A 72,089-nucleotide genomic window follows, 5' to 3' on the forward strand; every position below is an offset into this window, starting at 1 on the left:
GCAACTAAATATTAGAGAAGTGAAAAGTTAGAGTGGTGATATATGAAATATATATAGGTGATTACACTTATTGTAATCAATAGAGTTAAAAATTTGGACAAAAGCAACGTTAACTGAGCTTAAGATGTTCACATTAAACATTTATTTAAATTATCATGGCTCTACAAGTTCCTCTTTCCCACTACGGTCATTCCTGCCCCTTTTATGTTTTTTTAACAGCTTTATTGAGATATAGTTCATGCACTATACAGTTCACCCACTTAAAGTGTGCAATTCAGCAATTTTTAGTATATTCACAGACATTTTCATGTTTTTGTCTCTTCTTTCTTCTGGCCTTTTAATAGCCTTCCTCTGACCTACTTCTCAACTAAAAAGTAGTTTTATTAGAAAGCTAATGATATGAAATGACGTGGTAATGCTATTGGTAAAATGCCACAAAGAACCAGCCCTCACTGAGCTGTATTGTAGTACACTGGGTGGCTGTTATCACTTCGCTTTATTAAAACCCATATAGGTTAAGGAATAGGAGTAATAAAAAGATGTCTTGAGGATAATAAGAAAATATCACTGGACACATTTGCCTCCAGTCGTGTTGGCATCCAAATTAAAAGTACTACAGGGAAGTTTGGAGTCCCTTTATGTTGTCAGTAGTGGTAATTCTTGTGAAACTGAAATTCATAAATGCCTGCCCTGAATTTACCTACCATAGTAATTTATGAATCAGATAGTGCTAATGTTATAGCAGCTCAAGCTTTTACGTATTCCTGACTACCACATGGAAGTGTATATAATATGGGAGGGCAAATATTAGGTTTCCTGTTAATGAAACCGCATGCCCTAGGTCCATGAAACAAATAAAAATAAATCTGTTTCATGTGAACTCACAATCTATATAGGTTGTTGATAATTCCTCACACATTTGATAAGTGATACTGGACTTGCATATTAGAAACTATAGATACTAAAAGCCTTTTGAGAATTTTGTAACCCAAGTATTTATTCTATTCTTATTTTGCATTGTCTTCAAAACTAACTTGCAAATGTTAAATTAATGTAATCTAACTTCTATTACACATCAGTTATACATTTATAATGAAGAAACCCAAGGGAAAATATATTTCTATGATTGGAAGCTACATGCCTCATATTTTTACATGTAATCATCTAGAACTGAATCGTAATTATAGAATTACCCCACTTTCAGTAGGATGTTTTGTTTGTTCACTAGAATAATGGAGAGTTGCTAGGAAAGTAAAATTAACATACATATTAATGATACATTCTATTCTTCTCTGTCATAGAGGGTTTCTCCAATAGTAGAAAGTATAATTTAAGCATTTTGCATGAAGTTAATTTGTAAGATAAGTTTTGTATAGCATGGAAAAAAAGATATGTAAGCATCATTATTATCTAAATGACCCATCTAAAAGAGAAAAATACCCATTAAATTATATTTTAAAAATGTTTGGAAGTAATTCTGTAAAGAAAAATAAATCAATGAAAGTCACTATTTCAATACCTTTTTACAACATATAATATGCCTACTAAACTGGGGAAGAGTTTTCATAGATTGTTTCTACTGACTCTGCATTCTTGAATTAAACAGTAGACCTAACTTAAGATACCGGAACATACCAGTATTCAGTCTGAATCTTCATGTCTCTCCTGTTTTTTGAGATTTGGCTCTGGAATCTGGGATAGTGGGACAGATTAAACCTCATTTTGTTGTAAACAATAAAGAAGTCCCATGTATATTAGCTTTGCTCTGACCTACATTTCTTTTAACTAGATATTAAAAAATGTTCCTAGTAGTTGCTTAGAAAAAATACCCTTACGCTTCAGTGCTGTTCGGAAGTTGTTTAGAAGGAATAAAAAGGAAAGAGACATTCGGATACAAACACCTCTTTCTATCTCTCTCTGTCTCTCTCTGTCTCTCTCTTTCACACACACACACACACACACACACACACACAGTCCACTATTCCTTCTATATAGTTCCTTTCTTTTCTTTCTTTTTTTTTTTTTAATTTTTTTTTCAACGTTTATTTATTTTTGGGACAGAGAGAGACAGAGCATGAACGGGGGAGGGGCAGAGAGAGAGGGAGACACAGAATCGGAAACAGGCTCCAGGCTCTGAGCAGTCAGCCCAGAGCCCAACGCGGGGCTCGAACCCACGGACCGCGAGATCGTGACCTGGCTGAAGTCGGACGCTTAACCGACTGCGCCACCCAGGCGCCCCAGTTCCTTTCTTTTCTATATTGAAATCCTTGATATCAGAACATGTTGACATGTTGCTGTTATTATATTTTCATTATATTATTACACTGTTTTGAGTAAGCCTCTCACTGTGAATGAACAGATAAGCATTGCATAACCAAAGTTCTGTTCTTTAGATGCTTATATCATAGAAAACAGAAAACTTTTTCTGGGAAATTATTTTAAGGCAATTTCTCTTAGTAATAAAATAAGCTGTTGTTAAGCAGATATGGATTAGGTGAAAAAAGACATAAACTAATTCTCTCTCTAGGTATCTCATCCCTTCCAAATCTATGAGGGTTTTATAAGCAAAAAGGAAGAAAAATAAGGGAAATAAAATTTATTATGATCTACAGCCATAATAATAGACCCTAGTGAAAAACAAAAGTGAGTTAGAATGGACCCAGTGGATGATTTCATTGTCTAACCTAAATCAATTGTAACAATGTAAAAACAAGTCTTATGGCAGCCCTATCTCATCTTCCTGTCCTATTGGATAATCTAAAAGACATCTTATATACAGGCATACCTTGGAGATATTATGATTCCTTCACTAGTTCAGTAGCCAGAAGTACCCTTAACCTGATCAATCCAGAGCACTGTTCTTCCTTGGCAAAGATACCCAACACTGGGTCAACTAATTCCTCCTCTGATTAAATGCACTGACACTAGTTTCTTAGCTTGCATACAAGAATCCTAACTGATCTAAATCCCTGAGAAGCTCTACGTCTGAGCTTTGCTCATACTGAGTCCCTCATGTGGCTTATCATCCTCTATACCTGTGAGTTCCTTGATGTTAGGTCAGGGCATTTTTCTTACGGTTGTAACTCTCAGAGTACCTGGGTACAGTATCACAACCTGAAAAGCTTAATAGCCAAAACTTCAGCATTTCTCCACTACCAAAATTGGTTGAGTTCTGATAGGCAGTTTGGAAACTTGTTCAATAAACATTGTCATCTCCTATCCATAACTTTGACAATGAAAAGTTATAGTTAGTAAATGATCCTTATTTACCATCCCTCTCCTCAAATGTTTAATGACATTTTATCGTTAGGCTCATCCTCAGTCTTACTGGCCTGGTCAATTTATAGATTTTTCTGTGGGATGGGCACCAACCCCCCATCCCCCGTTTTATGCTTCAGATATTAAAGGTAATGAAATTCATGTTAAAAATGGGGCCGGTGGTTGAACTTAGCAAAACAGACTTCCATAACAGTTAAAAGCGTCTCATATTTTAAAAAATAAAATGAGGAAGAAAACCCCTTGAGAAAAATGTTTTAATTAATATTAGCATTAAGGAGGATTAATTTGCAAAAAATAAGAGCATTACATACAAGTAGCACTACATCACATTTATGCTGCATATTTTTACACACACACACCCGAGGGCCCCACACACATATCCCTGGAGTTCCCTAAGAAAGAGGATGTTAACATTTTTTTTTTGAGGATGTTAACATTTTAATGCACATTTTCAAAGACCAGACTACCTCAGGATAAAAGAAGAAAGTATGTTTCACTAGAAAGTAACACATTTGCTAGCAGCCTGCTTTCACTGCTTGGCATAACCTGAAGATACCATTGCTACATATTGCAGACATGTACCACTAAAGCGTGCTGCTGCTGAAGATGTTTCTTCTAAACATATTGAATCGCCCCAAGCTAGCAAGTTGTTTAATGGCATATTGAGTCCATATGTTAAAAAGTAGGGAATTATTTAAAAGAGTGCAAAGCTATAATTATCTCTTCTGATACCAGCCAGTGCATTGCAAATCATCTTCTCAAGGATACAAAGTCTCTCTATATGGTGAAACTCAAACCCTAGCTTCTTGTTTTATTTGGATAAAGATGAACCTGAAATAATTCAGTATGATGATTCAGTAGAGTGTCCTCTTGATTACTTATGGCATCATAATCTTGAAGGCTTATTAAATTGAAGATTCCTAGGCCCATCCCAGACCTAGAGAACCAAAATCTCTTGAGTATTGAATGCAAGTTAATAGATGGGATTCCAAAATTCTTTATATTTAAGCATACTGAGTGGCTCTTAAGACCCAGTAAATTTGAGAACCATTATTTTCAGGACAAAGGGCAGATGGTCACCTATAGAAAAGAGTTTAGTTACACTGTTGCTTAACAGAAATATCTATGTACAGACCTAACCTAAAGTAAAATAAAATCTTTTCTGTTATTAAAGTGATTGTGATTTTTCTATGAAAGGAAACAGTAGTCAGGCCTTTCCTCTCCTGCTCAGATATTGTATTTACTACCAAATAAAGGGAAGCACAGAGGGCTATAGCAGTTCTATTTGGAAGATATGGGTCCAATCCAATTTTGTAAGGTTCAAACTTAATTGGCTCCTCTTGGTTATTTGGTTATACCTTGGCTTCTAGTTTGAAAGGAACAGAGAACTGCACATTGTTGGAATTTATATATAGATATATAAAACCATACAGGTAAGAAGAAACATAGGAAACTATTATTAGCCATTCAGCCACACCTCATGAAATTAGAACAATCGTCCTCATCTTTCTAGATAAAACATTTCATTTGTACCAGCAACTCTTGTAACCAAACAACAGCTTTTGGGTTTCAATTTTCATTAGTTTACCCACTATTATGAAGCTACTGACCCACAGTTGGAAATACCTGTTAAATCTAGAGATTTAAGTATACTCTTTCATTTTCACTAAGTCTGTTTTATCTGTTTCTGTCTCTGTTTCTGTTGCTACCCCACATTTTATAGGCACCTCATTAATTCCTGAATCATTTATACTTGAACCATTTATACCTGAATCTTACTGAAATAGGCCTGATGGATCAATTTGTTTTAGTCAATATAAAAATCAGTGAATGGAAAGATATCTCTGCCAGACCACTCCAGGGCTTAGGCCTTCCTTGTGTTCTGTTTCCTTTGCCTAAAAGTCTGAGGTAGCTAGAGATGGTAATAACGCCAGCAGAGAACTTATTACCAGAAAATATTAAAGAAGGTTACTTTGACTGCTTTCTTTGTTGGGGTGAACTGGGGGAAGGTTATGCACTTAGAATGTAATTGGCTTATGTTTACCTATGAAAGGAAACAGGGAAAGAATGAGAAAGATTGAGAGAGTGAAGGGTGAGGGAGGAAAGGAGTTGGGTATTTCTTCATTGTTATAGATGATGCTTCTCACCTAGGCAGCTTATTCTATAGAAAATAATCCTTTACAACAGTGTTGAGATATAGTGATATGTTAGTAGCAGCAGATGTATTAATAATATTATTTAGCCTTCTGTGTTGGATACTTTTGGTTGTAAATGGCAAGTTTTTTCAGCATTCCCTGTGGTTTAGATGAGTGACTCGTTTGCTATCACACCAGGCTCTTTGGAAACCTTACTTGGCAACTATGTAGCCGATTGCCAGTTTTCTCCATTAAATAGGAAGCTTCTGTCAAATGGCAACTAAAGTCACAATAAGAAGTGTTTGCATAGTTAGCATATATTTTCTGAGCCTATAATTTCCTACTTGGTCTCTGGCTGTCTTTTACAACTTGGGAATATTTCTAAATAAAAGCTACAAAAAAAAAAAAAGATTTTCACAAAAGCCTGCATATAAATGCCTTATGTATTAAATTCTGTAAAACTGAGCTGTGATTCCAGAACACAGTGTTCAATTCTTCTGAACACTATGTGAGAGAGAAGACTATTATTAGCTTGGTTACATGATGGCCCATAGCTGAGCATTATTATTTTACTTTCCCTTATGCCCAGTGATACTTTACCTGTTTATAAATGTCCTACCCTGGAAAGAATGAGTTTGGGGTTATTATAAGCTTGATAATAAATAAAGTGTACCTTTTGCATGTAGAGGTTTTTGAGGGAGATACTCTGCTCTCCCATATAGAAAAGGATATAACTTTTTATATACTTATTGAGAACGCTTGCTTTCTTGTCATTTCAGTTTAAGGACAAGGGCTAAATTTTTTTCATTATGATATATTTAATGTCAGTCAAAGTGCCTACCACAAGAAGGGGTCACAGAATAGTTATTAGAATTGATGAGTGAATGAATGAATGAATGAATGAATGAATAGGAGGGGAGTTATTTTTTTTTTTCTCTGTGTCACAGAGTAGCTTACCACATGACTTCTGAAAGTTGAATGTTCATATGAATCACCTGGGTATCTGGATAGAATGCATTATTGCATTGGTAGCCCTGAGGTAGGGCCTGCCATTTCTAATTTATAACCTATGTGATGCCAATAATTATGGTACAGGGCACCTATTTTGGGAAGCAAAGATGAAAATATTGTTGCAAACAAGCAACAGATTCCCTATTTATGGATTTTTTTTAATATGATGAACTATTTATAACATTTAAAATGCATGCCAAGGTCACTACATGACAACATTTCTAATTTTTATATTTGCTAATTAATAGTATATTGTAGTTACCTGCTTTCCAATTAAGCCATACTTCCAAATGCATTAGCATTTTATTTTTCAAAGCAGCAAAATAGTACATACATGCATACATCATAATCTTTGCTAATCTGCATAGATTTAATGCTTTAAATCCTCTTAAGCAGTTGCCCTCAAAGCGTAGTATGTGGAACAGTGAGGGTTCTGAGACCTGACGTCAAAGTTACTTTCATGGTAACTGAGACGATTTTGCCATAGAAATGTCTTTTAAACAACTCAGATGTCATTTGCTTCGTCCATTGCACTGACATTTGTACAATGGTGCAAAAGCAATAGCTCAACAGCTCCTTAGCATGAATCTACATAATGGCATCAACTGTGTGAGTCATTGTATTCTTGACCACCATGTGCTCACAGTAAAAATGATGCTAGTTTCATTGAAAAAAATGTCCATGATGAAGTAGCTCAAATTATATTTTAATGTATCTTGACCTCAAGTACATGTCTTTTTGGTACTCTGTATGATGAAAGAGGAAGTATCCTCTTTTCTGCTTCATAAAACATAATGTTTGTCTCAAGGAAGATCACTTGTGCAGTTGTTTGGTTTGTTTGCAAAACCAGTTGCTATTTTTGTAGAACACAATCTAAGTTAAATGAATGACAAACTGATTTTTCTGATTTAGCTATATGGCAGACATTTTTCTGGAATTGAATGAAGTGAGTCATGTCAAGGCAATAACTGACAATATTTGTTGCCAATGGTAGAATTTTAACTTTTAAAGATAGTCAGATTTTGGAAAAATTGAATTTGCCACTGTGAGTTTGACAGCTTACTTGTACCTAACACTTTTCTGAGGGGAAGAGTGGTGGTATTTAAAAATATTGTATAATGAAATCTGTCAACATTTGGAAGATATGACTAATACACCAAGCCAATATTTTCCAAATGACCAATGCATGATATTAGAAAATTATACGTGGTAAAAGAGCTTTCCACAAGCAAGAAGAACCAATGGATTTTAGTGTAACAAAATACAAAAGTTTGTTGATAGGGTTTTAGATTCCAAATTGCAAATAATATTTTTTAAAGGTACCATTTGTCAAGATATTTGGTATAGCATCAAAAATACATAATTTGAAGTTTCAGTATGTTTTTATATGATGCATTTTCATTTTGAGGACTATAATTTATAAAATAAAAGTATTAATTCGTATACTACTTCTCTGCTCCTTACTAAAATCTTATCTTTGAAGTATGTGTTGACTTAGTAAAATATTAGTCTTCTAGGCAATTTTGCATTTGTGTAGACTCACACAATTATATATATATATATATATATATATACATGTATATATATATGTATGTGTATATATATATATATATATATATAATCAAGAAAAGATGCATGCATATCAGTGAAATACATATAACTGAAGCTATTTTATAATGCATATTCATATAATTATATATATAATTATAAAATGTCTAGTGGTTGGTTAACTGCTCACATAATTATACTTTATTTAATTTTCAGTCACTGTAAATTTATTTGCAAATGTGTGAGTGGGTGTTTATGTGTTTAGTTTTATGTTTATTACAGTCACAAGCATATGGATGCCTTCTGTAAAAATTGTAAATATATATTGAGTATGTAGTGAAAATGAACAGTTCATAAGAATTATTTTAAAACTAAGTCAATATTCCCACTAGTTAAGACTTTAATTTCTCATTAATCTAGCTATACTTTGTTTTAAATATCAAAACCATTCAAGTATTTGTTGTTGTTGTTGTTGTTAAATTGATTCAAATGAAAATATGCATTGACTTTAAAAGAGTTCTCAAAAAATTATCTTCTTTTTTCCCCAGTATTCTCATGGACCAATTATTTTAGAATAAAAATAAAATATTGGTATAAAATTTGTCAGTCATATGTCTGAAAAATAAATAAGTTTGAGTTAGTTAGCTTCTTTGGATGTGAATGAAGTGTAATGACATTGCGATATAATTAATTTTTAAATTTTTGAATATTATTATCATTTAAATAATATAGATGAGTTGGTAGAAAGCCTAAGGATTTAGATCCAGGATTGTTCAGGCAAATGGATTGCAGGTTTGTATAATCTGCCTTGTGATCACAAAAGTCTGTACAGGTCCACCAATATAAAACAGGAGTGAAATAAATAAATCATTTCTTTATTTGACTCTAGAACAGGGATCAGCAAACTTTTTCTATAAAATGTCAATTGGAAACTTGTTTGGCTTTGTGGGCCAGTCTGTGTTGCAACTACTACTCAGCTTTGTTTCAGTGTGAAAACAGCCAAAGACAAGAAATAAATGAATAGGTGAGACTGTGCCAATACAATTGTATTTTATAGTCAGTAGGCTGATTTGGCCCAGGAGGTTGTAGTTTCCCAAACCAAACACTAGAAAGATGAAATAGCTTATCACTAGGTCCCTGACACAAACCGATATTTAAGAAGTACTTGGCTTAATGATAGTCATTGCCATTTTTAGTATTCTTGCTGTTTTAGAAGGTGAGTTGAATGCATACTGTGTGCCAGGCACTGCCCGGGTGCACAGTGTGACAGTCGATGATCTCAATGTCAAGTCAAGGATATAAAAATATACTTCACTAAGAATAGCAAATGTGATGGGAGAGACATGCAGACATACATGCTGTCCCTCCATAGCGAGGGATCCCAGAAAAGAAAAATCATGAAGCCAATTAAGTCTATGGGGTACAACAAGCTGAAGTAAGGTAAATACATTTTGCTTGTTTTGAAATAGGATTTAAGAAGCATACAAGTGAGAGGGTACTTGTATGTGTTTATGTTACCCTTTTGAAGTGATAAATTTCATGAGTACTTGTCACTATGTTTTGAGTGTATCTGAGATTTACTTTTTTTTTTTTTTAACTTTTTTTTAATGTCTGTTTAGTTTTGAGAGAGGGACAGAGAGCATGAGCGAGGGAGGTACAGAGAGAGAGGGAGACATAGAATTCGAAGCAAGCTCCAGGCCTGAGCTGTCAGCACAGAGCCCAACGTGGGGCTCAAACCCGCAAACTGCAAGATCATGACCTGAGACGAAGTCAGATGTTTAACCGAGCCACCCAGGTGCCCCTACTTTTAATTTTTTTTATCAGTGTTGTTTTATATCACCTCTATGATGTCAGCTCATTGAGGGCAGGCACTTTATTTGGTTTACTGTTGTATCCTCACTCACTGTTGCAGAAGGTTTGGATTTCTCGTGATGGGTTCGGGGTCGCATAGTGCACCTCTTCTTTGCTAGAGTTCTCAGCCAAATGAAAAAGAAAAAAATGAACAAGCAGATGGGGCTTCTGTGAGTCTCCGTGTCTTTGTTCATTGGTAACAATGGTCATCATAAATAACTTATTTCATAGGGTTGTTGTGAGGATTGAATGAGATAATACTTAAGAAGCATTTACAGTAGGGGTGCCTGGGTGGCTCAGTAGGCTAAGCATCAGAGTGTTTATTTTAGCTCAGGTCATAATCTCACAGTTTGTGAGATCAAGCCTTGTGTCAGGCTCAGTGCTATCAGCATAGATTGTCTCTCTCCCCTTCTCTCTTTACCCCTCCCTCTCCCTTGCTCTATCTCTCTCTCTCAAAATGAATAAAAATTTTAAAAAAATTAAAAATATTTAAAGTAGTAGTGCCTATTCTATCCATTCAGTAGGAGTTACTCACTATTAACAAGCTACAAGTATATTTGTAGGCAAATACTAATTAATGTGAAGTGTTTCTCATGGTGTTTTTATTACTTTATATATATGATACAATCTAAAATTAAGAAAACAACAGCACATTTTGGCTCTTAATGTGTTAATGATAAATTTATTTCTATTGATGAGAATTATAAAGGGATCCTGGATCTTTTCCTTTTCAGTATTAAATACTGGCTTTTTTTTTTCTCCTCAAATCATTTACTGTGATACTGTAATAGCCTTAAAGTTCCACTTAAATAGTTTTTAATTACTATTATCTTATTCAAAATAATACATACAATGAAAGATAAGACCTATAATAAATATAGTCTCATAGCCTTTTAATGGGAAATTCAATCTATTAGTTTAAAATTATATGGGGCGCTGGGGTGGCTCGGTCGGCTAAGCGTCCGACTTCGGCTCAGGTCATGATCTCACGGTCCGTGAGTTCAAGCCCCGTGTCAGGCTCTGTGCTGACCGTCAGAGCCTGTAGCCTGTTTCAGATTCTGTGTCTCCCTCTCTCTCTGCCCCTCCCCCGTTCATGCTCTGTCTCTCTCTGTCTCAAAAATAAATAAACGTTAAAAAAATAAAAAAAATAAAAAATTATAAGGGAATGTTGGATTTATCCATATATTATATGCATTTGTTGTGTTACTGAAATAGATTTAAATTTTCTATTTAATCATAAACTATGGAGAAAAAGAGGCCTTATATCATCTTCTACAAAACACTTTTCTCTGGATAGGTTCTTTTCTGCACCAAATGATTCACCTACCCTCTGCCCCCCACCCCCCACCCCTCCTACTGTGTCTTACCACAGATGGCCAGTGTGGACTACATTAACTGGATCTCTTATCCACAGGCAATTACTGAACAGCAGATCACAGGAAAAGGTAAGAGGGAGGTTTGCAGTATATATTCCTCTGCAAGGTGTCACTGGATGATTTCAACCCTTAATATGAAGTCATTGATATTGTTACCTGCCTATACATAGCTTTTTCTTTCTTCAAGTTCAAGTTAATGTTCCCTGCACTCTCCTCTTCAGCCTAGGGGGAGGTAACTGCTCTCCCCTTATATTCACCTCAGGATACTGCCCTATGTCATGTGGTTTTCTTAAACCCCACTCTGACCTTGTATGTAACCCTTTTGTCAAATTATCCCAATTTGAGTGACACGTATTTTTTTCTTCTCAGGACATTGATAACACACTTTCTGTGCAAGTAAGTGAAAAAAAAGGTTTTGAGAATCAAAAGTATTTGTCTTTTACCCAGAAGCTTAGAGGCAGATAGGGGCCTAGAATTGAGGTCTTTCAGTTATAATTAACATGCTTAAATGCTTAAAATAGCAACTCTGGAAAAAAAATACAGCAATGCTTCTCAATATCTTACACTGTGCTTGTGTGCACATGCACAAACACACACACATACATATGTGTACTACCTGTGGCCACTGCAGGATAATGATTAAATGAGGCTCTCTAGCCACTGGTCACTGATTTAAATCCAGCCTTTACCACTTCTTAGTGTATAAGACTGAAAAAGTAATCAATCCTCAGATTTTGATTTGTAAGGTGGGGAAAATAAGATTACTTACCTCACAGACATGTTATGGAAATGAACTGAGATAAAGTTCTAAAGCATTTAGCAGAACTGAACCCACATAGAAAGTATAAATCAATGCTTTCCATCACATCATTTTTATTAGTGGTTATTAGTAAAGAATAGTAATATTATTTTGATAAAGTGAATTGAGGTAGCATCAAGAGGATTTGTTGTGTTCCCTTTTATTCCATTTTAATGGATTTGTTTATCCGAGCTCAGAGTCTTAAATTGTTCAGTCTTGGATTGCTAAAAGTAAGCCCTTTACTCTAGCAAGGGTTCTTAAAACACCTGTCATTTTATGTACATTTTGAACGAAAGTATATTCTTGGGTTAGATGAAGAAAAAACATAACTGCATACATATTAAACTAAAATGTCTTTATATTTGAAAACCTTAGTACCTTAGAGTCATTTTATTTTTTTGTTAAGAGCTGTATTTTGGAAATTGTGTAAATTTCCTGAATGTAGTCTAAATTTTAGACTATAAATGCAGTTGTTTCTTTTACACTTTCAAAGATTAATGCGGTTAATGAAAATGGCAGTTTTGTGTGCTAAAGTATTTAATGCAAATCTGTAAACTGGTCCTGTTATTCTTTCAAACTCCATTTTGATGAAACCTATATTTTCACATATACATAGGTGAAAATTCAGAGGCAGGCATATTTCTACAAATTACTTTCTCTTAATTTTAAATTAGGAAACCTATAAAGATTAATAATGAGCTGAAAAATTTCCAAAAAGATTTAAATATTCCTATACTTGATTAAACAATTCCTTTTTAAATATGTTCACATGAAAAATAATCATCTTCCTTAATGATAGCTATTGTAACAAGTATGAAGTAATATCTCTTTGTGGTTTTGATTTGCATTGCCCTGATTATAGGTGATGTTAATCATATTTTTATGTACCTTTTTGACAGTTGGATGCCTTCATTGGAAAAAAAATATCTATTCAGTTCCTCTGCTCATTTTTCAATTGGATTGTTTATTTTTTGTTATTGAATTGTACAAGTTCTTTATATATTTTGGATATTATTCCTTTATCCAGTATATGATTTGCAATATTGCTTCTCATTCTGTAGGTTCTCTTTTCATTTTGTTGATTATTTCTTTGGCTGTGAAGTTTGATGTAGCCCCAGTTGTTTATTTTTGCTTTTGGTGTCCCAGTCAAAAGTCATTGCTGAGACCAAGGCCACGGAGATTCTTTGTTTTCTGTTAGGAGATAACAAGTGTTGCCGAGGATGTAGAGAAAAGGAAACCCTTGTGCACTGTTGGTAGGAATGTAAATTAACTCAGTTCCTATGGAAAATATTATGGAGGTTCCTCGAAAAATTAAAAATAGAACTACCATATGTTCCAGCAATCCCACTTCTGGGTATATACTTGAAGCAAATGATAACAGGATACTTAAAAGATATCCAAACTTCCATCTTTATTGCATTATTATTCACAATAATCAAGATATAGAAACAACCTAAGTGTCTGTCAGTGAACGATAAAGATACGATCTATATCTACATCTATGTATCTGTATCTATATCTGTATCTGTATCTGTATCTATATCTATATCTATATCTATATCATCTATATCTATATCTATATATCATCTATCTATATCCACACACAATGGAATATCGTTCTGCTGTGAGAAAAAAAGGAAATGCTGCCATTTGTAACAGCATGGATGGATCTTGAGGGCATTATGCTAAGTGAAATAAGTCAGACAGAGAAAGATAAATACTGTATCATATCACTTATAAGAGCAATATGAGAAAGTCAAACTCATAGAAACAGAATAGAATGGCATTTGCAGGGGCTGAGTGGTGGAGGGAATTGGGGAGATATTGTTAAAGGATATAAATTTTCAACTAAAAGATGAGTAAGTTCTGGAGATCTAATATACAGCATAGTGATTAGTCAATGATACTGTATTATATACTTCAAGGTTGCTAAGAAACTAGATTTTAAATGTTCTCACCACATAAAAGAAACCGTAATTTATGTGGTGTGATACAGGTGTTAGCTAATGCTGCATTGGTAATCATAATGCAATATATAAATCAAATCAACAAATTATATACTTAAACTTATACAATGTCGTATGTCAATTATAACTGAAAAAAATAATCAATTCCATTGATTAACTTGAGTGAAGAAAAATAAACAATAGAACAGAAGTGAAGTTAAAATAGAAATAACCTTGGGGCGCCTGGGTGGCGCAGTCGGTTAAGCATCCGACTTCAGCCAGGTCACGATCTCGCGGTCCGTGAGTTCGAGCCCCGCGTTGGGCTCTGGGCTGATGGCTCAGAGCCTGGAGCCTGCTTCCGATTCTGTGTCTCCCTCTCTCTCTGCCCCTCCCCCGTTCATGCTCTGTCTCTCTCTGTCCCAAAAATAAATAAACGTTGAAAAAAAAATTAAAAAAAAAATAGAAATAACCTTTGTCATATCAAGACCCTATGGTTATCCAAGCTCAGTTCTCCCTTTTAATAACATTCAGGTAGGTATATAGCTAACTATATCATTTAAACCACATGGTACTCGCTGAAATTGAACTTATGGCACAAGAAACATTTCCTGATGTTTCCTTGTTCCCCTCTGGTATATATTGGCAATTTTCCTAATTAAAAATTAAGAAAGCAGCAGAAAATATCTGTTGTTCATTGAGAAACTCTTCAGAGTGAAGATGACAGTGACCAAGACGTTGAGTAAAATGTAGACATTCAAGTAGAAAACGTAAAAGAGAACTCAAGCACCCTCCTGTGTTTAAATTTTTCCTGTTTCTTCCAACAGTCACGGACTTACATCTTTGGTCACACTGAGGCCTATATACATTTGAGGAATTATGTCTTAATGCCTCTCATTGCAGCAGAAAGAGGGTATTATATTATCCCAATAAAATCAAGTGCTGTTGTATTTGATCTGATTTTTCAGTATCCATTTTGTACTTTCTTTTTTGATTTTCACTTAAAGTGTTGTGAATTTAGGTCGCAATCACACAGGATGAGAATATTAACAGATTGTTGGAAGTTATTAATGAATGCTTACATATTCAAAACTGAATATGTAGATGTACCATAGTGTCCTTAATGCCAACTTGTATTGTTGCTACATTCTTGCCTTATTCTGTTCATTGAAGCAGCACACTTACTTAATTATACAAAGCAGCTGTTTTGCAAGGGCAGCAGCTGTTTTGCATAATGTTTATTTACATTACCATAATGTCATTTAAGAGGCCATTATGATTCCATTTTTAAGGCCAGTCTCATATTCTTTTGTAGATTTTGTAAGCAATGAACTTCTATGTTTGTCAGAGCCTGAAGTGACGGAGTAAACCAAATGTAATCATGATATAGTTCTATGATTTTATGTTTCATGAGCTATGAATAGAAGTGTATAATTTATTTTCCACTTACCTAGTACTAACTTAACTGAAAAAGTATGTGTTAGGATGATAAAGCATTTGAGCATTTATGTTGGGACGCAAAGTTTATGTGTTTCTTTTTACTTCTCTTTGCTCTTCCCTTCTCTTTGTCTCCTGTTCGACCTGCCTTTTGTGTGGGTTGCCAATAACTTTCAGATTTGGATGAAATACTCACGTGCTTGCCTGAGAGGTTACTGATGGGCCACTTGATTCTTCTGGAAGTGTGAGCAACTCAGTCCCTTATAGGATGAACTTTAACGAATAAGAAGCAGGATCTGGGCAAAATAATCTCCCTTCTCTCTCTTTGACTACTTCTTGGTAGAGCAATTCCTTCCTTACTCTAATGAGGAAGATGTTGTTTTGATAGTTGTATATTGGAGATCCCCGGGTAGCAAGAATCTCAGGGAAGCCTATGGTCATAAACTAGGGAGTTAACTGAGTTTCAACAAACTGTGAGCAACAATCCTGCTGACAATCACATGAGTGAGTAAGCCTGGAAGGTGATCTTTCCTCATTTGAACCTGAGATGACAGCAGCTCAGTGGACCCCTTGTGTAAGTCCTATGAGAGGCCTTGAATCAGAGAACCTAACTAACGTATACTTTAGTTCTTGACCTACAGAAACTGTGGGATAATAAATGCTATTATTTTAACCTGCTAAGTGTTGGAGTATTCATTACACAGTGGTATTTACTTAAGGTTTAGTGTTCCATTTGCAGACTACATTCTGCAGCCTTCCATTTTCTAACAAAGCCTTTGTCTTAGGTGTCTTAGGTGACCTCTTCCCTTGGCCCTAAAACTGTGCCACATTATATGGGCCTAGCTTCTATTTTGGAGTCCTACCTATCCATGGTGAAAACACCTCTATCCATGGACACCAATCAGAGATTTCTCACCAAAGCATACACCTTTGTGGATAATACAAGCATGGGAATAGAATGTGCTCAGCACTTCTCTGTGTATGAGTTTCACTCTAATAAAACAAGTTCTGCATTTATGCTGTGCAGGGTTATTTGTGTTGGGCTCAATTTTCATCACACTCAGTGTAATATTTAATTTTATATGTCTAATCCATTTAGCATAGTTTATTATTACTTATTATTATTAATGAAGATATTTTTATGTTACAGTTCACTAGTATGTATTGATTTGCAAGACTGATAATCTATAACATTGATATATTTCTTTATCCACTGTGAAATCCAAACCATCACAAATATTATATCTTTATGGTAAATTTTAATATTTAGTAGTGCTCTTTCTGTTTGATAGAAGTATCTTGATTATTCGTGGGCCATTTCTAGTCTGTAATAGTTTAGAAGTAATGTTATTATGTTTCATTAAAACCTTGATTGAGTTTCATTAAATTGACAGAATAAAAACTGAAAAAAGAATTATAGCATTTAATCTTTTTTATCCCAAAACAGAGGGCATGTCTTCATTAATGTCTTTCAAATATTTATGTTCCCACATATATTTGTTTTTGGATGCCTTCAGATCATTTATTTTTATGAAAATATGTTTTAACAATTGGTTTTTCTTATAAAACATGCAATCATTTTTCATACATGGATCTGAACCTAGCTACCTTGCTGATGTTGGGAGACACTTCTCTATAGGTCTCTTTCCATGGCTGTACATCTTCTTAACAGAGACATTGATTGATTTTGTTCTGAACTATCTTCTTAAGGATGTCTGAATATTGATCAGACTCGTAAGACACAGTAAGTGTCTTCAGCTTGGACATAGGATAAATGCCTTGCTATCTCAGATAATAAAACTAATGACTCCTTACAAAGCAAATGTTGCCTAAGTGTGCTACTAGTCCCATTTAAGAGTGGGGTTTCTCAGGTATGACACAAACCCATATATGCTTGAAAAGAATGCAATTTGTGTGTGTGTGTGGTTCCTGCTGATAGTATTTATATATGTCTATTAGGAAAAGTTTATAATTATGCTACCAACTTTTCTATACTTTAGTGATTTGTTTTTACTATCTGATCAGTCACTGGCAAGGATGTATTAAAAATGTTCACATCATTGTGGATTTGCCTTTTCACATTACAATATATCAACTTTTATGGTTTTATATAATGAAGTTGCATTGGAGAACTGAACAATGTATCATCAAGTAGTGACCCATAACTACTATTTAATATTAATACACGTATACCAATTGCATCTTGGTAGTGTTTCTATGATATATTTTTGCTAATTTTTTATTGTGAATTATTTTTATTTGTTTTTGTTTTAGCTTTGCTTCTTATTAGCAGATTATTGTCAGTTTTACTTTTTAGTTTAGCTCAAGGTTTCTTTTTCAGTAGAAATATTCTATTTATATTTTGTATGATTTTTGATAAATTCAGGTTTAAATCTACAGCCTTATTTTCTTCTTGACCATTTTTCTACTTATGTTATCTTCCTTTTTCTCTCCTTTCCTGATTTGGGATCATTTTTTAAATTATTTTTTATTGGTTTATTTGATCACTTGCCTTAGTAATTTTATTGTAAATTTATTATTTATTGTAAGTTTAATTTTAAAACTACCTCACAAGAAGCTTGAAAAGACTTCCTTGTAGCTAATATCTGGACCATGTTAAAAGCAGTTCTTATTCTATGGTAATTTATTGTTGTCTTTGCTTATTAAATATATTTTTAATTATTTATTAATATAGTGAGATGCAGAAAACAGGGAAATAAAGTTACAAGGAAACATAGTTAAGTGATTCAATGGAAATAAAATGATTTATTTTCAATAAACTAGTCAGAATTTGAATTCATTAAAACTAAATTTCATCAAAGAACATATATCTCTCAAATACAGTCATCCCAAAGTAGAATTAAGTCCCTTTTTAAAAGTCAACTCTGTTCCATGAACTGCTTAACCATTCTGGTTGTGGTGAATACTCTCAAGGAAACTCTCATTGACATCAAGTCCAAACAAGTTGGTCAGTATTTGCACTTGGAAAATGAAGGAAATATCTGGCCTCAATGGACCTGATGGAATAATCATTTTAAGTCAATTATTAATCACTTTGAAATAAGAATGATTTGTTTGTTTTTTTTTAAGTTTTTTATTTAAATTCCATTTAGTTAACAGTGTAGTATTAGTTTCAGGTGTACAATATAGTGATTCAAAAATTCCATACATCACCTGGTGCTCATCATGGCAAGTGTCCTCTTAATCCCCATCACTTATTTTAACCATCCCTCCACCTCCCTCCCCTCTGGTAGCCATCAGTATATTCTCTATAGTTAAAAGTCTTTCTTGGTTTGCCTCCTTCTCTTTAGTTTTTCCCTTTGCTCATTTTTTTGTCTCTTAAGTTCCACATATGAATGAAATCATATGGTATTTGTCTTTCTCTGACTTATTTCACTTAGCATTATACTCTGTATCTCCATCCATGTCATTGTAAATGGAAAGATTTAATTCTTTTTTATACCTAAGTAATATTCCATTATACCACATCTTCTTTGTCCATTCATCAGTTGATGGACACTTGGGCTGCTTCCATAATTTGGCTGTTGTGGATAATGCTGCTATAAACATCGGGGTGCATGTATCCCTTTGGATTCATATTTTTGTTTCCTTTGGGTATTAGTTTTAATTCTCCAATGCTAATAAAGTTGATGTCTGACTCAGGACATATTTTACACTCCTAATGCTTTCAGCATTGTTCCAGCTTCCAATTTTCTTTCCCTGCAGCTTCTTTAACATCTGCCTCATTTATGTCATAAAATTATCTTTCATAAGGGTGGTAAACTGATTATTGATATGCTCTAATAATTCTAATAAATCACCTTAGGAGTCTGTGATGATATTATCTGGAACTTTTAAAAATATGTATTTTAGGGGTGCGTGCGTGGCTCAGTTCATTGAGCATCTGACTCTTGATTCTGGCTCGGGTCATGATCCCAAGATCATGGGATTGAGCCCCACGATGGGCTCCACCCAGAGTGTGGAGCCTGCTTAATATTCTGCCCCCTTCTCTCTCTCTCTCCCTCCCCCCACCCCTCTCTGCCTTTCTCCCCCACTTGTCCTCCCTCTTTCTCTGAAATAAAAAAAATAGTGTGTAATTTAAAATAAGCAGGGACTTCTAGGTGTCTCAGTTGATTAAGCATCTGACTCTTGATATCAGTTCAGGATGTGATCTCACAGTCATGAGATCAAGCCCCGTGTTGGACTCTGCACTGAGCATGGAGTCGGCTTGGGATTCCCTCCCTCTTCCCCACCCCCACTCAAGCTCTCTCTCTCTCTCAAAATAAATAGGTATTTTTAAAAAAGGTTCAAAAAATAAGCAGAGGTTTAATTTTAGGTTTTATGACACAACTCTTGGTCTTCAATTCATGAGTATCTGAGTGAAAAGAAATTATTACTCTTCATCAAAGTGGAACTAAATTTTGGGACATTAATATTAATCATATCATAATCTTTTAAAAATATGCCAAAGTATATTTTATTTGGATATCAGCATGGTCATTTTTATTTTAAATGTCTTCAACCTAGATTAAAAGTAACCTATCTTTCTAAATTTCTTTATTTAATTTAGATTTATTTTCATTGACTTTCTCAGTTCCATAAAGATGATCATTAATTGAAATAAATCAGGTTTTTGAAATTATTGGCAAGCTGTCCCTACTGCCAAATCTATTATCTTTTAAAGGATGGAATAAAATGGAAAGGAATTGAACTCCTGTGACTTTCAGCTAACTGTAGCCATCTGACGTTAAAGGTGATTTGGGGCACCTCTTTATATGGTTAAATTTTTTTTATATTCTATTACTTACAGTTCTATAAAAATATTTTGAGAGTTGTTAAAATAACAAAAGTAGGGGCACCTGGGTTGCTCAGTTGGTTAAGCATCTGACTCTTGATTTCAGCTCAGTTAATGATCTCATGGTTGTGAGATCAAGTCCCTTCTCAGGCTCCAGGATGAGTGTGGAGCCTGGTTAAGATTCTCCCTCTCCCTCTTCTTCTGCCCCCCCCCACCTTTAAAAATAAAATAATAAAATAAAATAAATAAAATAAAATAAAATAAAATAAAATAAAAATTCATTCAATATTTCTTCCTACAGGTTTGATTATCCTTACATTAAAGGTAACAGGATTCTAGTGAGGTAACTTCTAAAGAAATATTTAGCTCTAGTTATGGTAGTGTAAGTCCATTGATGTTGAAAAGTTTGACTTTTTTTAGAAAATATTTTATAATTCTATTGTGCACTTCTGTTTAGACATATATATTTATAATATATCATAATAGACATTGTAATATAAGCTGGCTACTGCATTAAGGTTATCTAAAATTATGGTAATAATAAAAAAGTAATTTCATCCATCCAAGAAGAAAATTTGGGAATGGTGACCATTTGTATTAAATTTATATTAATTTTATAGGTCTTTTGTCACTGTGACATATTTATGAAGCCGTTAACTTTTAACTGCCTGGAGGTTATAATGTACTTGATGTGACCCTCACATGCTAAGTCAAGACCATACAAGTTTCACTGATTATATGCTATTCAGAAATAATACTAATTTCGCTTCCTGTGCTTTTAGTTGAAGTCTATAAAAAACGATGCCCATTTAATGTCTTAGAAAAAAATTTCTATATAAAAAATGTACCTGAATAATACAACTAAAATGCCAAATTTGATATTTACACTGATGTGCAAATAATAGTGCATCATTAAATCTATTTTAAAACATTAAATTGGAATTTAATAAAATTAGATTTTCCAAAATAAAATTAAGCTGTTAGTATTTCTGGCATATAAAAATTAATTGGAAACAGAGATCACAACTCAACCATACATACTGTCTTGACCATCACCAAAATGTACCACTGAGTGAAGCATATTGATATATAAAGAGTAATGTGGAAATGCACTAGGGTTTTGATATTAGATAATAGTGGTATTAATTTGACTGTGTATTAATTTTCTTATTAATGATAGTTGCAAAGAGACAGTTTTTTTTTTAATTAGCTAATAGGACAGCTATCTTTTCTCAAAAATTTACTTAATTTCTGATCTGGACATTTCATTAATTTTAGAATTTATTTCTATAATTTTACCAAAGAGATATTTATCACTTCTTAGGTAACCATTGTGAGGTTTAACACTCTTATTCTGTTTTCTTGTTCTCTCTCTTTCTGTCTCTCCTGGTCTGGTACATGTAGTATAAAGGTAATATGATATTTTGCTATGGTAAATAGTTTGTCAATTAAAAATAAAAATAAAAATTAAGATTTTATTTAATCCTTATATTTCTTGTGAATTATATCTGTTCAAGTTCATAAGACATTTCAGGGAATGGAAAGATAGTCAAAGGTTCATGAAAATCAGTCTTGAATATATAAAGGTTCTCAAACTTTAGCATTCATCAGAGTCAGCTCTAAGAGTTGTTTAAACACAGACTTCTGAGCAGTGACTGAAGGAGGTCAGAGGTGGGGTCCAAGAATTTGCTTGTTGACTTTGATGTTGCTAGATGGGGGAAAATAATTTGAGAATTAGTGTAAAACAAGTATAATATCGTACTCTAGCTCTGACTACTTCATGAACTAGGAAATGCAATTAATTACACATGAAGACATTTTTGAACTAATGCAGTGATGTGTCAGTAAAATTTCCTGGACCTATTTCCCTGTTTTTTTTTGGCAGGGAAGATAAAACATGAACAGATATGACAGTGATCAATTTATTGTCTTTCAGCTCTACATCCACCCTTTTTGCTTTGTTTTCTGATACTACATCAGGAACCAGGAAATCTTCTAGTTTTCCCTCTTTTAAGGCAATAACCCATGGATGAGTATGCTGAGATCCTGGGGGCATCACCCAGGGCCTTCAGCGCACGCTTGCAGCACTCTTGGGCTTGCAGCACTCTTGGGCTTCCCTCTATATCTAGCAGCTACTTACACTGTAGTTCCAGCCACAGTCTAGGAAGCTGTCTCCTCATTGTAGGGCACTCCTACTGAATATCTTCTGTGGGCTAACTTCTGCTGCCCAAACTATTTGGCAAGTTCCTGGGCCACTGGCAGACTTTGTGCCTCCATGGCGGCTCCTTCACTGAAGAGCTCTAAATACCAGCCTGACCTGGGTGCTCTCCTCAGTGGATAATACCTCTTGTGTCCACATGTTCCTCAGCCTAGACTATTATTAGCTTTATAGTACTTGCTTCTTCTGGCCCTCTTAGAAGTTTCTTTTACCACTCTTACTAGCAAATAATCTTTTTCATTAGTTAACAATTCATATCTTATTAAATTTCCCTCTTCAGTTAACTGCAGTAGTTAAGCTCCTGACTGGAACCAGATATATCTTGGATACATTTAAAGGAAAGCTTTATTTTTATTTCTTTACGGATAAACTCTTTTCTTTTGTTTCACCAGTGAGCCTCCTAGTTCAGACTCTTGTGAACATGAAAAGAAGTAAGAATGAATAGACCAAGCCCAGTTTAGGAACAACTATTTTATTTTACTTAATTAAAAAAAAAAGTTTATTTATTTATTTTGAGAGAGTGAGAGAGACCATGCAAGAGCATGAGGAGGGAGGGGCAGAGGGAGAGGGAGAATCCCAAGATGACTCCACAGTCAGCACAGAGCCCAACGCAAGGCCCGATCCCTTGCTGAGATCATGAGCTGAGCTGAAATCAAGAGTCAGACACTTAACTGAGCCAGCCAGGTGCCCCAGAAACAGCTACTTTAAAATAATAGTTTAGAATGAGAATGGAGGATGATACCTTCAAAACATGTTGAGATTTCAGTGAAGTTTTTCATTCTTTGGCGGGTTTGTCTGATATATTTAAAAATTGTACGTTTGATGTGGCAGTTAAGAAATTCTCTCTCATTTCCAAATTAGCCTTTCTATGTTTTACTTTGTACTGAGACTGTTAACATTTCTTCTTTGTGATCTGGCTCGCTGTTGAATTCTGCCATAAGTGTGTGCTAGAGGGAGATTCCAAGACTGGAGAAAGAATGAACTTATTCTTTCCTATTTGGTTTCCTGCATGTTTGCTATATGCTTCTTCCTTCTTTCTTTACTGTTAGAATCACATGTTTCTTCATCCTGGCAACACCAGTTCATTCCCATATATTTTTTTCCTATCACATCTCTAACCACGGAACCCTCTCTGAGACACCAGTTTGCTCCTGAGACCTCTCCTCCTCCAAGGTCATAGTCACACACAACAGCCAGGTAGCATCTCCTCCTCAGATGTCTGAGTTTCAGCTCTGTGGGCCCCTTTGCCAAATATCTAAATGATACTGTGCTCTTTCCTTTGTTCCCCCACAGCTAGAGGTGGTAGCTGCTCTCCTGGAATTCTTAGTGATAACTTAGGTTCTTGTTTTTTTCTGTCTCTCTTACGTTATCTGGTTAACAGTTTTATCCCGGTCTAGCAATTCCTTACATTAATTTTGTTGTTGTGGTTGTTCAAGGAGCTGGTGTCTGTTTTGTCTCATGATAGGACCTGATGGTGACAGAAATTGGCATCAGGAGTCAGGCCAGGAACCAGACTCCGAAATATAAAGTGTTGAAATGGGTTTGGTTTTATCTTCATGCTTGAACAGAGGGCCAATACCCTTGCAAATTGGAGATGGGAATCTAGTAATGACATAAAGTGGTACAATCTTCACCTATTGTTGATTGTGATGAAGTCTGTACCGAAATCGGTGCTGTGAGGAACTAGGCACCTACTGTGTTTGACTGTTAGGGTGGTAACAGGGACAGACACTGTCATGTGGGGTGTATCCTTTTAGTGCACTAAAGTACTTACAGAAAGAACATGTCAGGCTTAAGGTCTTTAAATTATCACCCCGGATCACAGTCATGATACAGAGTATATCTGTGCTATTCTAAAAGATTCCTTTATTTCTTGTAGCTACCAGGCCTGATTACACTGAACATGTTTTAAAATGTAATTTCTTGCAGAATTAAAACATAATTTTAATTTAATGTCTCATCAAGTCTCATAAAATGTGCACTTTTTTTAGTAAGAAGTGTGATCCGAAAATTTTGATTGAAAATATTTGGTTGTAAGCAACTTTTCTTCTCATGTACATGCGTATTCACACTTCCTTTACTGATAATTGTACCTAGAGATTTTCCTTTCAAAAAATCCCCATTCTCCTTAAAATCTACCCCAAATATTCCTTGTTCGCATTAGACTCATTAGTAAAGTTATATCCTAGTATTTTCCAGCAGAGCAAAACATGTCTGATAAGAGAAGAGATGTTTTATATAACAAAATAATTCAAAGATTTTGCTAATTTATGTTGGTAGAATCCTGAGGCTATGTGTAGGAATGGATATCAAAGGTGGTAGTCCAGGGACATGACCATGGGAGATGCTGAAAATTACCATCACATGGTGATAATAAAAGGTAGACCAAGTTTTAGTCAGTTGTATTATTCTTTTTAAATTCCCTGCAAATAATGCATTACCCTAATTTCCTACACTGTGGCAAACCACTCTCACTACCTCACTCTTGCATGCCATTGCTAAGGCAAAAAGATGAACATATATCTGAGTAAAAAGGATATGAAGCTTATCACAGAGTAAATTATAAAGATTTTTTTAAATACTAAAAGGTGGTTTTCTTCCATGGTAACCCAAGATTACAATGAACATTAAGTTGTCTTTCCACTGGAAAATTGTTTGGCGGTCATTTCCAAAAGGAATTTTCTTTGTATTTTAAACTTTGCTGATTTCTTTCTTTTTTTTTTAATGTTTATTTTTGGGAAGGGGGCAGAAATGGAGGGAGACACAGAATCTGAAGAAAGCTCCAGGCTCTGAGCTGTCAGCACAGAGCCCCATGTGGGGCTCAAACTCATGAGCCATTGTGACATCATGACCTGAGCCAAAGTTGGCGCTTAACTGACTGAGCCAACCAGGCTCCTCACTTTTCTGATTTCTTAATGAGTTAAGTGAAAATGTCTTTTGCGCTGTTCACTTGAGAATACATGGCAAATGCAAAAAAATTTAAGTGACATTTCTTAGTAACGTTGGACCAGAGAACAACACAAAAATATTAGGCATCCCTTTACTGCCATAGTTAAATTACTCTGCAATATTATTCTCATAATTGTGATTTAAATAACTGCTGGATTATAATTACCCAGGACTCCACTAAATAGCCTTTAACACATAAAATGGCTAAAATAGAATGCTAAATTCAGAGATTAATTAAAGTAATGTGTTACTGGGTATAAAATATACTAATTACTATGTTGCTAATAATATAAATGTAAAACATAGCTTATCTGTTATCAGAAATTCATTATATTAGGGGCACCTGGGTGGCTCAGTCGGTTAAGCGTCCAACTTCAGCTCAGGTCATGATCTCCCGGTTTGTGAGTTCAAGCCCCATGTGGGGCTATGTGCTGATAGCTCAAAGCCTGGAGCCTGCTTTGGATTCTGTGTCTCCCTCTGTCTCTGCCCCTCTCCCGCTCCACTCTGTCTCTCTCTATCTCTCAAGAATAAGTAAACATTAAAAAAATTTTAAAAATTATTAAATTATCAGATAAAACTAATTTTCTAATTAAGTTTTATCTTTAATAAAAATATTTATAATTGCTTTGATTTTAAATAAAATAATATACTTATTTAGGTAGTCAAATACCTTAGAAAATAGAAAAATTAGAAGCCAAAAATTAGAAGCCAAGGGTTTCATATAAGCTTATATAAATAAGCTCAAATCGTTGTGTATAGCTAGATACTTACTATTAGTTTTCTCGATGATAAATTTTTCATATGGAAAAGTTATAAATACAGGATGAGTTAATATTATCATATTGAGCTGGCAATTATTTCAAGACTATTTTGTATTTGAATTTGTTTCCAATTATGCAGAACAAACAGGTTCTGGAAATAATACTTATGGAAAACGATGGTACACAACTTACGGCATATAAATAGCTATATTTGAGCATTGTCATATTCTCATCAGGTACAACTCAGCATAAAATAACGTAGCAGTCTCCCTAATAACCTTCTGATTTTATGAAGAAATAGTATGTTCAGACCTTGCAATAACAATCAAGGACAATATGTTGAAAGGAGAGGAATAAAAGTATAGAAATTGAGTTGCAGATCTGATCCCCATAAATCATTTATACAATTTAGTGCTTAGTCAAAATAGCTACATTTATTCTAAAGAAATAACATTCACATTTCACTTTTAATAATGTTCAAAGATATTCTTCAAAGGTGTAGAAAAATGAAACAGAGCAAAAAACTTTAAAGGACTTAATTAGAAATTCTCTGCAACATGTATACATATTTGACATAATAAAATTGATTTCATCGTGCTTTCAAAGTTGCCTACATTCATTTTCAGAATACTTTGACTTTGTACTTTATAACCTGCCAGTTTGAAGGTTTTGAACTAGCTCTTAATGTCTGTGCAAATTTCAGAAGCGTATATTTAGATATAACTCTAGTTATTTTTAATAGCTTATAGCTCATCTAAATATAATTGGACTCTGATTGACTAGAAAATTGGATTAGCTCAGTATAGTCTATGACAATTATTGTGCAGAAATTAAGTGAAGTTCTTTGGGTTTGAACAATTTTTGTATTCTAAAACTCTTTCAATTTAGCCACTCAGTGTGGATTTCTTCAGCCTTGTCTGTCATCAGTGGCGACTATTTTCATAAAAGTACACTATAAATTTGCCTGCAATTCAGGATTACTTTAATGTAATAGATGCTGAATCAGTTTCTTAAAATTTCCTTCAACCACAGGTATCTGAAAATATAAAGAGGCTCTACATTTCTTTATTGATGGGTAGTATCCCAGCTCTAGGGTCTGTCTGGTCAACTAGTCAGGTCTAATTTGTGAGTCAGATAATTTCTAAAATATATTAGACGTCTTAGAAATATTTGTTTCACATTATAAATAACTTGCATTTTTTTCCCTTTGAGTGTGTTCTTAAAGCAAAACCCACAATTATGGGGATATTAGATAATCCATCTGGTAATTTGTTTGATGGGCAAATGTACACACTGAAATACACTTGTAGTTTCTGTGTTATGAAGTCTGTTAGGTATATACCTTAATTTCTTGAAGAGTATATTTCAATACTTGTCAGGTAATTTGTGTTAAATAAAATAGCTATTGGCAAAACTACAAATGAAATAAATTGTATGCAAAATATGTCTCTAATCGGTACTATTAAAATGATATGAAGACACCTGGGATGAAATAAAGAAAAAAGTAAATAACCCAAATATTTAAACAGTTAAGTTGTTTCTATGATTGATTATTTTCTTATTTAAATAAATTTCACACAACATCACATCATATAACACCAAAATCATATAGAGTGAAATTCCTCTTTGATAAAGTAGCTTAATATATTTTGCCATTTATGTATGTATGTATGTATGTATGTATTTAGAGAGGGAGAGAACATGACAGAGGAAGAGTGGTGAAGGGGGAGAGAGAGAATCTTAAGGAGGCCTCATGCTCAGTGCAGAGCCTGACGTAGGGCTTGATCCCATGACCCTGGGATCATGACCTGAATGGAAATCAAGAGTTTACACTCAACCAACTGAGACATCCAGGTGCCCCTATTATGCCATTTCTTAATATTCTGACATGTAAATATTTATAAAAAATATGCAAAATTTATCTCAATATTTGCAAAATCAGATTAGGAAACTAGGAAGTTCTTATTAGTATGTCACGGTCATTCAGGGGAGGAAAAAAAAGTTTTATTTATTCATCTTTATTTCAAATTTCTAACAATATCCTTTAGAATGCACTTAGGGAATTTGCCAATGACATTGAATCCAGACTGAGTCACAGCCGGCGTTAATTTCAAATTCAAGTGACCTTAATGTTATATTCAAAAACAGAACAATTAAAATTAATAAGACCATGAACAAGATATCCTAGCAGAGCAGAAAATTATAAACTGCAGAAATATAACATCATGCATTAAAATCTGGAGTTATCTGTTGAAAAAAATAAGAACAAGAGGATTTATGAACAGAGTCGATAGCTTATTGAATGAGTTCCCCATTTAAAAGTCATGGTGGGGGGCACCTGGGTGACTCAGTTATTTGAGCCTCTGACTTTGGCTCAGGTCATGATATCATACATGAGTTTGAGCCCCACAAAGGGCTTGCTGCTGTCAGTGCAGAGCCTTCTTTGGATCCTCTGTCCCCTTCTCTCTCTGCCCCTCCCCCATTCAGGCTCTAAATAAATAAATAAATAAATAAACATTAAAAATCATGAAAATGACACTGATAAAAATGGCAATATTTAGAAACTGACTTGCAGACTCAATAACTGACAAGTTGATTTTTTAAAGAACGTCTTTGAATATATTATTTCATACAGCACTTACAACAACTTTGTGAACTTTATAAAGCCAATATTATACCTGCATTTGCTGTGAAGGAAACTAAGAATACCTGAGAAGCCCTCAATTTTACATAATAATTCAGTGGAGCCAAGGCTGGAACCCTGTTCTTTAGACCCGGAGAAATGAAACTTTAATGCATCTAATGAGCATACACCCAGCAGAACAAAAATTTTTCTGGGTTTCATAAATCAAAAGATGGAATAATTTAAGAAAGAAATGAAAGGTGTCACAAAAATCATTGAAATATTGGAAATTCATATCAATATAAAAGTATTCAAGAACTATATTATGGGGGAAAAGTGTGGAACAATTTATTTTTCACATTGGTACATGTAAATATTTGAAAACTAGTAAGAAATACATATCTTTATTAATATTCTAAATTTAGTTTTGCCTCTTATTATTCCAAAAAATGGTGTTTGCTCATTTTTCTATTTATTTACTCTCTTTAATATATTATAGAAATAAGCTGTGTTCTAAGAATAAACTTAGCAACAAACTAAAATGAAACTATGATTATGCTTAGTGAACAGTAGGTGTAAGATTGACTGACAGGCGACCTTACGTAGGGATGAAATTCAGAGCTAAGATGTACTCTGAATCAAAAACCTTGGGTATTGCTATTAATGCATTTCTTCAAATAAAATCATGTTTAGCCTCTAAGCTCTATAACACAGATCCTAATTAAAGGGAGTCGGATCCTTGCCTGGTTAAATCAGGCTTGTACTTGACTGCTCCCTTTCCGAACCATTCGTTTTATTATTCCTAATTCTGTCTCAGTGACTTACATGGAAGGGCTGTGGCCTTTTTTCTTAATATTGAGATTAAACTCTTGGAACTACCAGAGTTAGAGGCAAGGGAAGAGATCAGCACATTGTTGTTTCTCCTAACCCCAGCACAATTATAGGAGTAAAAAGTAACCAGTGGTCAGGGGGGTGATTTTGATGGTACCTCATAGAATGCCAACATAGTTTTGAAACTTACGAACTTTAGTAGAGTGAAAAATAGGTTTGATTTACTTCCCTAAGTGGTCCTCCAGTTGATCTGAAAGATTGAAAATGGCTTCTACAAAAAGGAATAGCTTTCAGAATTGATAAATCTGGTTTAAAAGATTTGAAACGTAGTATCCCCACCAAATGAAAAGATTATAGAGATTAAGAGAAAGATGAAACTTCATGTAGTAAAAAAAAAACTTTTTTAACTCTTAGGTTAGGCATATATAAATTTTGTGATTAAAGATTATAATTATAATGGTATCAACATTATATTCCTTTCTTGTTACGAAATAAATTAAAAATAACTTTAAAATTGGCTATAATTTAATTTTCATGTTCAAAGTGATGTGATTGCTTTCCATAATACAAAACTGATGTTAAGAAAATGATGCAGGTTGTTATCATTTGCATAATATTGTCAAAGAAAAAAATAGTATTGCTAAAATATAGAATTAAATAATGATTAAAATATCAACATTGTTATTCTTTGAAACATTATTTTACCTTCGAAATACCGGTGAACGTTATGTCTACTTCTTTGTGAATAAATTATTTGCATTATTTCCAACAAAAATTCTAATTAAAAGAAAAAATTTAATGTTTATTTATTTTTGAGAGACAGAGACAGAGCACTAGCGGGGGAGGGGCAGAGACAGAGTGGGAGGCTCAGAGCTGTCAGTACTGAGCCCAATGCGGAGCTCGAACTCCGAAACCGGGAAGGGTGAGATCATGACTTGAGCGGAAATCAGGCGCCCAACTGACTGTGCTGCCCAGGCACCCCACATCAATTCTAAATTTTAGGATTCTGTATGAGAGATGAAAATTTCCATAACCTTTAAATGAAATGGTACACCAAAGTCTTCCCCGCTGAATATTTTTAAAATGTCCTTAAATTTGATCAAGAAATTAAATGACATTATAAACTATAATATTGCTTTAGCTATGAACTAAAAATGATAAGGCAGATGAGTTATTTATTAATACATAATATTATATAATACAATATAATATATAATTTTTCATTTGCAAGATATTTGAAGATTTTTATCATTTTTTAATGGAAGGTAAAATGAGTTACAATTTTATAAAAAAAAATAAAACTTTAAAAATTACCTAAACACTGTTTCATCAGAATGCATTAAATCAATAAAATAAGCAGTAAAGATTAGTGGAAAAAGAAAAGGCAATTTCACATTGCCTGTATGAATATTCCTTGGAGATTTCAGGTTAACCTCAAAGTAATATCAGGAAACTCAATCTTTGTTTTGTCATCTGTTCATTTTCTCCATAAGTGCTGAATATAGTTATTTTTGCTGAGTGGCAAAGGTTAGCAATTCAAAGGTTACAGAATTAAATAATCTTGGGATATTAGATCAGTCCCTTAAAATTACTTCTGAGGAAATTAAAATCAAGACAATACAAGAGACTTTTAATAAAGTGAGGATTAGCAATTTTCTGGATGGAGTAGGTAGAGGTTTATATTAATTGGCAAGAGTTCTAATTTATTTGTTTTAAACCATCTTAGTGATGTAATATTCTGAAAATAACTTAAATGGATGTTAACACTGGCGCATCTAAGTCAGAAATTGATATTAATATTTGGATAATCAAATAGCCCTTTCCTCTGGCAATGGGCTTTCCTCTGGCAATAGCACCTGCTAAGTTTATTCTGTGCCATCAGCTATGCCTTTCCCTTAAGCAACATCTATACATTTACAGTCAATCAGATGTTTATTTATTTTCTTTTTTGTCCACTGCATTAAAAAATACAATATGGGTTAAATAAATTCCATCAGTTATGAATATAGCATGCCCTTAAATAGCATGCAATCATAAGAGTCAACATTAAGTTATGTAGATATACCATAATTAACGTAAATGTCAGAGTATATAAGCTACAAATGATGTGTACAATTCCTGATTTGTATTACTGTATTGATCTCTTTGAAAATAGTTTCAGTTTAATTTCTAGAGCTGTATCTCTAGAATGCTATTTAAAGTGGGTTAAAAATCTAAGTAGCCTGGTATAAAATGGATATCAGCTTAGGCCACTTACTTTACAGTTGTATTTTCAGAGCATGATGCTTGTTTATTCAGATTTATTGTGGATCATTAGAATAATTGAGGTTTTTGAAATATACTTTTTGTAATATTAAGAAAATTTAAATGCCAGCATCATTATTACCAGTATTAATAGGAGAAGTGTTATCATTAAAATGATTTGGAAAGCTGTTGGAGATTACAGGATAAAGCACTTAAATAACAACAAACTACTCTTTGACACTGTTACTGTTTTCACCCATGTCTTACTTTGTTGAGGAACAATAAATAAGGGTATATAGATATATACATAAATACATGCATATAGAGGTAATGTTTGTCGTGTGTAGGCAGTTGAATTGTTCTTATGTGGGAGATTTGCCGAAAGACCTTGTACCCTTCTTGGATGAAGGTGTCAGCAGATCCTATGGATGGGGTTTTGCTAAATCAAAAGATTTCTAGTGCTATTAGTGAATGGATCCTCTAGAACTTCCATTCCAGCAGTAACTTTTATAACCAGATATTTTTAAAGTTTCAGAATGCACTTAAAATTAGACACTCACATAGTATGTATGTATAGTTATTCATTCCTTGGATATTGCTTTTTTGTATTTCTTTATTATTCTCTATTAAAATTCACTTGAAGTTCAGAGTGCCTGGGTGGCTTAGTAGGTTGAGCATAGGACTCTTGATCTCAGCTCTGGTCGTGACTTTAAACCCCAAGTTGGGCTCCACACTGGGTGTGAAGCTTACTTAAAAAAAAGTAGACTTGACATTCTGGAGAGTTGATGTTGAGTCTGAGATATTTCTAAAATTTTTGAGATAGTGTGAAGTTGTGACAATAGGAAGCACTCAAAATCTATTCCCCCCCCCAAAAAAAAACTTGTTACAGTTTCACAAAATACTGAAAAATATTATAAATAATATAGGATAGAACATCCACAGAACTCAGTCCTGTGGCCATTTTCTAGGACCCATGCCAGATCAGAATTTACTTCTTAAATTCTGTAACTTCACAAATGGCCAGCAAAAGACCATTACACAACAGTGCATCAGTTTGTTAACAAATGTTGAATCGAATTTAGCTGAGAGACAGACTACTAGCTAAGATGGATGAATTTCTTACATTAGAAAATTACAGTTTATAATTGTCAAGTCTGATAAATCACATTTCATAAGATATACTGAAACCTTAAAGTAATTACAACTTATCCACTTCCTCTGATTAAAATATACAGATCCTTTTTGTATAGCTAGTTGGCTGGTTATTTTTGTTTTGCTAACAAAGTCTCTGCATGCACGCACTTTACATATTTAAGGAAGATTTTGTATAAAGCATGTATAAATTATGTCTTCCAGTTATAATTTTGTTACTATCTTCATGACCTAAGCAGGTAAGTTTCAGGAAGTATGTGTATTTTCTCATGATTCCAAAAACCAGTTTGTGAGAGGATCTTTGTAATCTAAAAGGGCTAGATAAAGCTTTAAACTATTTTCAGGGGTCAATTTTAATTTACAAACTTATACAACAATCTGAAATATTAGTTATTCAATATTGTGTCAATACTTATTAATTCAATGGGCTGATTTAGAGAAGCAGCTGTATGAAACAACCAAATTATTGTCACCTATTTACACAGGATATATTTATCTGACTTTCTTTTTTTAATTTTGATTAAAATTCATTTATTTTTGAGAGAGAGAGCACAAGTAGGGGAGGGGCAGAGAGAGAGGGAGACACGGAATCTGAAGTAGGCTCCAGGCTCTGAGCTGTCAGCACATGAACCATGAGATCTCATAGACCATGAGATCATGACCTGAGCCAAAGTTGGAGGGTTAACCGACTGACCCACCCTGGCGCCCCTTATCTGATTTATGCATCTTATCTACGTTTTTATTCCTATTACTTACTTATCTGCCTATTTTTCTACTCATTTTCTCATTTACCCACAAGTTATCATGTACTTCTTATGTGACCAGAATTGCAGTAAGTGCAAAAGATATAAGCACATGCTAGAAACATCTCTGCCCTTAGGGACCCTACAGTTATGTTAAGGAAACAGACATATGTAACACAAAACAATTTTAGGAAGTTTTCTATAGTTCAAGTCTATATCATTGAATCTGTTAATAAAATTAAAATATACTAATTGTTTTTTAATTTTTAAATAGTAATTTAACAACTTTCTATACTTTTAGTAATTTTCAGATTTGGACAAGCCATAATAACTTTAAATGCAATGAATTTATAGTTTAATTTCAATGCAATAGGTTATACAAGAATATATTTCTCATTTCAACGTTTTTTTTTTTATTTTTTTTATTTTTGGGACAGAGAGAGACAGAGCATGAACGGGGGAGGGGCAGAGAGAGAGGGAGACACAGAATCGGAAACAGGCTCCAGGCTCTGAGCCATCAGCCCAGAGCCCGACGCGGGGCTCGAACTCACGGACCGCGAGATCGTGACCTGGCTGAAGTCGGACGCTTAACCGACTGCGCCACCCAGGCGCCCCTATATTTCTCATTTCAAAATGATTTAAAATTACAGAGGCACCTGAGTGGCCCAGTTAATTAAGCATCCAACTCTTGATTACGGCTCAGTCATGATACCACAGTTTGTGGGATTGAGCCCTGCATCTAGCTCTGTGCTGACAGCTCAGAGCCTGCTTGGGATTCTCTCTCCCTCTCTCTGTGTCTCTCTCCCCTCCTCTCTCTCCCAAAATAAATAAACTTTTAAAAATTTTAAAAATGATTTAAAATTACAAAGAAGATTCTTAGCCATTATTTTTTAGAAAAAAAAAGTTCACTTTAAATAAATAAAACTTTTTAAAGAAAGTCAAAATTACCCACTCTTTTTGTATGAACAAGAAGTTCCTTATTGTAAAGAGTGAAATATATACAAGTATAATCTTTTATCTCATTTTAAAAGAATAAGCAATAGACAGTCTTTTTTTAAACACTTATTGACTTAAGTCTTCCAGCATAAAATAGATAATGCAATGTCATATTTCTGCTTCAATTTGGTTCAAAGTGTGATATGTGAATACTTAGTCATGTTTAATTGTTATAAAACAAACAAACAAACAAACAAAAAACAAAAAAAAAACTTCATTATCCTCTCTACATTTACTTGCTGTTTTAGTGTAGCACCTCTGTCAAAACCATCTTTGGGAGATGTTTGAATTAAATCCTTAGGTTCTAGTACATACAAAATGTGCAAAGGAAAAAAAAATCAAAATTTCTATCCCAAATGAATATAGCTTAGAAATGTCCTATTTGCTTTAGATTATAAGATTGTGATTTTTAGTGGAATAAAAATATATCATATATGTATATGACATAATTGTATATGTCTCACTAATTGATTAAAATAAAAAATGCATCTTAACTTTTTTATAAAGCCAAAGCATACAATTATTTATAAATAATGATATAACTCATTACTGAGCTGCTAAAAATGGAATGTTAGAGAAAACAAAATCATTAGACAGCATTCTTCCCAATTAAGTCTAATAACTTGACTTTGAAAACTTTTCAGAAATAAGTCAATATTGATTCTCTAGTAAGCTTTGAAATGACTTTCCTACATCTGATTCATTGGGTCATTACAAGGAAAAATTGTCAACCACATGACTATGCAATTTGTATTCTGTAACTGGCTGCCTCAAAATTCTTTGTTCTGTTCATTTTCACTTGGGATTCCAGCCAAAAACTGACAGCTAGAGGACACTTGTCCACTGGTTTTGCTACATCATAAGTCATGTCAACAGTGCTGCCTAAGAAATTATATTCTTTCTGTACCTATCACTGTCACCACATCAAAGGAAAAAGACATATTGATGACGTAATTTCATTCACTGTTTCTAGCATAACCATTTGTGATTGTAGAAAAAGTTTGATGTATTTATGAATAATAAACATTAGAAGAATATTATATTGTTAGTGTTTACATTTCTTGCTTGCATTCTCCTTATGTAAAGAGGCTGGGCATTCTGATAAAGTGGATTAAACAGAAAAATGGAAAAGAGGTTATTGTAGTAGAGTGTCCTAGGAAAAAAAAAGAGAAAGATGTGGCAAATCAGCTTTTACTTTGTGACAGTTTGTTCATCTAAACCTGAAAATTGTCTTAGGAAAAAAAACCAGTATATTTCAGTTTTATTTACAAGGGAAATGAGGCCAAGAAACAATAAAAAACGTACTCAGTGTTACCCATCTTGAATACAAGCTTCTATTTAAAGACTTGAGATAAGGAAACCATTTGCCAAAAAATAGATAAAGACATTAATTCTCATGGTTTTAAAGAAATATATATCTACATACTCATGCACAAACATACATTTAACCACATTCATCCCCAAAATGATATTAACTGAATATAAAAATGAAAATCAACAAGCAAAATGGTAGTTTGACCAGGAACATGGAATTATCTATCTTCTAAGTCTTTTAAACTAATGCAAACCTGAAATACAAAACAAGTCCCAATTGGAACACTTTTTAAAAATGAAATGTCATTGACATATTACTTTATATTAGTTTCATTTGTGAAGCATAATGGTTCAGTGTTTGTATATATTGTGAAACAGTCCACAGTACGTCTATTCAACAACCATGGCCACACATAGACATTTTGTTCTTGTGATGAGAACTTTTAAGACCTACTCTCCTAGCAAGTTGCAAATTTATAATTCATTATTGTTAACTGTAGTCCCCAGCCTGTACATTACACCTTCAAGACTTATTTTATGTTTGGGGCGCCTGGGTGGCGCAGTCGGTTAAGCGTCCGACTTCAGCCAGGTCACGATCTCGCGGTCCGTGAGTTCGAGCCCCGCGTCAGGCTCTGGGCTGATGGCTCAGGGCCTGGAGCCTGTTTCCGATTCTGTGTCTCCCTCTCTCTCTGCCCCTCCCCCGTTCGTGCTCTGTCTCTCTCTGTCCCAAAAATAAATAAACGTTGAAAAAAAAAATTAAAAAAAAAAAAGACTTATTTTATGTTTGTACCTTTTGACTTTACATATTTCACCCATACCCCACCTCCAGTTTCTGGCAACCACCAATCTGTTCTCTGTATCTATGGGTTCAAGTTTTATTGTTGTGTTGTTGTTTTAGATTACACACGTAAGTAAGAACAAACAGTATTTGTCTTTCTTTGTGAACACATTTTTAAAACAATTGTTTTTAACCATAGAAGAAATATATTGCAAATGTATTTGTTATCATTCATGTCTTTCTCCAATGATCTTGTGCTTTTACAACTGGAACACAAAATAAAGTCATTGAATTCAAAGTACTGAGTGATAAACCAATAAGTGAAAAATTGAAACATAAATTAATACATTAGCAAGGGTTGTTCTTTAAGAAAATGTGCTCTCTTCGTGCTGTATACAGTTGGTTGATATACAGTAATTTGGTGGGTGAGGCACAGTTTAGCATCAATTGATATACATTGTAACAATGATTAAATCAGTTAGCTAAGGGGCGCCTGGGTGGCTCAGTCGGTGAGGTGTCCGACTTCGGCTCAGGTCATGATCTCACAGTCTGTGAGTTCGAGCCCCGCATTGGGCTCAGTGCTGACAGCTCAGAGCCTGGATCCTGTTTCAGATTCTGTGTTTCCCTCTCTCTCTGACCCTGCCCCCGTTCATGCTCTGTCTCTCTCTGTCCCCAAAATAAACAAACGTTAAAAAAAAAAAAAAAAAAACAGTTAGCTAATTCCTACCCTCCCAGTCTCATATGATGGCTGGATTGAATTAAATATACTTGTTAGCAGTCAAAATGTAGAATTATTGATGAAGGAAAGAATAGAAACTTAATTTACTTTTTGAGGCTTGAAAAACAACAAACTACATACTGCTTCTTTCAGTTTCATATATTAGTTAAGCCAATCTGCAAGAATCAGTTCTTAGGTGATATTTTCAGAGTGATAATGTATAAAAGGGGTCAAAATTGTTCTCGTCAGTGTGTGCATGTGTTTATATATTGCTCAAAATTTTGAGGAATGTGTATGTGTGATGCAACATCCTAAGGAACATGTTTCTAGTGTGGTGGATTAAAATTGTTTCAATATTACTGATGCTTTACTTTAACATATTAACTTACTGCACAATTTTTCCTTCCTTTCCTGTCCACAGGCTGTTAGGTTTGTCTTTTTTATCTAGTAATGTCCTGAGCTGTCACATACCAAAGCATTTTGATGTTATAAATTGTACATAGTTGCTTATTTTCTAGCCCTTCCACTAAAATATGGGATCCTTGAGGGCATTCTTATTTTCTTTTCTCCATTACATAATTTAATGTACTCAAGAGAAGACATTGTTAGAGCATTCTTATGAGAAGTGTAATATTATTCCCATTGTACATTCATGACCCTAAGACTTAGACAAGAAAAGTCGTTTGTCCATTTTCTCATAACTAGAAAACAGAACATCAGAATTTTTTGTCTATGTATGTCCAAACTCAAATTCTATTCACATCTCTTATTATATTATTGCCCTTCCAATTCTTCCAATTCTCTTTGTGTGTGGGTGGGTATATATATATATATATATGTATGTATATATATATATATATATACATATATATATATATATATACCCTCACACACATATGTATGAGGGTGGGTGATATTTATGTGTGCCTGCATATTTTGAGTACTTTATAATTTCCTATAGTGTTCCATGGAATTGAACCTTCAGATTCATACTTAAGGTTTGGTAAATGATTTTTTTCATTAATTTTTATTAACTATACTCAGAAATAAGTTGTTATATGTAGATAAGGTAAATATCTAAGGTAACTTAGAATGATTTAAATTTTTTTAGGATTATATAAATTAATTTGGAGAAAGAAGTTATTCTATAAAAGACAGCAACTTGAAAAAACTTAGCTTCATTCAGTCTTTAATGGACCAATCTTATCCTTCCCTATGGTTTACATATTATCCCAAATCATCTTGGAGTAACCTACTCTTTCTTGGTCTTGGCTAGTTTTCTCACTTCCAAGACAAAGAGGCTGGAGTGAAAGCTCACAGTATTCTTCTAGTTGTAAAGCCCAGCTCCTGCACATTGGTGGACTGCATAGAGAAAGGCCCTGGCTTTGCCAGAATTTTCTCTGAGGCCCTGTAGTACAGGTGAGTTGAAGTTCCATGAAACAGACTTTCAAAGTGGGATTTGGGAGACAGGATGGAGTAAACAGACAAATAACTTCTTTTACTAAGAGACGTGAAGTGTTATCAGCAAATGTCATACTTTTTGTGATCATTTCTTTCAAATACAGTAAGTATTTAATATCTGAGTATGGTTATTTTCTACTTCTATTTTATCTGTGTTAAACACAAATGAAACTTTTACTAAATGTGCTATCACTACCTACTACACCTTCCTCATCAATCATAATGTGATACCTGCTGTCCTAAGACTGCATACAACCTCATTCCAAAATTCCATTCTGAGTTCTGTTTTTAATTACAGATCTATCTACCCTTCTAGTTCATAATCCCCAGAAGACAGAGTCAAAAGCAAAAACTTCTACTAAAGTTTTGTTGAATGCAGTTCTAGAGAAGCATCAGTGAAGGGAAAAGGGAAGTAAGGGAGAGAAGAAGAAAGAGCAAATGGAAAAGGCATTTAATGAAGCTCATCCCAGATTCGCCACTGATACCACCACCGCAAAAGGTGATTTCTCACTGTTGTAGACTGAATTAGTGGTTTCAGTTCTTCACTCTACCTAGATCCATTTCCTTTGCTTTATATCTTTGCAGTTCTTCCCATTAGAGGCAAAACATCTTTCCCTATCTTACTGGACTTCAGTTCCTTACCTTAGTCAGGCTTTTACGTTTGGATCATTCTTCTACCACCGATTAGCCGAGTCAAAGTGCTGGATGTAAATGAACAAAAATCTAAAAAGTTGGTGGAACCATAAATGAAAACCTGCTATGATCCTGGGATCAGCTGTTGAATCAAGTTTCTTAACACAATGCAACTTTCCTTCTCTTTATCTCTTTATGAAGAAGCGAAGGCACATTATTGAGATCAGGATATCATGAAAGGGGTGAGTGAATCAAAATGATGCAAGGATTATACTGGATTTAGCTCATGTGTCATTGCAGATTGTCACAGTCTTGCCTACTTCCCCTCGAGGATTTGGCAACCTGTCCTGCTGTTCCCAGTGACAGTTTGTATTATTTCTGTTGCTATAAAGCCTGTGCTGCTGCACCTGCCACCAAAGTTGCCCCTAAAACCCCCATGTGTGCCTACTCTTACAAGGGGAGACTGGCGTGCATACACCCTAGCTAAACCCAACCCCCTAGAAGCTTTGACTTCTCTGGGGCCTCACTCAGGATTCTACATGACATAACTCCAGAATTCAGGGAAGTTGGTGTGGTATTGGTTGAACTTACTGCTACAGGATATGGCAGTAAGAAGGAGGCAAATGTAATTGGTTGGACACCTTTCACATCTGCTCCAACTATTCCAACTAAATGTTCTGAGATTCAGTGCTTTCAAAAGTCCTGTCTGAATATATACCAGTGAGACAGAGCACTTAGTAACATTATCATGTAGCCTGGTCATGCATCTTCTATACTTTCTTTTCTTCACTTTTTCTCCACTTTATTTTTTCCCTCACATCTTCTTCCCTGGGAAACTCCCTTTTTCCTCCTCAATAAGACATTAACAAGAAAGTCTTTTGTCTCTGGGTCCTTTTTCTAGGGATTATAACAAAGATGACCTGTTTTCATTAACTTCACATTCTCTGTACCATTTTCCTTTATGTGATATTCTTGACAAGTAACAGAAATAAATAAGCACTCTTTGAGGGAAAATGAGCTTATAAGCAAAATACTACAGCTCTTCCCAGCAGCATGTGTTGCTGCTCTATTAATTTCAGTGGTTAAGTACTGAAGAGTGAGCCTCCAACAGAGCATTACCTGGCAACAGCTAAAAAATGCAAACACATTGCTAATTGCAGCATTATCTCCTCCAGCCAATCAGAAACAACATAATCATAAACTATCTGCAACTAAGCTGCACTGGGAAATGCTATTTGGCTGAAAATAAGGTAACTATTTGCTTGTTCCAAGATGAACTATTTCCTCTGACTCATTTGAAAGAGAATGTTCATAAAAAAAAGTAATAATAATGATAAAGCTTAGTAAACTCATCTTCTATTTTGTGCATGCGGTTAGGAATTCTGTTAATTTAAAAAGGATAGATTTCCACCTTTTTCCAAACCTGGATTCTCAAAGTAATGAAGTAGATATGTAGTTTCTGGCATGGTATCTCTCTTATACAAACTGGTAATGGGACTATTCCACCCTCAAAAGAATCTCTGAGGTAACAACGTCAGAGTTTGTTATCTAAGTCCAGGAAGAAAAATTAAAGTTTTAGAAATTAGACTCAAAGCCCAGACATTTTTAATGGGTGTAGAAATTTAGTAACATTATAAATAAGCATTTTAAAAGTGTAATATGTTTGTGCTCTGCATAATACATCTTGCTTGTCAAAGGTGTTTGCATTCTAAAAGTTTAAATTTAGGAATTATGCACTGATTACTCAACATGATAAACAAAGACTGAACTTTTAAAATCTTAATAGTATTATCTAAACACATACTGATCATATATTGTGCTAAGTACTTTATGTGAGATATTTCACTGAGTATTGCCAAGGTTGTATATGAGGGATGATATCATTATCTCTACATAATCAATAAAGTATCTGACACTGTGGTGTTTGCATAAAATAAGTGATAACTTTTGCATAAAATAAGCGACAATGCTGGGACTCAATCTCAAAGTTATTTGACTCCAGAATTGATATTCTCTGAATTGGACTGACAATAAAAGTGTTAATAATCACTCCTGCTCACTAAAATCAATGAACCCTGGCATTCTTTCTTTTCCTTTTCTAAGCCACACTTTTACCACCTCAAAGCAACTGCAGATGTTGTCTTCACTTTCTGGAGCACTTTGTTTGCAACATTCACATGGCTGGCTAAGTCATTCAGGTGTTGATCCAAAAAAACAAAAACAAAAACAACATCAAAATCAAAGCAGAAAAAACTTTAACTGAAAGGACTGACTTCATTAGTCCATCCATACCATTTATCTCTCCTTTCAAATGTCTATAGAATTATCTTATTTTGTCCTAACTGACCCACTGTTTATAGAGGTGGAAATAGAATTCAAAGCAGATATGGAGACTGAGAATCTAGAATAAGAGAGACTATATATTACACATTTTGTTTTTGACCATTTACATTTACAAATACTCCCAACTTCACACTTGAAGACCTTCAAATCAAGGATGTGACATATATGTGAACATTACATAGGTAGGTATCAGCAGCAGCCCACTCTTCACACTTTTTTTTAAATCAAACAGCCCACTCAGTTTCCTAGAATGACTGGCTTTCTCAGTACTAAAGATGCCCAATTACACCCAATAAGGTGGCTCAAATTAAAGCTATCACTCACCTACCCCTCAGGGAACATCAAGACTGATTCCTTCATGTACCATGTCTTGTGTACCTCCCTTTCTGTAAGAAATCAAGCTTCACAGAACCCTGCTCATCAGCGAGACTTCTGCGCCATACCACTTCTTATTTTCTTAGTATGACCAATCGTCTACCCTTCTCCTGAGTTCTCACCTTCCATGGTGCTGTGTGAATTTCATACCCTTGTCATCAGCATATTTCCAAATTTCTAAACACCTCTTTAGCATTCGCCATCATTTTCTTGTTTGTAACTGAAATTTTGCTTTTCCCTGGGGATTAGTCTTCAGTGCCATGGGGATCACAAGGGGGTGAAACTGGTGCTGTCCTTGTTCTTCATTGCATTTTTAGGCATTTGTCTTCTCCTTTCACTCCCTAGTTCCTCAATGGTAGCAGTTCTTTGATTCCCATTATCATCACTAATACTGATCTTAAAAACTGTTAGATTAGTATCCCTCATTTCTGTGATAATAATAGATGGTCCATCAGAACAACCAATGCTTTCTATATCCCATCAACACGATTTCCTCAGTCTCCCACATACCAACTTTTCTTGGTAAAGCCACAACCCCAGTTAGTTCAGTTTTCTACTTTATCTTTGGAACGTTGAAGCACAAGCCATGTTAGATTACTGCATTTTATGCCTGTCTCCACAGATAGACTTTCAGTATGGCCATGATAATCCTAAAATAAGTTTCTACATACTTTAGCACTCTTATAAAAGATTATTTCATACCCTTTCATCCTAAACTTCCAAAATTTATTTTCATTCTCAGATGATAATATTGCTTAATTTACTGCCAAAATAAAAGCAATAAAAAATACACTGTTAATAGGAAGACAAGTTAGAGCCTAGGAGAAAATAGTTGCAAAACATGTATCAGACAAAGAACTAGTATGTAGAATATACAAAGAAATTTTACAAGTCAAAAGCACAAACCTAAAAAATCAGAAAGTGGGCAAAAGACATGAACAGACACTTTACTGAAGAAGATATACAGGTGGTAAATAAGCACATTAAAATATGTTCAACATCATTAGTCATCAGGGAAATGCCAATTAAAACCACTAGATATTAGTGTACATCTAACAGACTGATTAAACTACCAACTAGTGACAACACCAAATATTGGTGAGGATGTGGAGAAACTGGATCACTTACACTTATTGGCACAGGGTGATGGGGGGCAAATGTAAAATGGCATAGCCACTCTGAAAACCATTTTGGAAGTTTCTTACAAAACTAGCCATGTAATTGCCATATGACCCAGCCATTTGACTCTGAGTATTTATCCCAGAGAAATGTATTTTCACCTAAAAATCTAGAAAAGAATGTTCATAGTATCTTTCTTGTAATAGCTTAAACTGGAAACATCCAAGATGTATGTCAATAGATAGTTAAGCGAGTTGTGGTCTATCCATACCATAGAATGCTATTCATCAATAAAAAGAAACAGGCTATTGATAGACACAACATAGATTATCTCTAGGAAATTATTTTGAATTAAAAATCCAACTGCCAAAGACTACATACTGTACAATTCTATTTATGTAACATTCTTGAAATGACAAAAAGACAGAAATGGAGAACAGATTATCGGCTGCCAAGAGTTAGGGAGGGAGGCTGGAGGAAAGTGGAGTAACTATAAATGGGCAACATAAAGAATCCTTGTGGAGATGAGCATGTCTTTTATTTTTACTGTGTCACGTTAGGTATTAAAGTATAGTTTCACGTGATATACTCATTGGAGGAGATTTGCTAAAGGATACATAGTATTTCTTAATATTGTTTCCTACAATCATATGTGATTCTAGTTATTTCACAATAAAAACTTTAAAAAATAAAAAGTAAAACCACAACAAACAAAACTCTTACTTGATCTCCAATTTTCCTCCAGCTACTGTTTTATTTCTCTGTCTCCATCATAATAATTTTAAAGACTTATTTATAATTATAGTTCTGGTTTATGTATCCCCTTTTCTCATCAACATTGATCTCTCTCTAATAAGGTTTTCATTCTCTCTACCCTTCAAATATAGTAGCATTAAAGATTCAGTCTTGCCAAATTCAGTGATCAATTCTAGTTTCTCATTTAATTCAAACTAAAAAGCAGAAATTTACACAACTATTCAGTTTCTCCTTCCTGAAATATTGTATATACTTTGCTCAGTGACATAATCTCTTGTGTTATCCATTTACTTCATGGTTCCTGCTACTCAGTCTTTTTACAGATTTCTCCTTTCCAAATATGGGAATACCCAAGAGCATGTACATCATATCACAGATTTTACTGGAATATTTCCTAAAAATAAACTTAAATGTTGGGGCACCTGGGTGGCTCAGTTGGTTAAGCATCCAACTTTGACTCAGGTCATGATCTCTTGGTTTGCGAGTTCAAGCTCTGCGTCCGGCTCTGTGCTTATAGCTCAGAGCCTGGAGCCTGCTTCAGATTCTGTGTTTCTCCATCTCTTGGCCCCTCCCACGTTCATGCTATGTCTCTGTCTCTCAATAATAAATAAACGTTAAATTTTTTTTAAATTAACTTAAATATTCGCAAATAAAGCATTGGTTAAATGTGTTATGGTATATCTATATGATGTAATATCCTAAATTATACATGAAATAAAGGATACCTTTTAATTTTTACCATCTCAACCATCTTTGAAGTATACAATTCAGTAGAGTTTAAGTGCATCCACATTGTTACGTGACAGATCTCTAGAACATTTTAATCTTGTAAAACTGAAACTCTGTACCCATTTACTAATTCCCCATTTCCCAGGGCACCTGGGTGGTTCAGTCGGTTAAGCATCTGACTTCAGCTCAGGTCATGATCTCACAGTTTGTGAGTTCAAGCTTTGCGTTGGGCTGTGTGCTGACAGCTCAGAGCCTGGAGCCTGCCTCAGATTCTGTGTCTCCCTCTCGCTCTCTGCCCCTCCCCGACTCGTGCTCTGTCTCTCTCCAAAATAAATAAACATTAAAAAAATTTTAATGAAAAATAATAATTCCCCATTTCTCCCTCCAACAAACCCCTGGTAACCACCATTCTACTTACTGTTCTTAAGAATTTGACATTAGATACATCATATAAGTGGAATAAGACAGTATTTGTTTTTATGTGACTGGTTTATTTCACTTAGCATAATGTTCTCAAGGTTTGTTCATGTTGTAACATGTGACATTATTTCCCCTCCACTTTTTAAGGCTGAAATTATCCCATTGTATATACATACCACATTTTGTACATCCATTCATTTGTTGATGGATATTGGGGTTGCTTGTCTATTGATGCTAGTGCTGGTATGAACAGAGATATATTGAATATTATTTCATTGTATGTATTTACTACATCATCTTTATCCCTTCATCTATCAATGGACATCTGGATTGCTTACGTCTGTTGACTATAGTGAGTAATGCTGCTGTGAACATGAGTGACCAAATATCTCTTCAAAACCATGCTTTTAGTTATTCCAGATGTATACACAGAAGTGGGATTGCTGGATCAATTGGTAGCTCTGCTTTTAATTTTTGAGTAACCACCATACTATTTTCTGTAGTGGTTGCACCATTCTACAATCCCATTAACAGTACCCAATGCTTCAAATTTCTCCAAATCCTCACCAACACATTATTTTCTGTTCCTTTGTTTTGTTGGCATTGTGTTATTTTATTTTTAGTGGCCATCCTGTAGAGTGTGAGGTGATCTCTTACTGTGGTTTTGACCTGCATTTCTCTAAAGTTTAGTGATGTTAAGCATCTTCTTATGTTTGTTGACTATTTGTATACTCTCTTTGGAGAAATGTCTGTTCAGATACTTTGAACATTTTTAAAAGAAGTTTTGTGTTTTTTTTTTTGAGTCATAAGAGTTTATATATTGTTTATATATTCTGTAAGTTAATATAGATATAATAAACATATCTTCTCCCATTCTCTGGTTTCCCTTTTCACTCTGTTGATTGTGTCCTTTGGCACATAAAGGTTTTCTTTTTTAAATACACATTTTTTAGAGCAATCTAAAGTTCACAGCAAAATTGAGCAGAATGTAAGAAAGTTTCTGTATATACTCACTGTCCCCACACAGGCACAAACTCCCCCACTATTGACATCCTGAACTGCAGTAGTTCCTTTGTTATAGTCAGTGAACCTACATTGACACATCATAATCACCTAAAGTTCATAGTTTGTATTAAGGTTTACTCTTAGTGTTGTACATAATATAGATCTTGACAAATGTATGTATAATATGTGTCTAAAATTTTAGTCTCATACTGAATACTGTCACTGACATAAAAAGCCTCTGTTTTCTATTTATCCTAGTGACCTTACTCATCCTAACCCCGTTTCCAGTCTCCATAGTTTTGCCTTTTGCGAATGTCAAATACTTCAAATTATATAGTATGTAGCCCTTTCATATTAGCTTATTTTACTTAGTAATATGCATTTAAGTTCCTCCATGTCTTTTCATGGCTTGATAACTCTCATTTTTAGTGTGGAATAATACTTCATGGATGTACCACAGCTTGTTTATTTTCCTACAAAAGATGTCTTCATTGCTTCCAAGTTCTGCCAGTTATGAATAAAGCTGCTGTACATATCCACATGCAGGTTTTTGTGTAGACATAATTTTCAAGTCCTTCGGATAAATACCAAGGAGCATAACTCCTTGAATGTATGGTATAATTAATTTTCTGAGAAACTACTAAACTGTATTCCAAAGTGGCTATGCCATTTTGCATTCCTACTAGCAATGAATGAGAGTTTCAATTGCTCCACATCCTCACTAACATTTTGTGTTGTCAGTATTTTAGATTTTAGCCATTCTAAAAGACATGTAGAGGTATCTCATTATTGTTTTAATTTTCAATTCCTGATAACATATATTTAGCATCTTTTCATATGATTATTTGTCATCTAAATATCTTCTTTGGTGAGGTGTTTGTTCAGGACTTTTAACCATTTCTTTTAATTGGGTTGCTCATTTTCTTATCATTTACATTTTAAGAGTTCTTTGTAAATTTTGAATTTTTGTAAGAGTTCTTTGTAATTATCTATGTAATTGTAAATTATCATATGTGTTTGACAGATATTTTCTTCTAGTCTGTGACTTGTCACTTCAATCTCCTTACACTCTAATTCACAGCACAAATGTTTTTAATTTTAATGATGTTTACTTTATCAATTATTTCACTCATGGATTGTGCCTTTGGTGTTGTATCTAAAAAGTCATCATCGTATCCAATGTCATCTAGGTTTTTTCCTGTTATTTTCTAGCACTTTTATTGTTTAGTGTTTTGATCTGTTTTGAATGTTTTTGGAAAGTGTAAGGTCTTGTCTAGATTCACTTTTCTGCATTACTTTTTTTCTAGCACCATTTGTTGAGAAGATTCTTTGCTCCACTGTGTTTTTTTTTTTTGTTTGTTTGTTTGTTTGTTTTTACTCCTTTGTCAGAAATCAATTGAATATATTTACATGGGTCTATTCTGGGCACTCTAATATTTTTTTCCATTGATCCTTTTCTTCTTTTGCTAATACCACAGTCTTGATTGCCATAGCTTGATAGTAAGTCACAGTTGGTTAGTGTTGGTCTTCCAACATTGTTTGTTCCCTTCAATATTGTGTTGGCTATTGAGGTCTTTGGCTTCTCTATGTAAATTCTAGAGTCACTTTACCAATGCCTATAAAATAGCTTGCTGCAAATTTGCTGGATATTGACTTGAATCTGTAGATTCTTTTGGGAAGGACTATCACCTTGACATATCGAGTCTCCATATCCATGAACATGGAATATGTCTACCTTTATTTAGTTCTTTGATTTCTTACATTGGAGTTTTGTAGTTTTCCTCATATAGATCTTTCACTTGTTTTGTTAGAATCATACCAATTTCATTGGGAGGGAAGAGAAAATAAATGGTAATATATTATTAATTTACTTTCAGAGGAAGAGAGGTAAGTGACTGGTAAACACAGAAACATAAGAAAGACTTATATGGACAGTATACTTTTTGTATCATTTTAAGGATTTTACATATAAAAATAAAAATTTTAATGGTAAATTAAATGCAAAACATTTCCCTTTCTCATGAGTGATTTTATTTTCTTCTATCTTTGATTTTTTTTATGGAGCAAGGATTATCTTGCCTCTTCCCACCCCAATTTTAAATGCCTTTGATGTGTCAGAGAATTATAACTTTGAAATGAAGGGATAAATCACATTAATTCTGATAATCACTGAATGAATAGAAACTCAGGCATTTTGTGACCTGAAACAATTTAGATGCATTTTATTAAACTTACAATTATTTTTTACCAGAATTATTTTTATGAGGTCATTCAGTGGCTCTTACAAATAAAAATGAACATCAGCTCAATGAATTGTTAATGAAAATGATTCTGTTTATTTAGAAATTTGGCAACAAGTAAAAATTGCATCTAGAATCTTTAATAGGTAATATGTTTTTATAGAGACAGATACAGATGAGAATATATTGCCTAATTTTGAATTTCATTGCCAAACCACAAATCACATCAAATAGTTACAATTAGATGGATGGATTTGATTGTTATCCAGTGAGTTAGGCAACTCAATGATAGTAATTAAATAATATGGTAGGAGAGCAGATGCATCTTATTTGACCCTCCTATTCCTCTCTTATTAGTAAGCCTTTCTAACACTGCTTCCAAGGCACTAAATCAAATTAATATTTCAGAACATAACTTCCTACTACAAGGTCCCCATGCCTTCTAAGGTAATACACTTAAGTGTATGTTCCAAGATGTTAAATCCTGTGTAACCTCTACTAAAATGCTTCAGAGCTCAGAATTGATGTCAAATGTTAATAAAAATCTTTTGGCAAGTATAGAATTTTAATGGAATTGCTTGGTTCTTGAATTAAAGCAGATTTTTAGTCCCTGAAGTATAGGGCAAAACCTTGGCATATTAGAGATCCATTCTCTGGCATTCATTAAAAAAGGGCAATCAGGAACATAAAATGAATGCTATTCATACAAGCTAGTGGCATTAAGTACATTGGTTTGAACATTAACCTTATCATCTCATGAATCTAATTGATTTGTCTCTCTTAGCCCTTGACAAAAAAAAAAAAAAAAAGATTTCTAACACTATTAATCATTATCTTTCTTTCAAAACACATCCTAATCCATAGTAGCTAATTTTCTCTGAGAATCTTTCAGAACGTCAGAAAAGGAGCTTCCTTAATTCTAATCCTTTGCTTCTTGTTTTCTCTCTCATTTCCAGATTTAGGTAGTAGCAAAAGTATTTTTATGTATCAAGAAAGGCAAAATAATTTAATCTCTGAAAAAATGTTTCTGTGAGATTTGGAACCAAGAAAAAGTGGCTGTTCAAATTCTCAGAAGGTCTTTGAATATGCATATCCTGGAACACTAAGATTATATTATAACCTTACACTCCTTTTTAAAGGAGTGGTGATATAGTGTGGATATAGTGATATAGTGGAAAGAAAAAAATAAATGCTACTTTCCTTAAAAAGCATGGACATCTTTTTTGAATTTCAAAAACCATACAATTTGCCTTTTATAATTTTTATTTAGAGAAAATTTTTATTTCTATTTGACATGCAACTGTCTGCTATTTTACTAATTATGTTCCTACAAATAAGGGATCATGAATTTCTATACAGGGCCCACTAAGAATGTAGGTGGTGAAGTTGATGCAAGGACATAAAGCAAATTTAGCATGGTCAGTCATATTTTCAGAAATTATATGCTAAATATAATTATATACATTTGCTTTCCTCAGTCTGCCTCAATTGTTATTTGCTTCATACATAGTAATTATTTATGAGCAACACACAAAAGTATAAAAGCAGAAATTACACATATATAATGCATCCTTCTAACCAAAGTGTAACCTAAGTAATATTGCATAACATTTTGTAACTGCATTGAATTTGAAACTGCCTGGAATTCCTGACAATATAGGAAGTATCTGCCTCATGCAATTTATAAATCACTTTGCATATTTATGTTTACATTACATTCATTTATATTTATCTTGGTTCTGAACTTCATGATCACACCTTCACAAAAATACTACAGAAGTATTTCCTGAAAGCAAAAGAAGGGTGGGTAGAAAAAAGACTTTAATGTACACCTTTTAATTCCAATATTTACTGCAGGTATCTTTTGGCTTTTGAGTCATAGCAATTAATTGATACAGAAAGTTAACTTTACAAACCTTATTTAGGAAATTCAAAAGACAATATATTCTTTTAGTTACTGTCTTCGTTGGTTTGTTATCAAGGCTATACTACTTTAAAGAAAAATGATTTGGGAGTATAACCTGTTAAGTAATTTATTAAAACTAATCTGTAAACAGCATATTTCATGAAATGCTAAGTAACCTGGGTTTTGGAAAAAATAGACTGTGAAAGCCATGGTTTCCTACTTACTAATGAAAGTGAGTATGTTACTGAAGTTTTAATTCTAAGTTATCTTGTCTATATTATGTGGATAATAATATACCTCTTATCCTAACGTTTGGGTGATTGTGATGGATAAGTGATATCCCCTCTGATAACTATGTTGATAGGGCTTTTTAATAATTCCTTAAATTATCTTTGACCATTGGCATGGTGTGTAAATTTCTGCACTTAAACCCATATAATTATTTTTAACATTTCAACTTTTGTAATGAAACTCTTTATCTTATTAATTATGAGTAATTTAACTGAATAAAATTGAATTCAGAATTCTCATAGGAGATGGTGCTCTTCTGGGTATAGAGTTAAAATGCCTTTTAAAATGCCTCAAAGTAATATTTATTAATATATATTTTGATTTTAACTACAGATCTATAATGAACCTATTTTACCTATATTCTGATTGGAAAATATAATACATAAGATGAAAATTGCATTAACTATGTTTGTAGAGTGTAGCATTAATTGCAAAGGCTATGTAATCACTACTCCAGTCTAGTGAGTTCCTTCTTATTAAAAAAACCCTATCCTCCTTCATAGGTATAACCTGTCAGAATTTTATGATCTTCATTTACTTATACTTTTCCTGCTTATATTTATTGTATCTGTCTAAATTTTTATTATTTTTTATGACTCTTTTTTAATCTTTTTAATCCTTCCAGCCTTTTATTGTTTTTTATAAATAATATATATTTTTATTTTCCTCCAATATATATTTGTCTTTAAAAGTTTCTCTCATCTCATCTAAAAAGACTTATCTCATCTATATTAATTCTTAATTCTGTTTGAGCTATTATTTTGGTATTATTTTATAGACTTCTATTTGAGAGTTTATTTTGCTATTTTGTAGACTTCTAAGGATGAATTCTTGATCATATATTTAGCTTTACTTTTTCTACAATAAAAGCATTTAGTGCTATAAATTTCCCATTAAATACTATTATATTAGGATGGCATAAATATTTCTATGTAGCACTTTAATTAATATCCAATTCAAAACATCTTCTAATTTCTTCTTTGGATAGTGAGTTTTTTTAATTTATAACTTATCAGTGTATTTGAAATATCCAAATGTATTATTTGGAATAATTTGAGTGTTATTGCTTTATTGATCTCTAATATAAATGCATTTGGCCAGAGAACACAAGTTATATGATTTCAGTGATCTGAAATTTGTTGAGATTTTATTAAAATTGTGTATCTCAGTATATGTTGAATTTCATAAGTATTCTGGTTAGACTTTAAAAAAAGAGTGTGTGTACCATATTTATTCAGTGTAGTGTTATATGTCATGTTTGGTTATCTTTAGGCCATGTTTGTTAATCTTGTTCAAATCATCTATATGTCTGATATATATACACATGCATATATGCTGTTTGTTATATTAGTTAGTATGAAGGGTGTGTAAAACTCCCCACTCTGTGGATTTGGAATTGTCTTTTTTTCTTTGTAATTTTCCAACATTTTCCTCTGTGTGTGTATGAATGTGTGTGTGTGTGTGTGTGTGTGTGTGTGTGTGTGTGCATGTGAGTGTGTGTAGAGAGAGAGAGGGATTACTTTAAGTGATGTAGAAATTTAAAATGTTTGTATGTGTCCCGATACTAGGGCCTTATATATACATGTAATGAAGATAGATGATAGATAGATAGACATGGAACACATTGACTTCAGTTAGTACTTTTTGACTTGACATGTATTTTTTTTGATATTAATGAAAACAAACACATATTTTTAGTTTTTATTGACCATAATTTGACCTTTTTACATCACCAGGTTTTCATTTATGTCTCACTTAGTACATTCATAGCCTGTATATATAATTGGGCTTTTTCTTTCCTATAAGATGATAATTTCTTAGCATGAGGATTTAAATTTTAATATAACCCCAGTAGATTTAGAGATTGAATATACTATTTGTGTGTGTAAGAAAATACAAGAGTTTTAGAGCAGATTAAATCTCATTTTTCTTCTCCTGATGACTGTTCATAAATTATAATTATGTTAGGTTCTAAGAAAATAATACTATTTTAAACAGTTATGCTCATCTCATGTTATTAATTCTTGAAGTCAGGATGGGCAGTGATCTCAACCAGGGGTGATTTTGTCCCCCAGGAGACATGTAGAAGTATCTGGAGACATTTTTATATCTGGAGACATTTTTTTGTTCGTTTTAACAACTGGGTCGGGGTGGGGGAGGTTTCAGGGAGGCTGCCAAACATGGACTAGCATAGTACAGCTCCCCACAACAAACTCAAATACAAGTAATTCTGAAGTTCAGATAACCTAAGGTAGGCCATGATAAGGTTAAATAAAAATCCATATGATCAGATGACTACTTATCACTCATTCCATGTGTCCCTAGACTGGAGTCATCTCTTCTCAGGCTCCTAGACTGAGAAAGTAGCCATAGCCATTTTCTGTAATAATACTGATCATTGTTTCAGGCAGAAAGATAGTTCTGAAGAGTCTTGAATCAAAAATTTCGCCTAAGAAAAGCATATGTCATTTCTGCTCACCACTTTTATTACTAGCACTAACCAGGTAGCCCTATCTCATTGTGGGAAAGCCAATAAATATGTTCCTACTGGGATGCCTGGCTGGCTCAGTTAAGCAGTGGCTCAGTCAGTTAAGCTGCTGACTCTTGATTTTGGCTCAGGCTATGATCCCAGGGACGTAAGATCAAGCATTGTGTGGGGCTTCACACTGCAAGTTGAATCTACTTAAGATTCTCTCTTTCTCTCCCTGTGCCCTTTTCCCTGCTCACAGTTTCTCTATAAAATAAGCTTAAAAAAAAAAATATATATATATATATATGCACACACACACACACACTTATATATTCCTTCCATATGCTAAAATAAAATTAAAACTTAAAATATATAATTATGTATGTAATTTTACATATATGTGTGTGTGTGTGTGTGTGTGTGTGTGTAATTTTTCCTATAGGCAAAATACAATCATATACCTCCAAAGAGAGAGAGCTGAAAAGTACAATTTAGTTTCAATATGACCTCATACTCCAAGATTTCTACATGACTTATAGTAATCTCCACATACAGAATAATTCATGTTGGTCTTTTCACCCAATCTTGATGTTTTTGTCTTTTCTATAACTTTTATTTTTTTTCATCCTGTTTATGCTTTCCTCTAATATCTTGAACATGTAGTATAAGTTCATTTTAACATTTAACATTGTTATTTGCCAATTCCATCATCTCTGTTGTCTTGGCTCTGTTTCTATTGATTGTTTTTTCTCTTCATTATGAAAGACTTTGATCAGCTTCTTTTCATGTATGAAAATTTTTGGTGGACATTGTATTATGTTAACTTACCTTTAGATTTACAAATTCCATTTTTAGCTGTTTCTTTTCTGCTGTTATACCATCTATTGAGTTTTCAGTGTTGGCTATTGAATTTGTATTTAGAAAATTACCCAATCATTTTTTTTCTAATTAACCCTGTGACTTTTTGTAATTCATTTTCAGCTTATCTTTCTTAAAACATTGTAAATATGTTCACTTTATAGTTTGTGTTTGATATTCAACAACCAAAGGACCAAAGAATCATGTGAGGTTTTTTCTGTGGTCCATTATTTTTGGTAGCCTTGCTCATGAAGAAGAGATTCTTTGTATAACTTTTTTGTCTTTTGATATTTGGTTATTTCTTCAAATATTATTTTTAATAAAAATAGGATGGGGCGCCTGGGTGGCTCAGTTGGTTGTTTCTGACTCTGGCTCAGGTAATGATCTCATGGTTGGTGGGTTTGAGCCCCATGTTGGGCCCTGTGCTGACAACTCAGAACCTGGAGCCCGCTTCAGAATCTGTGTCTCCCTCTGTCTTTGCCCCCCCATCTCAGTCTCTCAAAAATAAACATTAAAAAATTAAATATATATAGAGATATTAATTACGGTATATTATTCCAGAGAGATTCTGAATGTCTGCCAGTATACCAGTTATGTTCTGGAATAAAGACAAAACTTTTCTGTACCTTAAAATTCTCTGAATTACTCAGACAATGAAAAGGGTTATGGTACTTCAGGGTTGGTACGTCTCCAGTTCTTTGATTCTCAGTTTAAAAGGATGTAGAGATGTAAGCCCTTTTTATATGTTCCTATTGTAGGGAAGAGTTTCCTTTTAGAATCCTGTGTTCATCTTGAGTTATGGGATTATTAAAAGCAGAAATTAATTTTTTCTTACTGACAAACATTCAGAGAAAAGCATCTACTAGTCTTTTTATTTCTTTCAGTTATATTTTTCCTTTAGTTTTAGCCTGCCAACACCTGTAAGTGGGTGGTTTAAGAAGACATTTGTTAACATATATAAAGTCTCCAGGTTTTATAGTATTCTTTCAAGAGAATATATGGTCTAAAACTGCTATTTTTGGAAACAAGTTTTCAACTTATTTTTTCTATTTATTCATTGTGACATCTATTTCTTTGAAATATTTTCAGATTTGGTGACCTTTTAAGTGTTTTAACATAAACAAAGTTAAATTGATTACAATTTGACTTTTGGGATATGGTGAAAAAGGAATTACACCATATATAGTTTTATAGAGAAGATAAAGAATTAACATTTCTTTGCATAAAGCATTTGACATCAGCCAGGAAAATGTAGGTGCTACTTTCTTGAAAATAATATCTTTCTAAAAGTGTGTGTTTTGATTTAGACAATTTTAGGCTGAGTTTGAAACTGTTCTTGTAGATGAGTACACTGAACCCTACAGATAATGCCTAGAATTTTCAAAGGATAGAACACAAAATATCTGGAAAGAATTGTACCATGTATTGCTTAATTAACATAGGACACAATATTTTTATTAACAAAAATTTCACCCCTGGTCTTGGTGGTGGTTCAGATACACACAAGTCCATCATGTGGAATCAAGATCTACAAATGGCAAAAGTGAGTGAGAGCCAGAGGAATTGCATCAGGATGAGCAGCAAAGCCTATATTTGGAGATAATACAGACACAAAATAGGGCATGATTCTGTGTTAATCCTGCTTTTGAATTCCTATGAGATGTGGTAGAGAGAAATTTTTTTATATGACTTTGCTAGGAAGGATCCTTCACGAAGAGTAGAAGAGTCTTTCCAGTTGACAATACAACATGATTTGACAGAATGATATAAGCAGTAAGCACCAAGGCATATAGAGTTAAAACTTAGCGACCTCTAAGGATGTATGAGAACTACATCAGTTATTTTATAAATCCAACTGGGAATAATTACAGTAGAGGATCAAGATACAACGATTGGGCATCTTGATAAGGATGCAGTTACAATCCTGACCTTTGGAGTATTGCTGGGGATATGATTTGTTTGTACTCAGCATTTGGTGAGACCATTGATGACAGAAAAATAAATTCATAAAAATTATGTCATTCAACAAAGATATTTAAAAAAAAACTTTGATCAAAGTTACATGTGTACATAAAACATTAATGTTAAAAGAGAGTTCCTTTCTTTTTTTTTTTTAATTTTTTTTTCAACGTTTATTTATTTTTTTTGGGACAGAGAGAGACAGAGCATGAACGGGGGAGGGGCAGAGAGAGAGGGAGACACAGAATCAGAAACAGGCTCCAGGCTCCGAGCCATCAGCCCAGAGCCTGACGCGGGGCTCGAACTCACGGACCGCAAGATCATGACCTGGCTGAAGTCGGACGCTTAACCGACTGTGCCACCCAGGCGCCCTGAGAGTTCCTTTCTAAAATGTAAGTTGATATCACCGGGCTGAATCTAGCCAATTTAAAAAGAATGAAAAGGAAGTGAAATAAATGTCAAATAAAGAGAAAACATAAATGTGAAGCTTTTGTATTAGTAGAGGAGGGTCAATGTATTGCTTAATGAGCCCAATGCCTACAATTATTCCCAGATAATAAGAGAGGTGTTAGAGGCACATTAACTCTTTTGAACCACTAACCACCTAATTTGCAATTAGGGAATATTTCAAAAAAGATAGAGCTGTTAAATGTTTTTAGAGATTTCTTGAAATTTGCACTATAAAACTTCATGAAAAGACAAAAAACATGGTTTATAGATAATGATTATAACAATGCAAATGAATATAAACTTTATATAAACTTTTAATGAACACTGAAAGAGTTTCGGTTTTAGTACATAAATAGAATATGTTTTCTTCAGAAGACATGGGAGACTTTTAGGGTCTATGATACTTCAAGTTAGCAAACATTTTACTTGTGATCTTTTTTTTTCTAATTTTTTTGAATGTTTATTTATTTTTGAGAGAGAGAGAGAGACAGAGCATGAGTGGGGGAGGGGTAGAGAGAGAGGGAGACACAGAATCTGAAGCAGGCTCCAGGCTCTGAGTTGTCAGCACGGAGCCCAACGCTGGGCTCGAACTCATCAGCTGTCAGATCATGACCTGAGCCTAAGTTGGACGCTCAACTGACTGAGCCAACCAGGTGCCCCTGCTTGTGATCATTTTAATTCTAAAAGTTTCAGTTGTTTTTTTTTTTTTTTCCTTCATTTCAACTGCACTTCAAAGCATCATTTGTATTTGGTAGTATTAAATACTTGAGGTGAACAAGGAGTCCTTCAGGAGAATATTAAATATACTACTAAGATTTATCTAGGCATCATTGAGAATTCATATTTTTATAAGGACTATATAAAGAATATTCAAAAATTAAAGGATTCTGTGTGTTCAGTGATGTTATGCCATCATATTTTCTAAGGGCAAAGAATAATATAACAAAAATGAAGGATTTAGCCACTCCTCTTGTTTTTCCCAATTTTGACCCTTCCTTATTATTCTAGTGGTTTGTGAGTATTTTTTAAGACTAAATATAAACTAGAAACAACAAAAGAGTGCTTTTAGTTTTGGTATAGAAGAATGCCTATTAAGAGATGAAATTGTTATCAACCAAACAATTTCATATAGTATCACCGATTCTTTTCAGGTTTGAACTACCATAAGCAATATATTTTTAAATGTCTTAAAAATGCTTCATTGATATTCTGTCAGCAGAGCAAACCATTTTTATTTATTCTAATTTCCTCAATATTTATTTTGAAAATTTAAGAAAGCCTTGAAATTTATTTAAGCAGATCTACTACCGCCTCATATTTACTGAGGCTTTAAAATATAATTTGAATTTGATGGGTTCTCCTCTATCTAAAAGAAAAATATGCTTTAGCTGCTCAAATATTTTTGAGTAAAATAAACACAGGGCTGTCTGGTGTGTGATGAAACTAAAATATTGGGTAACTTCTAGTGCCTCACACTGTGCTGTGGATATCCAGGAACTCTTATGGCCACCTGCTGGATATGATAAGCATATTTGATTATAAAATGTATAGTGTAGTGGTTAAGAGTAGATGCTCTAGAGTGAAAAAGATCAGAAGTTGAGCCTCTTCATCTACTCCTTGCTAGTTCTTTGATTTTACAAAAATTACATTTCTAAGTCTCTGTTGCCACTCAGAAATGCTCTCATGATTAAAATAGAATTTATGCTAATAAAGTTAAAAGTTACCTACAGTCCTTAGCACAAGTTAAGCCCTAACAAATAGTCATTATATTTATTACAAATTATCTCCCTGCATTTTTTCCACTGGAAATGTAGTATTGATCAATGTACCATAGAACTATGTAACTTATAAAACAAGGTAAAATTCCTTTAAATATAACAATTCAATGAATAATAAGTAAAAATATTATAGTCCAATCTAAGGATGACACAAGTGTTATCCTTATATGACATTTGTGTCATCCTTAGATTAAATTAGCTGTAACATCAAGACTTAATCTTCAAATTTGAAGCATGCTGCAATTTTTCTGTATCATTCTAAACTGTCAAATTGATGCTAGTTGTTATATCTAGTGTGAAGACGGTTGGTCTGACAATTTATTCAGTTATTTTGAGACAGATTTCTTACATAAATTCCAATATGTCCATTCCTATTTTTCAAACATATGTCTCTGTATACTTACTTGTTTGTTGCATGTGGTATAGATACATATACATTGCACATTAACTTTTTTCCAACAGTTGAAGGTTCTTTGAATATAAAAGGCTTTTTTGAATATAAAGCTCCTATTACAGTGAAATATAATATAACAGGTAAAATTCTGGACATTGAGTTCATTTGACTTCTTGAGATCTATATTTAAGTCATTTTTTGTACCCTTATTTTTAAATTATAGCCCTTATTAGCAGATGGCAAAGAGAATGGAACATGAATTGTTCTTTTTCTCTTTCCTGTTATATGGAATAACCTATTACATCCAGCCACTGTCTGGCCTCACTGTACCATGACATGCCCTTCCCTTCCAAACTAACCTTAATTAATTCACCACATATATTTCAACTGATTAAGAAAGAAAGGTAGAGGGGCGCCTCGGTGGCTCAGTTCATTAAACATCTGGCTCCTGGTTTCAGCTCAGGTCAGAATCTCGTGGTTTGTGAGGTCGAGCCCCACATTGGGCTCGTGGCTGACACTGAAAAGCCTGCTTGGGATTCTCTCTCTCTCCCTCTCTCTCTGCCCCTCCCCTACTCATGCTAAACAAACAAACAAACAAACAAACAAACTTAAAAAAAAGTGATTGGGGATTGGATTATAAAAATGTTTGGCTAATCAAAGAAAAAAAAAGAATGAAAGACAACAATATCAAAGCCAAGGAATAGTGCTTTGTGACTATGAATTAATGATTTTACGACTATTCAGTGGCTGAAATTTTTCTAATTATATTTAACCAATTTCAATATTTTGATTGAAAAAAATCATCTAAAGATTATTCCTCTTTTTGATTTCAGGTTCTGTTTTGTGTTTAAACAGCATGCTCACTTCCTGAACATTTCCCAAATATTGCATATATAGGAAAAAAAACCAACATATTCATTATAAATAAATAGTTCACAATTGTTTTTAAATTTTTTAATTAAAAAAATTTTTTAATGTTTATGTTTGAGAGAGAGAGCAAGGGAGGGGCAGAGAGAGAGGGAGACACAGCTTCGAAGCAGGCTCCAGACTCTGAGCTGTCAGCACAGAGCCCAAAGTCAGGTTCAACTCAGACCTGGGATCATGACCTGAGCTGAAGTCAGATGATTGACTGAGACACGGAGGTGCCCCAATAGTTCACACTTTTTGAGAGATTATTATGTGCTAGTCACTGCATTATACATTATATGATTATTTTATTTATATGAATGACATATGAATGGAATAATAATATTATCCCACTGTTATAATTACTAATTTTTAAAATGAATAAACTTTATTTTTAGAGAAGTTCAGGTTTACCACATATACACCCAGCCCATTGCCCCCCACACAATGTCCTGGAACATCAACATCCCACATCAGAGTGGCACATATGCTACAATTAATGAACCTACATTGACGCATCAATGTTATACAAAGTTCATAGTTTATGTAAGGGTTCACTCTTGGTTCATTAGAATGACAAATGTGTAGTGACATGTATTTACTATAGTAGTATCATGCGGAAGACTTTCCTTCCTTCCCACTAACCCATGGCAATCACTGATCTTTCTTCACAGTTTGCCTTTTCCAGAATGTCTTAAATTTGAATCATACAATACGGAGCCTTTATAGATTGGCTTCTTTCACTTAGTAACAATGCTTTTTAGCTTCCTCCATCTCTTTTCATTGCTTGATAGCACATTTCTTTTAGGTACTAAATAATATTTGATGATCTTGATATACCACAGTTTATCCATTTACCTACTGAAGAACATCTTGATGACTCCTTCCAAATGTGGGCAATTATGAGTAATGTTACCATATAATTTTCCTGTGCAGAGTGTTCAACTCCTTTGGGAGTGAGATTGTTGAGTCTTATGATAAAAGTATATTTAGTTAAAAAAAAAAAGAATGGGGTGCCTGGTTGGCTCAGTTGGTTAGGCAACTTACTTCAGGTCATGATCTCACAGTTTGTGAGTTCGAGCCCCATGTCAGGCTCTGTGCTGACAGCTCAGAGCCTGGAGCCTACTTCAGATTCTGTGTCTCCCCCTCTCCCTACCCCTCCCCTGCTCATGCTCTGTGTCTCTCTGTCTCTATAATAATAAATAAACATTAAAAAAGTTTTTAAAAAAGTATATTTAGTTTTGTAAGAAACAACCAGATTTGTCTTCCAAAATACCTGTACCATTTAGCATTCCTATCAGCAATGAATGAGAGTTCCAGTTACTCCACATCTTCACTGCATTTAGCATTTTTTGTTTTCAGATTTTAGATGTTCTAGTAGTTGTGCAGTGTTAGTTTATTTGTTTAATTTGCTAATGACCTATGATGTTGAACATATTTTTATATGCTTTCTGCCATCTACATATCTTGTTCAGAAAAGTGTTGATTCATGTCCTTAACACATTTTCTAATCAGACTGGTCATTTTCTTATTGTTGAATATTAAGAGTTCTTTGTATATTTTGCATAACATTCCTTAAGTAGATGTATCTTTTGCAAATATAATCTCCCAGTCTGTGGCTTTTCTTTTTTAATCAATGGACATTTATTTCTCATAGTTTGGAGTCTGGGAAGTCTGAGATCAGGTGTGATTGGGTTCTGGGGAGGACCTACTTCTTGCTGTGTAAACTTCTGCCTTCTTCCTGTGTCCTCCAGTAGAATAAAGCAAAGAGAAAGGAATAGCTCTCTTCCTTTTTTTTTATAAGAACACAAATCCCATCATGGCTTTCCACCCTCATGACTATTTACCTCCCAAAGACCCCACGTCTAAAGTCCACCACATCAGTGCTTCTATATATGAATCTTGGAGGGGACATAAATATTCAGTCCATAGTGGAGGACTTACCATAGCCAGTCCAAAAAAGAATAATCTGTTCTTAAATCAGACAGTAGGATATTTCAGCATTGATGTTATAACTGGGACATAAAAGTGCAAGAGCACCTGGCTATAGGGAGTCCCAAATAGACCAAGGTTGGCCACTCCCCACTTGGCAAAATCCAAAGGCAGAGATATGAATGGTGGTGAAATAAGAAGGGAATTTATTTCAATGAAGCCCACACTGGGAAGACAGTGGACTAGAGTCTCAAATACTGTCTCCCAAGTGCTGAAAATACTTCCAACTTTACATAAGGAAAATATGGGACAAAGTCAGTGGGTACATGCAAGTGGGCAGTAAAGGTCAGGTTGATCATTATCTCGGGGTTGGTCATGCAGGGTCCTTCTGGTGTGGGGAAGTCCCTATTACTTAAGGGGGTAGTTTCAGTTCCCACCACAGGATACTTTGCCCGATGGGTCTTTTGCCTGATTTTAAAGATAACTGAAAAGAGCTTAATCAATTAGAAAATACAGACTGAGGTCAAAATGGAGGTAGGTGAAGTCCTCTTTCAGTATGTATAAAACTCTCAAGACATTTCTAGCCATCCTCAAGAGTTAACTTCAGGAGAAATCTACTGATTCTCATTTCAGGCTATGGCTGATTTTCCTGCCCTCAGCCCGATTGTGCACATGGTGAATGTATAGGTAGAGGCAATCCCCATGTCTGTCGTCACTGTTGAAGTAGAGGGAGCCACAAAGGATCTCCAACATATGGTTGTCTTGCTGAGGGAAGAGAGACAGAAAGTAGTTTATCACGAAGGAATTGGTCCAATTGATCCAGGGCAGACAGGAAAATAGCACATTTCTTGGAATCTGCAAATGTTTTTTTTTTTAATGTTTATTTATTTTTGAGACAGAGAGAGACAGAGCATGAATGGGGGAGGGTCAGAGAGAGAGGGAGACACAGAATCTGAAGCAGGCTCCAGGCTCTGAACTGTCAGCCCAGAGCCCGACTCGGGGCTCGAACTCACGGATCGTGAGATCATGACCTGAGCTGAAGTCGGTTGCTCAACTGACTGAGTCACCCAGGCGCCCCTGGAATCTGCAAATGTTTTGATGCAGTTGCATGGGCTGGACCAAAGAATTTCAGGCCTGCTTTGCAGGTTTGAATGCATTTGGCTCCTGGGAGAATGGCAGGGTCCCTGAGGCAACCTAATTGACCTAATGAACTTGGTGTAGAAATGCACTCTTTTATTTGCCACCTTTTGCTATCTCTTACCTTTTCCTTTGTAATCACTTCACTGAATTTAGCCCTTTCAGAAGTCAGCTGTAGTATTGATGTGCCACTTTTTCCACATGCTATAAATTGTGTCATCTGTTTTATTTTTAATTGAAGTTTAGCTGGCATACAATGTTATATTAGTTTCAGGTGTACAGCATAATGATTCAGAAATTCTATACATTAATAGTGTTCACTACAATAAGTGAAGTCACCATCTGTCATGATTCAATGTTATTAGACTATTATTGACTATATTCTCTATGCTGTACCTTTCATCTCTGTGACTTATTTATTCTATAAATGAAAGTTTGCACCTTTTAATCCCCTTCTATTTTCCCCATTCACTCTGCTCACCTCCCCTCTGGCAACCATCAGTTTGTTCTCTATATTTAAGAGTCAGTTTGGTTTTTGTTTGTTCATTTGTTTTGTTTATTAGATTCCACATATAACTGAAATCATATGGTATTTGTCTTTCTCTGACTTATTTCACTTAGCTTAACACACTCTAGGTCCATTCATGTTGTCAAAAATGCCATGATCTCAGTCTTTTTTATGGCTTAGTAATATTCCATTATAATAAACCATATCTTCTTTATCCATTCGTCTATTAATGGATAGGTGAGTTGCTTCTTTATCTTGTATTATTTACATTACTGTAAATAATGCTGCAATAAATGTCAGGGTGTCCACATCTTTTTTAATTAATATATTCATTTTGTTTGGATAAATACCCAGTAGTGGAATTACTGGATCATATGATAATTCTGCTTTTAAGTTGTTTGTTTTTTTCAGTTTGTAAGAAACTTCCATTTTGTTTTACATAGTGTTTGCACAAATTTACATTCTCACCAACAGTTCACAAGGATTCCCTTTCCTCTACACTCTTGCCAACACTTGTTATTCCTTATCTTTTTGATACTAGCCATTTTGACTGGTGTGAGGTGGTATTTCATTGTGATTTTGATTTACATTCCCTGATAACTAGTGATGTTGAGCATCTTTTTCTTGTGTCTGTTCACCATCTGTATGTCTTCTTTGTAAAAAAATGTCTGTTCAATTTTTCTGCCCAATTTTTAATCAGATTGTTTTTTTTTTTTTGGTATTCAGTTGTATAAGTTCTTTATATATTTTTATATGTTAACCCCTTATCAGATATATCATTTGCAAGTATCTTCGTCCAAACAAGATTGCCTTGTTTGTTTTGTTGGTGGTTTCCTTTGCTGTGCAAATACTTTTCATTTTGGCATAGTCATAATGGTTTATTTTTGCTTTTGTTTCCCTTGCTTGAGGAGACATATCCATAAATACGTTGCTAGGCATAAATATAAGAGATTACCGCCTTATGTTTTCTTTTAGGACTTTTATAATTTCAGGTCTCACACTTAGGTCTTTAATCCATTTTGAGTTTATTTTTGTGTCTGGTGTGAGAAAGTGGTCCAGTTTCCTTCTTTTGCATGTAGCTGTCCAGTTTTTCTAATACCACTTATTGAAAAGACTGTCTTTTCTTCACTGTATATTTGTCATAGAATAATTTAACATTTAAGTGGAGGTTTATTTCTGGGATCTTGATCTTGTTCCACTGATCTATATGTCTGTTTTTGTGCCAGTACCATACTGTGTTTTGATGACTTTAGCTTTGTAGTAGATCTTGAAATCTGGAATTGTGATACCTCCAGCTTTGTTCTTCTTTATCATGATTGTTTTGACTATTTGAGGTCTTTTATGGCTTCATACAAATTTTAGGATTATTTGTTCTAGTGTTGTGAAAAACACCTTTGAGGAAGATTGCATTGAATTTGTAGATTTCTTTGATTAGTATGTGTTGGATTTTTTTAAATTGAAAGATGGATATGATGTATTGGTTAGAAATAACTGTGGTAAATAGGCTGTTAGTAATATAATTGTAAAGTGTGTGAGGGGGTGTTTATGAGATAATGTTATATAGTATTACAATTTGATCTCATTCTTTTCATGAGTTTATGCCTCTAAATTGTGAACTTTACTTCATCTTATCTGTCCCTAGGCCTTAGGTTAGGCTGGGAGGGGGCACGGGCTGGGGGGGGGCTGATGTATTTTCCTTCTACCACATGGAAAACTAAAGAAGCTGGAGTTGGGTATATCTCTTCCCCCAGGTCAGTTAAACTGTGATATATCCCTAACAGGTTAGGCTCTGGTAAAATGTTTCTCTGAGGGCAGGTCTTATTGAGAACAAAATGCTCTGGTATATTGCAAAATGGTTCATTTTCCCCTCCCTTATGCAGATCCTTAGGGAATTTTTCTGATATTTGCTGTGAGGGACTGGTAGAACCCCCTAGAGGTGAAACTCACAAAACTATAAGGGCCTTCTATGACTGAGTCCTCTTGGAGTTGTTCTGTCATGTTTGTCCACACTGAGTCTCTAGCAATTCATCAGTTACGGCTTAGGTGCTCCTACCTTGTTATGGTTCCTGCAGTGGTTTCTGTGCATGGGTATCTCCTCCAGTAAGTTGTGATTCTCTGTATCTGCTTGGCTGTGTCTCCAATTTGGGTGCAGTATTTTTTTTTTTTTTTTTTGCTGTGACCTCACTTCTCTAATGGATCAAAAAAGAATTTTTGGGGGCGCCTGGGTGGCGCAGTCGGTTAAGCGTCCGACTTCAGCCAGGTCACGATCTCGCGGTCTGTGAGTTCGAGCCCCGCATCAGGCTCTGGGCTGATGGCTCGGAGCCTGGAGCCTGTTTCCGATTCTGTGTCTCCCTCTCTCTCTGCCCCTCCCCCGTTCATGCTCTGTCTCTCTCTGTCCCAAAAATAAATAAACGTTGAAAAAAAAAATTAAAAAAAAAAAAAAGAATTTTTGATTTTTCAGTTTGTTCAATTTTTTACTTGTTGTTTGGACAGAGTGGGGACTTGTAAGCTCCTTACATGATGAACTGGGAACCAGATGTCTCCATTGTTTTTTTAAAGATGATATATCATAACACCATACTGAGGCCAAGTTAAATAATCAATGTTATGCATTGTGTGAGTCAAAGATTGAAGATTTTTGACAAGTGTTAAGTAATAGATGTGTAAATAATAATTAAATTATATATATTAAAGCCTGATGTTTCACAGAGTAAATACATTAATGCTGTGATTTGGCAGCCTACTAGGTCAAAAAAACAGCAAGAATCTGTTTGAAGGCAGCTGAATCATCAATGATATGATCTGTATTGCCTGTGTTGCATGCAGTTGCAAACACAAAAAAAATATTTCAAGTTGCAAAACTGCTTCTAGAACTATTTTCTTAAAAATTAATGAACCTATTTCTTCTAAACATCTCCTTACAAATGCCTGTGTAAATATCCCTGGACTATCGAAGTGCATGGTCAATTCAAAGCCAGTTTAATATTGAAGAGATAAGATAGAATTTAAATGATGTATTTATAAACATCTTTTTATTATTATTTTCCTTTTTAGAAATGAAATTGATTCTAAAAATTTGAAAAGTGAGAGGGATGTGATGAAGAAATACATTTTAAAATCATGTCTCATCAGAAATATGGTATAAAATCTTTGGTATCTTACTTTACCATTAGGAAATAAATATTCATCCACAGTAGTGCCCCAAAGCACAGCACATGAGTTGCCACCTGTATCTATTAGTATGTAACCAAATCTCTCCTCTTTTCCCCCAGCTTTCCTTCTCCAAGTTGGGGCTCTCCCAGGTGTATAGTAATTACAAACAGTCAAATCCTCAGGTTCTTATGTTGGTACTTAAGCCAAAGAACACACTACTTTTTTTGAGTCCTCTGCTTGGCAAAGGTTTTCATCACTGCTGCTGGAAAGGGTTGATCTGCCAGGAGTAGGTGTATTGTTCATGTTGACAAAGCTAGAAGCTTGCCTCTACTTTCATTTCTAGGATTGGAATGCAGAATTACTAGGTATCATGATGAAATTGAAGTGGCAAAGGCAAATCTTCTATTTCTTCTATTCCTTCTATCGCTTAGGCCCATAAATGAATCTTGTCAATGTTGTCTTGTGCCCTCTGTATTATAGCACTTTGATTTTATACAAGTAAGTGTTCCCCAAAGAACACAAACCCACCACCATGAAAGATGAATATCCAGGGAATCTTTGATATGCTGTTCCATGCACAGACTCAAAGCTACAGTATCTCCCTTTCTAGCACCCATTATAGAACAGAGATTAGACTACAGCTCCTGTTTTCTAACTTCCTTTGAAAGTTTTATTTCAGAGACCTTGTTAAATTTCCTATTTTCTTCGATCTGGGTTAACTCTCAAACTTTTAAGTAACCTTGAAATTTAGTAATAACGTGATACATACACAGTGGAATATTTGTAAAAATAATGAAATTCTGCCATTTACAAAAACATGGATGGATCCAGAGAGGAGAATGCTAAATGAAATAAGTCCATCAGTGGAAGACAAATACCACATTATTTCACTCATCTGTGAAATTTAAGAAACAAAACAAACAAAAAAAGAGACAAGCCAAAAATCAGACTCTTAACTATAGAGAACAAACTGAAGGTTACCAGAGGGAAGGTAGTGGGTGGATGAAATAAGTGAAGGTGATTAAGAGGACACTTATCATCATGAGCATCATTCCATGATGAATAAATCATGGAATCACTATGTTGTACACCCGAAACTAGTATAACACTGTATGTTAACTATAATGAAATTAAAACTTTTTAAAAAAAGTTTACTCTTTTATCAGTTTATTAATCCAATTTAAATGTGCGCATGCTATAAATATACTACTGGTTCATCATTGCATTATGTTTAAAATTTTTAATTCTTAGTTTTCAATAGAAATAGAATTTCTAGGTGTTTATAAAAGTTATTTTTGCACTGAAGATTAGAAGAAACAAATCCTTTAGGAAAAATCCTTACCAAATTCAATATTTTTTCTGCAGATGAAAAAGATAAAATACAAAAAAGCTAAAACTCATGGAAAAAGTATTCTTCATGAGTACATCTCTATTTATGAAAATAATCATGAAACAGTGTTGAAAAATGAGAAATATTACATTATTTTACTTGTAATGATTTATTCAGAAAAATGTTTATTAGACAAAGATGAAAACTATTTCCTTAAAATTTTTTATGTTTATTTTTGAGAGACAGAGAAAGAGAGAGAAAGGATGTGGAAGGGGAAGAGAGAGAAGGAGCCAGAGGATCTGAAGCAGGCTCTGCACTGACAGCAGAGAGCCCGATATGGGCACAAACTCACGAACCGTGAGATCATGACCTGAGCTGAAGTCAGATGCTTAACCGACTGAGCCACCCAGGCGCCCTACTATTTTCATAAAATTTAATTGAAACCATTTCTAGAATTTTTGAAGATAATTCTAATATGTTTACACGTGCTTATTTGCATATATGTCTGCATATATGATTTAATAACATTGATTTTTGTGGAGAGCTTATGGAATTGGTATAATATCCTTACAGTCACAGTCCATACACCGTATTCTATGCACAAACTTTTACACATCATGTCCACTTTGACCAAAGAAAAATTCTTGAAAGATCATATAACAATGGTATTAATAATACAACTAATTTTTAAAATACCTTTCTCTATTTCATCACATTCCTCTTGCTCCAAAATCATATAGTGCAATGGACTTTGTGAACCTGATTTTTTTCAGCCTCTTATTTTCTCTATTTTGCATGTGAATCAAAAAAATATAAATAACACATCTTTGTGCATCCAGAGGAGAGACGGATCTTCCTAACTTTTGATTTATGGTTGTTTTAAATAGCCTGTTTTATAAACCCAGATATAAACTCAATTTCAGTGGGGGCAATGGAGAAGATGTGATCTCTAACATGTCTATAGCTAATTCTAGCGTTTTCTTCTAAACGACAGTTGAAATCACCTTCTTTACAGGATGTAAGGTGTTGCCAAAGTAGGGACAAATGGATGATAAAAGAATATATTTCTTCCATGTTAAAAAAAAATAATTGAAAATTTGAACATGGTACATTCTCTGTCCTTCAGTGATACCTTTTATCCAGGCTTAAGACATCTTCATAGCATGGCTCAGAATGAATTGAGAACTTCACAGTGATTCAAAATGTTAATCATGGCAAAGCATTACATTTCCTATTTAAATAATTCTAACTACCTAGTTATGTTCAGCTTAAGGAATGATATTTATTTCAAATATTATGATACATGAAATATTTTGCTCATGATGTTCAAAAGTTTTAGCTTTTATGTATGTAATCTTTTTAGTCTGCAGATTTTTGATTTAGTTGTCACATATGAAAAAGTAGAGGGTTGGCACCCCTGTCAATACCACCAAGAGATCAATATTCTTATTGTTCCGACTGAACTGCAAGACTGAAGGAGGTTGGGGCTTATTTCATATCTGCCATAGCTATTAATCAATTTTCATAATCATGTAATGATTTCTGTTGGATTAAAGCTAATAAAAGACTGGTGTTGAAGGCTTGTCTAAGTCTTATTATGATATTTTATGATACTATCTCCTGCTCCCATAGTTCATCAAAAACCCGGACATGGGGGGTTTCATCTTCCATATGCCATCTACTGCCTTGAGTTTTGTTTTACATATATTTTTTATTAATTTTTTGATCTGATATTTTTTGTTAAGTAAATTTGTGATTAAGTGTATTATCAAGGAATTTGGATAGGCTATGGTTGTTCTTAGCAAAGGAATACCCAGAGTTGTTTATAGAAGGGAATATGTCATGGAATGAACTATTAAAAAAAACCAGTTTCTTCAAGAGCCACCTGAAGAATGCACTAATAATAGTGTGTCATAATATAAAATTTACTCATATTCACTTATATAGTATATTATAGCACTTGCACAGAAAATTTAAGCCCTTTTAAAATAAGATACTTAGAATGATTAAATTGCATTATTAAATAATTGTATCTCCGATTGGACTCTCTTTCCAATTTATTAAAGTAACATTTTTATCTAATACATTGCCTAGAATAGAAATGATTTTCACATGTGAACTTTATTTCCCTTAAAGAGTCCCATATTTAAGAAAACCCCACTTTTATACCTGAATGTAGATATTAAATCATATCAGCCACATTAAGTGCACCCATCTTTGGCTACCTTTGGTTATATATCAGGATAAGTTAATTGAAATATTTTTAATTTGGGAAAATACAAAAATGTACTATTTGATAGCCTGCTTCACATTACATGAATCTCTTCAATAAAAGATGATTGAGTATTATATTAATACTTCATGTTGATAAATTTTGTTGTCTTTTGTTTTTATAAAAAATTTCAACCTGTTAATAATTTTCAGGGTTAAACATTTTGTGCCCCTGGCAATATGATCACTGCTATCGCAAACATAACAATGCCACATAGTGTTTAACCTGGCAGATAATCTACCTCTACTACTTCTGTGGTTAAGAAAGTTTAGCATTGTACATTATAAAACTTGAGTCAATCATAGGGTAGCAGTCTCTGTGTATGGAGCCCACTTGCCTGGGCTCAATCCTACCCCACCGATTATTTGACCTTCAGCAACCCATAGCACAGTGACATCTGTAAAATGAGAGTGATAATGGTACTTGTTTTGTAGGACAGTTGTGAAGATTTTCTGTGATAATTACATAAAGATTTGTAGCAGAATATCTAGCATATTATGTGTTGAAATACTTAGTTACTTTTTTCAGTAGTAAACTTTCAGTATGTTGTTTTATCACCTTCCAGTAGATTATGAGATGAGAAAGATGGTATAGAATAGATACAAGTCCTCTAAGTCAATTGCTGGGTAAGATTTGTCAAGTTCTTCTTTAGTCAATATATCCTACCATATTTAAAAGTAGGGTGTATTAGAAGAGGATATTTTCTATGGGCTGCATAGAGCATTTCCATCCTTATTTGGGTTATGATTTGTCTAACATACTACTACATAATCAAGATGTTCCTCTGATTGGATCTAGTTTCTGATCATTTTTGTTTCCTGAGTTAGCCATTAATCATGGCTAAGATTAATGCTGTTAGAAGAAGACTGTTTTTTGTTACTTAAGGCTTGCATCTCATAGAATACAGAGACCTAAAGGTAATGCACAAATTGTAACAGTGCCATATATGGGTTTGTCTTTCATGGTAATCAGAATTTTAAATATTAGAAATGTTATAAAACAATCTAGTTACAATACTGAGCTCTCTTTCTTAAGCAATTATCAGTACCACAAAGTGAAGGCAGTATTTTTTTTTCTAGACACTACAACTGCTGAAATAAAACTTTGTCATATTTCTACTCTTCCTGATATTTCACAAATTAGCCCTCTATTCTTTCTATTATTTAGGTGTTTTGGTGAGTATTGTTAACTATGCAAAAAAAGTCCTGAGATTCATTTCTAATATTTTCACTTTCTTGGAATCTCTGGAGTCAGAAAGTATAGTGTTATTGGGTGGAACTAATCAAGGAGTCTTATTCCCAGTGAAGAGCTGCTGTTGAACCCATCGGTTGCAGCCCCAGAATAAACTTTTCTCAAACTTCTCTCGCTTTTGGAAAGCTAGTAATAGAAAAGGAGAAAGAAATGTCAATATTATTGAAGTGCTAAGAGTTTGATAGTAGTAAGTGGTACTGATACTGTCTGACATTTCCAACAATAAAATGGCAGATCAAGATGTGATTTGGGTCTCTTACATATTACAAAACTGATTTAAAACTCGGGCTTACTCCAAGTCTTCATCTTCCAAGGGTTCTGGCTTGTTGGCATGCTGTCATCAAGCATGATTAATAGACTGGTATTTTATGGTATCCCTTCCTGCAGTGTATTACACAGTTAAATAATTTATGAATTTTTCATTGTTAAACAATGAATACAATGTGATTCAGCTCTTTCAAGGCAGTCCACAGGCAATATTTTATAGGAAAATGACTACACTCAAATCCTACATAGATTTATATCCTTGGGTATAAAAATCATTTTCCTATTTTGAACCCTATGCATAGTGGTTATTTCACCCTTTAATATCTATTCATTAATTCACAAACACAAGGACACACTAAAAATGTCCGGAATTGCCATGCAACACTATAAATAGCATATTAGCACACTAAATATTTCTAAAATGAATGAAGTTTTCTTGCTTCTCTGAAATCTCTATTATTAGATAGCATACATTTAGGTACCTAATTTTATCCTTCCTAATTTGTAAAGTAATTTAGAGTTTCAGGGAGTGATTTCACAAGACCTGAATAAGAAAATAAGATTTATAAATATTTTAATAATTATTTTCGTATCTTAAAACACTGATACAGTATTACTACCACAATCAGAACATTTCTGCTCTTA

This window comes from Lynx rufus, unplaced genomic scaffold (genome assembly GCF_022079265.1).
Source record: "Lynx rufus isolate CCGP_SWC_20201006 ecotype Redwood Valley unplaced genomic scaffold, mLynRuf1.p SCAF_3, whole genome shotgun sequence".
NCBI lineage: Eukaryota > Metazoa > Chordata > Mammalia > Carnivora > Felidae > Lynx > Lynx rufus.